At 51.0% G+C, this 70,610-nt stretch overlaps 2 protein-coding genes across 2 annotated transcripts; one reads left to right on the top strand and one right to left on the bottom strand.

Annotated features, from left to right (window-relative positions):
* Positions 1–20,377: 20,377 nt before the first annotated feature.
* Positions 20,378–21,610, bottom strand: LOC310923359 (olfactory receptor 14J1-like; the record flags this gene model as incomplete). Its single annotated transcript, XM_083885399.1, has 1 exon — positions 20,378–21,610. One exon carries the CDS (start codon positions 21,608–21,610, stop codon positions 20,678–20,680), a length of 933 nt encoding a protein of 310 aa, XP_083741525.1. The 3' UTR covers positions 20,378–20,677.
* Positions 21,611–38,942: 17,332 nt separating this feature from the next.
* Positions 38,943–39,875, top strand: LOC310923378 (olfactory receptor 14J1-like; the record flags this gene model as incomplete). Its single annotated transcript, XM_083885411.1, has 1 exon — positions 38,943–39,875. The coding sequence occupies one exon, from the start codon at positions 38,943–38,945 to the stop codon at positions 39,873–39,875; it is 933 nt and encodes a 310-aa protein (XP_083741537.1).
* Positions 39,876–70,610: the final 30,735 nt, after the last annotated feature.

Genomic DNA, 70,610 nt, shown 5'->3' with positions numbered 1-70,610 from the left:
AAGATAAGAGGTAAGAAAAAGTTCAAGAGGAATAACTGTAAATTTTCTGAATCATCATGGAATCAAAAGAACTGGTGCCAGATTTGGGGTGAATGAATGGCCCACTAAACTTCCAAATAAATTTTTGCTGAAAAACAGACTTTCACTTTAAAATACAATTACTTTTAAAAAAATTAAAGGAAGGGAAAACTGACAAAACTAAGACCTGTAAAACTTTCAATGACTCTGTTGTCTGAGCTTTCCATTGGATTTATCCTTCAATATTATTTATCTTCTCCAAAAGATCAGCACAGAGCCTCCCAGCAGCAGTAACCTCCTGTGACACACAAAATTATGTTGCAATCAGGAATTCTTTCAAGGGCTGCAGCCCAAACACGTACCTGCTTTCAAAGGAAACAGTGCAATTCAACTACCTACAGGTACTAAACAGAGCTGTGGGGTTTTAATTGTGAGACACCGTGATGGCAGGAATAAGACCTTTCTTACATGAAAGGAGATGGAAAAGAATACTGTTTAAAAAATGCTGATGAGGACTTTGAGAGATCAAGCTCTAAGTGACTGTGGTATTTGAAACCTTGATTGTACCTATATTCCCTCCAGATAATCTGGAAAATCTTTGAGGCTGATTATGGCTGTGATATATTCATCTGAAATACACTGTTCAGGTGTTTGATACTGATAAAATACTGATAAAAGTCATGTAATGAAAACAGTATTGAAGAAGAAAACTGCAAAATCATCAGAGACAAGCATATGCCCCTGCAGAAGACTGGCAAAGTTCTCAAAGGTCAAAAACTTTACTGACATGGGAAGAAATAAAAACCAACTTAATTCAATTTTATGCTCTTGAATGGTTCAAATTCAAAATTCAGAGTATAGGTTGGAAAATCAACCAAGAAAGTCTGCTCTGGTCAAATTCCTGGAGTTCAACAAGCACCAGAGACTTTCAGCAATCCATCCACAGGTTTTGAAAACCAATCCACAGGGACTGAGAAACCCAGAGACAAGTCTGTTCCAGCGTCTTTGCAGCCTTTGCTGGGAAATCCATGGCCAGCCCCAAGGCCCTGCAAGACCCAGTTATCAACCATCTAAACTTCACACCCTCAACTTGCAGCTGCTCATTTCCCCAGAAACTGAGTTCATTTCTCTTCAGTGCATGCACAGATAGTCATGGCAACGAAGCATTAAAGAGAAGAATATCTCCCAAGGACAATCAGGCAAGTCAAAGCCACTGCAGAATTCCAAAGTGAGGAAGTGCAGGCTGGTGCCCTGAGCCAGGCTGGCTGCTCGTTAGGGTTTAGGTTTGATCCTATTTTACTTTAAAGAATTTTTTCCCCGTAAGTTACCAAGGAGACTGTGTTGGATACTTAAAGAGTGCTTGACCAAAAACAAAGAGATGCCCAAAAGCTCAGTTGGGGAGGTTTTATCTTATCTGTTGTAACTCCAGAAGGAAGGGGGTAACTGCCTTCTCTGATAAGAAGCCAGCTGTTAAAAAACGGGTGGGGTATTATCTCTTATCTCTGCTCAGTCTTTCACTAGCCCCACGGGAATATCTTCTGTTAATGCACTATTAAAGCTCAGCAATGGCATGACACATTTCATCACCCTATTGTGAGATGCTCTACCACAGAGCAGAAGGCAAACCATTTCTACCGAGATAAAAAAGAGCCACAGGTGTCATCAGGCACTCCGGTGTTCCCATGGGACTCCCAAAGGAAGTCTGGACCCACTTCAGGACTCCTGGCTCCACAGGACCATCTCTGCTTCCAACAGGACAACTCTGCCACCCCAGGAGGGCTGACTTTGGACTGTTTCCAAAGCCCCGACTAACAGGGAGTCAGGTTGTATTTCTGACTTGCTCAAGTTTTAGGTTGTTTTGGCTTTTTTTTGTATTCTGAGATTCCTTGTTTGTTTGTTTGCTTATTCTTTTGTACTACAACATTTGTATTTTTAATATCCCTAGTAAAGAACTGCTATACCTATCCCCAAAATCTTTGCCTAACAGCCTTTTAATTGCAAATTTGCAATAATTTGAAAAGGAGGAGAGGAGGCTTACATTCCAAGGGAGACTCCAGTTTTCCTTGGCAGATCCCTGTCTATTCAAACCAAAACAGAGCCCAAGTTCCCTGAAGTAGGAGTTGGAGATAATTGGAGGTTCACTTTGATCCTTTTTTATTTACTGATTTTTTCTCCGTAAGTTGCTGGGAGACTAAGTACTGAGTGATTATGGGTCCTTGACCAAAATACAGAGGTGGCCAAAATCAGGAGGGGGAGATAACGTGAGTTTTGGGGCAGGAAAAAGGACAGGCTGGGGGCAGCTTCCCTCTCTTGCTCTCGGTGTCGGGGAGAGGACAGCCAGGCTGCTGCTTGCTGTGGGAGGAGTTTGCTGCCACCACCAAAGTGCAGTCCTGTGAAATCTGCCAACCCCTGCTCATGTGCCCAGGAATTCTGAGCTCGTCTCCCCCTGCCCTGCTGGCCCAGCCCCATCCCGCTGCCGCCGTTTCTTCGGCGCTGCCTTGAGGCTTTTTGCTGCTCTGTGACCCCACACTGCCCTGCCCTGCTGGGACATCCCTGCCATTCCAGCTGCCACTGCACAGCTTCTGATCCCATCCACCAGCCTGGGATTTTTTCCACTCTTCCAGCTTGGTGCTCTCAGGGTCCCAAGAGATTGGACTGCCCCGGGCTTTGTGAAACAATGCCTCCCAAGGTTCCTGGTTGTGTTTGCTATTAATGCTGCAGTTGTTGTTGTTTGTTTGCCTTGTTAAATATACTAGTAAGGAACTGTTCTTCTTAACCTCATCCCTCTGCCTGAAAGCCCCTTTCCTTTTCTAAATTATAATCATTTGGAGGGAGGGGGTTTGAATTCTCCATTTCTAGGGAGGCCCTGCCCCTCCCCAGCAGATCCCTGTCTTTCAAACAAAGACAGCCTTTCATGTGTCCTCAGTACTCCTAGCATGCATCCTTGTAATTCCTTCAATCTGCTCATTTAGCACAGTCCTGGTGTTCTGTTAGGCCAGGAGACCTGTTAGAAATAACTGTGTAGTTCTTGGCTTTCACACTTATATCCTCGCTTTTGCAAATTATTTTGACACCGTGCAGTTTGTAATCTCTTTTAAACTGCTTTTGATGTAGTCTAATTTGTCACCCTTTAGCAGTTAATACCCTAATCCCTGTGGAGATTGCATATTTCAGTGTGATAAATGTATTATAGTTTATGGTATTGCAAAATATTGAAATAGAGTTATAAAACTATAAATATATAGTATAAAGACAATAATCATAAATCTAAATCTAAATGTAAATCTAAATACAAATACAAATACAAATATAAACAACAACATAGATATACTATTTAATAGACTATATTATTATTAAAAAATTTAAATGTGCTAATTATCTTTGCAGAAGTGACTATGGTTGGGAAATAATGACTGATGCCTGTATTTCTGTAACTGACTGACAATAGTGAAATGGCTAATGTTGATTCAAAGAAAAACGTTGGCTAAAAATATCTGGATGATAAGATAACATTGAAAAAAACCCCAGGCAAATAACACACAAAGGGCCAGGAGGAATCCACAACCAACCCTTTGGCCATCAATAACTGCCAAACCACAGACCAGGTGGCCTTGAGAGGAAATAAAACACAAAAGTCTCAAAATCACATTTGAATTATGGCACATCCTTTAGGAAGATGAGGTCAGGGGTCGAACTAAGCTAAAGAATTCCCAGAAAATGTGCACTCAAAGGAATATTTAAAAGTGTATAGTCTTCATAAATATGCATTTGACCAATAGCCTTGGGTTGCAATGCAAGATGGAACCAGAAGTTTGTATTCTATTCCCATCTGTTAAAACCAGGTGGGGCAGTGTTCTTTATCTCTTCCAAGGCCTATCCCTCATAACTCCAGGGATTATCTTCTGTTAATGGTCCATCTGTTAAAACCAGGTGGGGCAGTGTTCTTTATCTCTTCCACAACCCATCCTCCCTCCAGGGGCTTATCTTCTGTTAATGGGCCATTGATGTTCACTGCATGACTGATAAAAGTAAATCATCCCATTGTGAGATGCTCCTCCTACAGGGAGGAGCCAAGCATTCCTACCTGGATATAATCTCAAATTCACCACGCCAGAAGCAGTCTGTTTCCACTGGATTTCCAGAGGAGCACCAGACCCATCTACACCACCACTGGACCATCAGAGGAGAACTACACCCTTCTGAAAGATCATTATTTTAAGAAAATGACATCTGTCACTGCAGGAGGACTGCAGCCACAAACACCCTGACTAACTTTGTGTCAGGTTGTATTCTGACTCTGTCAGTAGATATTTTTTTTTTTTTTACTACTGCGTTTTTAGTTTAATTTTTCGTTTTTTTTTTTTTAATTTAGGCTGCAAGGAAATTGAAGATGCCCCGGGACAGCCAGGCAGGTGAGGAGGAAGTCAGTGCCTCTTTCCCCCTCTCTCCTGCTCCATCTCCCAGCCCAGCACGGCCCCCGGCTGCAGGACAACCCCACTGCCAACACTCTCCTGCTGGGGATGGACTGAGGGGATCTCCTTCCCCTTCTCTCTGGCACAGAGGAAAATCCCATCCTCTCCTTGTCCTTTCCCCCGCAGACAAGGAGCTGAGGATGGAGACCAGGGAGGACAAATCCCCACAGCAGAACCTCATGGGAGAGGCCATTTTGAGCAGCCCCACAATGAAAGAATCCAATGGGGAGGAAAAGCCCCAGAGATTCCGCAGGAGGAGGGGCTCCAAACGCATCCCAGGGGGCTCTGAGGAGCAAAGACCCAAGCTGAGCCAGGAAGGTGGACAGAGCTTCAGCCGGGGCTCAGAGCTGGTCCATGAGCAGCTTCATGATGGGGAGAAGCCCCACAAGTGCTTGGAGTGTGGGAAGAGCTTCAGCCGGAGACCCGACCTGACCAGCCACCAGAGGATCCACACTGGGGAGAGGCCCTACGAGTGTCCCCAGTGCCAGAAGAGGTTTAAGACCAGCTCCCATCTCCTCAGGCACGAGCGGATTCACACAGAAGAGAGGCCCTTCCGCTGCCCCGACTGCAGGAAGGGCTTCAGGCACAACTCTGACCCTTGTCACCCACCGGCGCATCCACACTGGGGAGAGGCCCCACGAGTGTGGGGAATGTGGGATGAGCTTTAGCCACAGATCCAGCCTGATCGTCCACCAGAGGATCCACACCAGGGAACGGCCCTACCAGTGTGAGCAGTGTGGGAAGAGCTTCAGCCAACGCTCCACCTTGATCTGCCATCAAAACACCCACACTGAGGAAAGGCCATACAAGTGTGGGGAATGTGAGAAGGGCTTTATCCAAAGGTCCAAACTGATCATTCACCAAATGAGCCACACTGGAGAGAGGCCCTATCAGTGTCCTGAGTGTGGGAAGGGGTTTCAGACCAGCTCAGATCTTCTCATGCACGAGCGGATTCACAGAGAGGAGAGGCCCTTCCGCTGCCCCGACTGTGGGAAGGGCTTCAAGCACAACTCCGCCCTCATCAGGCACTGGCGCATCCACACTGGGGAGAGGCCCCACAAGTGTCCCCAGTGTGGGAAGAGCTTCACCCAGAGCTCTCACTTGACCAGACACCAACGGAGGCACCAGTGAGGGAAGCCTGGAGAGTGTCCTGACTCTTGGAAGAGCATAATTTGAGTCTCCAACCTCAACCCCTATCAGAGGACTCAACATTTTGCAGAACCCTGGTGACCCACATTTACCATGATCCATGCTGGGAGGAAACCTGTCCCTTTCCCTGATCCTGGCAATGATGTGAGGTGGGATTGAAGAACGTCAGGATCTGGCCATGGCCCTGTCATTGTCTTTGATCCCATATCATGTCATTGCCAGGGTCAGGAAAGGGACTCTCTCTCTCTCTCCCAAAGAGAAGGGTGTCCTTCCCATGCAGGATAAAATATGTTGCCGAGTGAGCCAGTTGGTAATTGGTTGTAATTTCCCTGTATATACTTTGTCTTATCCCCTTCTGTTATCACTATTCTTTCTGTTCCAGTTTGTTGTTTATTCTGTTGCTGTTCCCAGTAAATTGTTCTTATCTCAGCCTGGGGTCTTTGCCTTTTGTACTTTCAATGGGAGGCTGGAGGGCAGCCAGGGGCGGCACGGTTTTAGCGGGAGCAGGAAATTGGGGAATCCCATTCCTAAAGCCCGGCCTGGGGAAACCGAGCATCACAGCTGGTGCCAGCCCTGGCTGCCCTGGCAACAGCCTTGGGAGCGGGTCCCTGGCTGGGGGCTGTGGGAACCTCTTCCCTCTGGGGCCCAGGGACAGGACTGCAGGCAACGGCTGAAGCTGACTCGGGGCAGCTTTGGGTTGGATCTCAGGAAAAGGTTTTTCCCCCAGAGGCTGCTGGGCCACTGAACAGGCTCCCAGGGAAGGCTCACAGCTCCAGGGCTCTCTGAGCTCCAGCAGCCTTTGGACAGCGCTGCCAGGCCCAGGCTGGGATTGTTGGGCTGTCCTGTGCAGGGCCAGCAGTTGCACTCCAGGATCCTGATGGCTCCCTCCCAACTCAGCCCATTCTGGGATCCCTTCTGGCATCCCCTGGCCCTGGCAATGGCACTGCAAATGGTTGCCATGGCAAGGGAGTCTGGCCCCAGGCCTGAGCTGGGATGCTCAAGAGCCCTGTGGGCAGAGGCAGTCCCAGCCATGCCATGGGCACATCCCAGGGCACCTTGGGCTGCAAAGGCACCCATCTGTCACAGGCACTCACGGGGGCTCCATGGTGACACCCCAGGAGTGCCCAGGCTGCCAAAGAGCCGGGATGTCCCAGACACTCCCAGGGCTTCCTGTCCTGGGCACAGTGGGAGCTTCAGGCAAAAGCTTCATTTCTTCATTGGAGAATCTCCTGCTGAGTCATGAATGAGAGAATAGAACTTAACTCCACATAAAATCCTTTAATGAATATTTGCTCTTTCCACAAGTCACTTGTGATGAAAATGCAAGCAAATCCCAAACAGTAATAAACTGACAATGCAACAATTATGGTGGCAATTCCAAGTTTCATCCCACACGAAGGTAAGCATCAATTAACTGCACCAGATCTGGGGGAAATCAAAGCACAGCCTTGCTGGCACAGAGGCTGCTGTGCCCCAGGACACCACGACTTGGCTTCTCTTTGTCCCCACCTGTCATCACTGCCTGCAGTTCTATGCTCTGCCTGGGGCCTGGGGACACTTTCTCTGTCATGACCCTCAGTGGGACCCATTAAAACTTCAGAAAACCTTGGAGTTGAATTCTGACTTGGAGTTCTGCAAGAGTTTCTACCCGTCCTTCTCAGGGACTGATGTTCAGGGCCTCAGCACAAACCCCAAGAGGGTCACTGAAGTCCTTGTCCTGTGTCTGTGCTGCTGAGCTGGGCCGGGCTCCTGGCACAGAGGCAGCTCCTGGCAAGGGCAGCGCTGCAGAGAGACAGCTCTGCCCAGGAGCAGCTCCTGTGCACAGCCCAGCAGGGCTGGGGCACTGCCAGGGCATCTCAGGGACACGAGCAGGGCACAGGCAGAGCTCACAGGGGCTCAGCACTGACAGGGGCTGTGTGCTGTCCCAGAGGAGGCTGTGTCACAGCAGCACCTCTGGGGCTGTGTCACAGGGCCCCAGAGCAGCTGTGATGTCACAAAGGGGCTGTGTGACAGCACAGAGTGGGTTGTGTGAGGTCACAGATTGGGCTATGACATCACAGAGTTTGTTGTGTGAGGTCATTGAGCAGCTACAGCATCAAAGAGGGGGGTGTGTGACATTGCAGAGCAAGATGTGACATCATGCTGTGGTGTCGTCCCTGAATTTCTTGGTTTCAAAGTGTTTGAGTCTTTGCAGCAGCTTCTCACGCTGCTTCATGTAAACAATATAGTATTCTTAGAAATTATCTCTATGTTTTGCATTCTTGTTCTCTGAGAGAGAACTTGACTGATGGTCATATTGACCAATGGAGTCAGGAGGTTGTAACCTCCTTGGGCCAATCTTGGCCCTCTGTACAAAATGTATATAAGCCTTTGGAGTCAGATAATAAAGAGCTTTCCATGTTTCACCAAGCTGCTGCCTGCTGTCCTCTGTGAAGGTCCACTCCCACGTCACAACGTGTTGCCCCTCTAAAGGCTGGGGTAACATGGAAGCATCCCAGGAGCAGCTGCTGAGGTCAGGAGCCATGGCAGGCACCAGGCTGCTCCAAAGGCCCTTGGCAGGGTGGGCTCCTGGCCTGGCTCTGTGTGCCAGGAGCTGGCAGCGCTGGGTGCAGGGAGCCCAGGGAGGGCACAGAAATGCTGGGCTGGGAAATGCTGGGGGGGACAGCGAGATGGGCATGTGCAGCCGGCCAGGGCACAGCAGCAGCACGCACAGGGGGCACAGCCTGCAGGACACATGGCCAAGGGCTGGGCAGGGCTGGCAGGGCCACAGGCACCCAGGCCTTTGTCCCCTGGGCTCTGGCAGCGCCTCTGGAGGCCCCACAGGAGGAACTTTCCTTTCAGGGCCTGCACTTTGCTCCTCCCTGGCCCCTCCCTGAGGAGGCTGGCAGGGCTTGCAGTTTGATGACATTTGTCCTTGCTGCCCCTGCCATCCCACTGGCCCACAAAGAGCCCCGAGGCACCCGGGAGGGACAGGCCCTGCTGTGCCAGGCCTGGGCTCAGGGCTTGGCCTTTCTGCTCCCTCCAGCCAAGACAGGCCTTGCTCAGCACTGCAGTTCCTGCTGCTGTGCCCCAAGCTGGCTCGGCCGCTGTTGGAAAGGGACTTGAGGTACCTCGATCCCCTCAGGGGGCACATGGGAGAAAACAACAAACTTCTCATGAGGGTGGAGAACAAACTTTTAACTTGCAAACATCAAGGGATGAGATAGTTAGGAAATCTTAAAGCAACATGGAATTACAGTAAATCACTTTGCAAAGCACTGACTGAGCAAACTCTGACCTTTCCTACTTACAGTTCTCCAGATTTTCAGATGAGGAAGTCAGGAAGAGAGAGGGGGAGATCCACAGTCCCCCTTAGATCCAGCACCATCTCAGCTGCTGGGAGCTCTGGGGCAATGGGACATGTCAGTGTCACACCCATGTCACAGCCTCGCCTGCTCTGGTCCCTCTCACAGGTGGGGTTTTTGGGGTGCCAGGGCCTTGGCAGCCACTTTGGGGCTGGAGCAGAGGCTGCAGTGGCTGGGGCTGGGGCAGTGACCGCCCCACCTACGCAGAACTTGCCCTGACCCCCAAACACACCCTGGAGATGTCTGGGGCCATTCATCATTTCTCTGCTCTCCAGCACCGAGGCAACGGACTGTGGCTGCAGCTCTGAGCTGGTGCCCAAGGCAGCCACCCCTGGCAATGGGGCTGCAGGGACCTGCTCTCAGGAAACCCCCCAAGAGCTGGGGAGTGCCCAAAAGCGCCTCAGAAATGTGGGATACCCCAAAATCTCTTCAGGAACATGTAATACCCAAAAATTGAGTTAGTAACGGGTTTTCCCCTGCCTTCATCATCCCCAAACTTTGAGTGTCTCATTTCAGACCCCATCCGACCTCCCCAATCCCAACCCATCCCACCCCTCCTGGACATCAAGACCCCCTTCCCAAGCCCTATTTCCCCAATTTCACACCTCCCAAACACCCTCCCACCAATCCTGCCCTACCCAATGCCCATCTCACCCCTCCTGATTTGCAGCACACTTTGCCCAATCCCCTTCCAAGTCCATCCCACTCTGAGGGGCTGTGGAATCAAGTAATTTTGGGGTGGGATTGAGTAGTATTCAGTGCTATTGAGTGGTTTTGAGGTAACAGATCAAATTCTCTTGTCTTTTTGAGTGCGAAGAAATGGAGACAATCACACGAAATACCACCACAACCCCCATGTCCTCCAATATACCCTCCAGAATCTCAAATTCTCTAGTAAAAAATAAGGCTTTAGATACCTTTAGGAATTTATTGAGTTTTACCAAATTTTCTCTGGTTTAAATGAATAAAGATGAATCAAAGAATATTTGAGACCACCACCAAAAAAAAACCAGACTAATGTCATCCCACTGCAGATCATAGGGAATGTGGGTCACCCGGGCTATGCCAAATGAGGGTCATCTGATATAAGATGGAGTTGGAGACTGACATGAACATCTTCCCACAGTTGGGGCACTCTCAGAGCCATTTCCTTACCGGTGCTTCTGTTGGTGTTGGGTCAAGTGAGAGCTCCTGGTGAAGCTCTTCCCACACTGGGGACACTCGTGGGGCCTCTCCCCAGTGTGGATGCGCCGGTGCCTGATGAGGTGGGAGTTGTGCTTAAAGCCCTTCCTGCAGTCGGGGCAGTGGAAGGGTCTCTCCTCTCTGTGAATCTGCTGGTGCCGCAGGAGAAGGGAGCTGGTCTTAAACCTCTTCCCACACTCAGAACACTCATAGGGCCTCTCCCCAGTGTGGCTCATTTGGTGGATGATCAGGTGGCCCCTCTGGTTGAAGCCCTTCCCACATTCCCCACACTTGTATGGCCTTTCCTCAGCGTGGGTGTTCTGGTGGCAGATCAGGCCAGAGCGGTGGCTGAAGCTCTTCCCACACTGCTCACACTCATAGGGCTGATCCCTGGTGTGGATCCTCTGGTGGCTGATCAGGCTAGATCTGTCGCTGAAGCTCATCCCACATTCCCCACACTCGTGGGGCCTCTCCCCAGTGTGGATACGTCGGTGGGTGATGAGAGTGGAGTTGTGCTTGAAGCCCTTCTTGCAGTCGGGGCAGTGGAAGGGCCTCTCATCAGTGTGAATGCGCTGGTGTGAGAGGAGACTGGAGCTGGTCTGAAACCTGTTCCTACACTGGGGACACTCATAGGGCCTTTCCCCAGTGTGGATCCTCTGGTGTCTGATCAAGTGGTCTCTCCGGCTGAAGCTCTTCCCACACTCCAAGCACTTGTGGGGCTTCTCCCCATCATGAAGCTGCTCATGGACCAGCTCAGAGCCCTGGCTGAAGCTCTGTCCACCTTCCTGGCACAGGGTTGGTCTTTTCTCCTCAGAGCCCCCTGGGATGGGTTTGGAGCCCCTCCTCCTGCGGGATCTCTGGGGCTTTTCCTCCCTGTTGGATTCCTGTGCCGTGGAGCCGCTCACAATGGCCTCTTCTACAAGGTTCTGTTGTGGGGATTTGTCCTCCCTGGTCTCCATCCTAAGATTCTTATCTGGGGGAGGAAGGACAAGGAGAGGATGGGATTTGCCTCTGTGCCAGAGGGAAGGGGAAGGAGATCTCCTCAGTCCATCCCCAGCAGGAGAGTGTTGGCAGTGGGGTTGTCCTGCAGCCGGGGGCCGTGCTGGGCTGGGAGATGGAGCAGGAGAGAGGGGGAAAGGGGCACTGACTTCCTCCTCACCTGCCTGGCTGTCCCGGGGCATCTTCCTCTTCCTCGCAGGCTAAACTAAAAAACTAAAAATTAAAATATAAATGCAGTAGAAAAAAAACGCCAAAACAACAGACAAAGTCAGAATACAACCTGACACAAAGTTAGTCAGGGTGTTTGTGGCTGCAGTCCTCCTGCAGTGACAGATGTGGTTTTCTTGAAACAATGACCTTGTAGAAGGGTGTCGTTTTCCTCTGAAGGTCCAGTGGTGGTCCAGATGGGTCTGGCGCTCCTCTGGAAATCCAGTGGAAACAGGCTGCTTCTGGTGTGGTGAATATCAGATTATATCCCGGTAGGAATGCTTGGCTCCTCCCTCTGGGTGGAGCATCTCCCAATGGGATGGTTTACTTTTATCAGTCATGCAGTGAACATCAATGGCCCATTAACAGAAGATAAGCCCCTGGAGGGAGGATGGGGTGTGGAAGAGATAAAGAACACTGCCCCACCTGGTTTTAACAGCTGGGCCATTAAGAGAAGATAATCCCTGGAGTTATGAGGGATGGGCCATGGAAGAGATAAAGAACACTGCCCCACCTGGTTTTAACAGATGGGAATGGAATACAAACTTTGGTTCCATCTTGCATTGCAACCCAAGACTAATGGTCAAATGCATATTCATGAAGACTATACACATTTAAACATTCCTTTGTGTGCATATTTTCTGGCAATTCTTAAGCTTAGTTCGACCCCTGACCTCATCCTCTTAGATAATGTGCCATAATGCAGATGTGATTTTGAGACTTTTGTGGTTTCTTTCCTCTCGAGGCAGCCTGGTCTGTGGTTTGGCAGTTATTGATGGTCAAAGGGTCGGTGGTGGATTCCTCCTGGCTCTTTCTGTGTTATTTGCCTGGGGTTTTTTTTCCGATGTTATCTTATCATCCAGGCTTTTTAGCCAACGTTTTTCTTTCAATCAACATCAGCCATTTTACTCTTGTCAGTCAGTTACAGAAATACAGGCATCAGTCATTATTTCCCAACCATAGTTACTTCTGCAAAGATAATTAGCACATTTTAATTTTTTAATAATAATATAGTCTATTAAATTGTATATTTATATTGTTGTTTATATTTGTATTTGTATTTATATTTATGTTTATGTTTCTGATTATTGTCTTTATATTATATATTTTTAGTTTTATAATATATTCTCTTTCAATATTTTGCAAAACCATAAACTATAATACATTTATCACACTGAAATATGCAATCTCCACAGGGATTAGGGTATTAACTTCTACAGGGTGACAAATTAGACTATATCAAAAGCAGTTTAAAAGAGATTACAAACTGCACGGTGTCAAAATAATTTGCAAAAGCCAAGATATAAATGTGAAAGCCAATAACTACACAGTTATTTCGAACAGGTCTCCTGGTCTAACAGAACACCAGGACTGTGCTAAATGAACAGATTGAAGGAATTACAAGGATGCATGCTAGGAGTACTGAGGACACATGAAAGGCTGTCTTTGTTTGAAAGACAGTGATCTGCTGGGGAGGGGCAGGGCCTCCCTAGAAATGGAGAATTCAAACCCCCTCCCTCCAAATTATTCTAATCTAGAAAAGGAAATGGGCTTTCAGGCAGGGGGGTGAGGTTAAGAAGAACAGTTCTTTACTAGTATATATAACAAGGCCAACAAACAACAACAAGTGCAGCATTAATAGCAAACACAACCAGGAACCTTGGGAGGCATTGTTTCACAAAGCCCAGGGCAGTCCAATCTCTTGGGACCCTGAGAGCACCAAGCTGGAACAGTGGAAAAATCCCAGGCTGGTGGATGGGATCAGAAGCTGTGCAGTGGCAGCTGGAATGGCAGGGATGTCCCAGCAGGGCAGGGCAGTGTGGGGTCACAGAGCAGCAAAAAGCCTCAAGGCAGCGCCGAAGAAACGGCGGCAGCGGGATGGGGCTGGGCCAGCAGGGCAGGGGGAGACGAGCTCAGAATTCCTGGGCACATGAGCAGGGGTTGGCAGATTTCACAGGACTGCACTTTGGTGCTGGCAGCAAACTCCTCCCACAGCAAGCAGCAGCCTGGCTGTCCTCTCCCTGACACCGAGAGCAAGAGAGAGAAGCTGCCCCCAGCCCTGTCCTTTTTCCTGCCCCAAAACTCACGTTATCTCCCCCTCCTGACTTTTGGTCACCTCTATATTTTGGTCAAGCACCCAGAATCACTCAGTACTTAGTCTCCCAGCAACTTATGGAGAAAAATCAGTAAATAAAAAAGGATCAAACCGAACTTCCAACACGCTCCTGCTCCAACTCATACTTCAGGGAACTTGGGCTCTGTTTTGGTTTGAATAGACAGGGATCTGCCAAGGAAGACTGGAGTCTCCCTTGGAATGTAAGCCCCCCTCTCCCCTTTTTCAAATAATTGTAAATTTGCAATTAAAAGGCTGTTAGGCAAAGATTTTGGGGATAGGTATAGCAGTTCTTTACCAGGGATATTAAAAATACAGATCTTGTAGTAAAAAAGAATAAGCAAACAAACAAGGAATCTCAGAAAACAAACAAACAAACAAACAAACAACACACAAAAAAAAAGGCAAAACAAAACAAAACAAAACAGAAAACCCACAAAAACAAAACCCTAAAACTCGACAGAGTCAGAAATACAATCTGACACCCTGTTAGTCAGGGCATTGGAAACAGTCCAAAGTCAGCCCTCCTGGACTGGCAGAGGTGTCCTGTTGGAAGCAGAGATGGTCCTGTGGAGTAGAGCAGTTCTTTACTAGGGATATTAAAAATACAAATGTTGAAGTACGAAAAAATAAGCAAAAAAAAAAAAAACCACAAACAAACAAGGAATCTCAGAGAACAAACAAATGAACAAAAAGAAAACACAAAAAAAAAAACCCTCCAAAACAACCTAAAACTTGAGAGTCAGAAATACAACCTGACACCCTGTTAGTCAGGGCGTTGGAAACAGTCCAAAGTCAGCCCTACTGGGGTGGCAGAGGTGTCCTGTTGGAAGCAGAGATGGTCCTGTGGAGCCAGGGGTCCTGAAGTGGGTCCAGACTTCCTTTGGGAGTCTCAGGGGAACACCCCAGTGCCTGGTGACACCTGTGGATCTTTTTTATCTCGGTAGAAATGGTTTGCCTTCTGCTCTGTGGTAGAGCATCTCACAATAGGGTGATGAAATGTGTCATGCCATTGCTGAGCTTTAATGGTGCGTTAACAGAAGATATTCCCATGGGGGTAGTGAAAGACTGAGCAGAGATAAGAGATAATACTCCAACCGATTTTTAACAGCTGACTTGTTATCAGAGAAGGCAGTTACACTCTCCCTTCTGGAGTTACATCAGATAAGATAAACCCTCCCCAACCGAGCTTTTGGCCATCTCTTTGTTTTTGGTCAAGTACTCTTTAAGTATCCAACACAGACTCCTTGGTAACATACGGAGAAAAAAAATCTTTAAAGTAAAAAAGGAGCAAATCTAACCCCCAACAAGCAGCCAGCCTGGCTCAGGGCACCAGCCTGCACTTCCTCACTTTGGAGTTCTGCAGTGGCTTTGACTTATCTGATTGTCCTTGGGAGATATTCTTCTCTTTAATGAACTCCGTTTCTGGGGAAATGAACAGCTGCAAGTTGAGGGTGTGAATTTTCGATGGTTGATAACTGGGTCTTGCAGGGCCTTGGGGCCGGCCATGGATTTCCCAGCAAAGGCTGCAAAGACACTGGAACAGACTTGTCTCTGGATTTCTCAGTCCCTGTGGATTGGTTTTCAAAACCTGTGGATGGATTGCTGAAAGTCTCTAGGTGCTTGTTGAACTCCAGGAGTTTGACCAGAGCAGACTTTCTGGGTTGATTTTCCAACCCATACTCTGAATTTTGAATTTGAACCATTCAAGAGTGTAAAATCCCATGTCAGTAAAGTTTTTGACCTTTGAGAACTTTGTCAGTCTTCTGCAGGGGCATATGCTTGTCTCATGATTTTGCAGTTTTCTTCTTCAATACTATTTTCATTACATGACTTTTATTAGTGTTTTATTAGTGTTAAACATATGAACAGTGTATTTCAGATGAATATATCACAGCCCATAATCAGCCTCAAAGATTTTCCAGATTATCTGAAGGGGATATAGCTCTGATCAAGGTGTCAAATACCACAGTCACTTAGAGCTTGATCTCTCAAAGTACTCATCAGCATTTTTTAAACAGTATCCTTTTCCATCTCCTTTCATGTAAGAAAGGTCTTATTCCTGCCCTCACGGTGTCCCACAATTAAAACCCCACAGCTCTGTTTAGTACCTGTAGGTAGTTGAATCGCACTGTTTCCTTTGAAAGCAGGTACGTGTTTGGGCTGCAGCCCTTGAAAGAATTCCTGATTGCAACATAATTTTGTGTGTCACAGGAGGTTACTGCTGCTGGGAGGCTCTGTGCTGATCCTTTGGAAAAACATAAATAATATTGAAGGATAAATCAAATGGAAAGCTCAGACAACAGGGTCATTGATAGTTTTACAGATCCTAATTTGGTCAGTTTTCCCTTCCTTTAAGTTTTTTTATAATAATAATTGTATTTTAAAGTAAAAGTCTGGTTTTTTTCAGCAAAAATTTCTTTGAAAGTTTAGTGGGCCATTCATTCACCCCAAATCTGGTACCAGTTCTTTTGACTCCATGATGACTCAGAACATTTACAGTCATTCCTTTTGAACTTTTTCTTATCTCTTATCCTTTTTTAATCAGTGGTAGTGCTGACAAAATTTTAAATCCCATGCTTTGGATAAGAAACCCTTTTTAGAGATTTTCAGATTATTTTCATTGCGGGAAAGAGGTATTAGTTGGAAATAGATTATCTTAGGAACAGTAAGGTTTTCTATTTTGAGGTGATGTGTTGAAAGAGATTCTTGGAAAGATTTGACCCATTAATCTCCATCTGATTTTAGGGGGAAGATGTGCAGGCTCTGAAGAGCAGCATTTGATGGCCTCAAGTTGGGCAACTCCAAACCCAAGGTGTCTGTTTGGGAAAACGTTCATTTCTGTAGAGCAGGTACTAAAGTTGGGGCCAGAGCTGGGAAGTGTGGCTCCCAGCCCAGAGCCATCATCTCCATAAAACCACTCCTCCAAAGTCCTGGCATATTTTGGGATAGCCTGCACCTCAACAGAGAAAATCAAAGTCTTGAATAAAGAACAAATGGATAAAAATGTCCAAAAAAAGTAATTTGCATGTCTTGGGAGCAGAGAAATCATTTCAGTGAGCCATCTCTGACAGAGAGTTCTGGAAAACGAACACGGAATATTAAATTCACTGCAGGGAAAAAGCCAACTCCATGCTCAGGCCATGATATTTATCAAAAGCAAGTCTGTGACTGCAGGAACTCTCCTGCCCAGAGGAATCCTGCAGGGCCAGCTGCTCTCCGGAAGGAGCCTGTGAGCTCCATCAGCCTTTTTGTCAAGCAGGGGCCAAGTCCCAAGTGCAGCAAGTGATTGAAAGATCCTGCCCAACCCCTGCCCAGGTGACCCAAGGTGAAGGGGGGGAGACCCCAGAGCCTTTTGGGGACACCTGGGACACACCTGGGACCCCCTGAAATCCCTTTGGGAGACCCCAGACTCTTTTGGGGACAGTTGGGAACCCCCAGACCCATTTGGGGAACCCCAAGAGCCCCTGGAATCCCCCCAAAACTCTGTTGGGACCCCTCCAAACTCCTCTGGGCCTCCCTTGGGACTCCCCCAGACCCATTTGGGGAACATCCTGGGGACCCAAGACACTTTTGGGGACACTTGGGGACCCCCAAGACTCCCCTGGGATCCCCCCAGACCAATTTGGGACACCCCTGACACCACAGACCCATTGGGGGCACCTGGGACTCCCCCACACCCATTTGGAGAGCCCTTTGGGACACCCCCAAACTGCTCAGAGACCCCTTGGGACACCCCCAGACCCATTTGGGACTCCCCAGAGACCCCAGACCCATTTGGGGACTCCCAAAAACTCTCTGGAACTCCTTGGGACCCTGTCCCAGACCCATGTGGGGACACCTGGGACCCTGTTTGGAGCCCCCAGACCCATTTGGGGACCCCCAGAGACCCCAGACCCATTTGGGGGTGCTCCAGGACACACCTGGGATACCCTCAGACCCATTTGGGAACCTTCAGAACCCCCCAAAATATCCCCCTGGGCCACTCCAGACTAATTTTTGCCCTTCCTCCTCCCTTTCCCCCCGCCTCCTAGACCCCCTGGGTAACTTAGGGGACATTTTAGGGTTATTTTGGAGATATTTTTGAGTAAATTTGAGGAATATTTTGGAATATTTTTGGCAATATTTTGGGTCTATTTTGAGCTATTTTTGGTCTAATTGTGAGGTAATTTTTCCTGAGATTGTGGGGATAATTTGGGGTAATTTTGGGGAAATTTGGGGTTAATCTTGGCAAATTTTTTTGGATATTTTGGGGTAATTTTGGGGATGTTTGGGGTAATTGTGGGGATATTTTGGAGATATTTTGGGCTAATTCTGGTGTAGTTTTGGAGGATGTTTTGTGGTAAATTTGAGGTAATTTTGGTTTTTGTGAGAACATATTTTGAGGGTATTATCTGGTAATTTTTGTTTAATTTTGTGGATAGTTTGGGGTAATTTGGAGACAGGTGAGAGAAAATTCCCTGGGAATGTTCCGAAAAAATTCCCAAAAATCTGCAGGGAGGGTGCCTAAAATGTCCCTTAAATATTCCCCAAAAAATAAAATCACCAAAAAATGTGTGTGGAAGGTTTCTATAATCCCCAAAGACGTCCCCAGAATATTCCAAAAAAAATGCATGGCATATTTTTAAAATCCCCTGAAACATTCCCAAAATTTTATCCCAAATATGTGCATGGAGTTTTTCTAAAATGTCCAAAAAATGTTCCGAAAAATTCCCAGAGGTGTTCATGTTCTAAAATGTCCTTGAAATGTTCCCCAAAAATTCCCAATAATGTGCGTGGAGTGCTTCTGAAATGTCCCTGAAATATTCCTAAAATATTCCCAGAATCTTCTCAAAATGTCCCCAAAATACTCCCAAGAACATTCCCAAACTATTCCCAAATATCACTACACTGTTACCAAAACACCTCAAAAATATCCCCCAAATATATTTGAAATGTCATTGCTGAGCTGCAATGGCCCATTAACAGAAGAGATTCCCATGGAGGTAATGGGAGGGTGAACAGAGATAAGAATCAATGCCCCACCCGGTTTTAACAGCTGCCTTGTTATCAGAAAGGCACTTGCACCCTCCCTCCTGGAGATACAACAGATAAAGAAAAAACACCTCCCCAGACAGGTTCCAAAAGATGGAATAGAAGAAACTTTTTGTTTGTTTGTTTGCTTGTTTGTTTGTTTGTTTTGTTAGGAAACCCAAGACACCCTTCATGGCTGACATACATTCGACTTTGTCCCCAGGCCCTGCCCACCATGTCCCTCATCCAAGCCCTGGCACTCCTATGGATCAGGAACAGTGTGGCCAGCAGGAGCAGGGCAGAGATTCTTCCCCTGTGCTGGGCACTGCTTGAGGCAGCACCTCGAGTGCTGTGTCCAGTTCTGGGCCCCCCAATTTAGGAACAACATGGAGGGGCTGGAGCGTGTCCAGAGAAGGGAACAAGGCTGGGGAGGGCTCTGGAACACAAGTCCTGGGAGGAGCAGCTGAGGGAGCTGGGCTTGTTTCTCCTGGACAAGAGGAGGTTCAGGGGAGACAAGGCAGTGTCAGGGCACAGCTTGGACTTGATGATGTCCAAGGTCATTTCCAGCCTTGCTGATTGTGGGATTCTCTGAAAGCAGCCTTGCAGCAGTGTCAGGATGAGGCGTGGACCTCCTCTTCAGAAGGTGCAGCAGCCCAGGTCCCTCAGCTTCTCCTGACAGCCCCAAAGCCCATCCTGTCAGTCCTGCAGAGCCTCTGCAGCTCCTCCTCATGGCCCACAACAGGAGCCCCACAGCCAGACACAGCAGCCCAGATGTGCCCCCCTGGCCTGGGGTGCCTCTGGCAAGGGAGCAGCCCCAGGCACTGCAGGAGCCTGCAGACAATTCCTGAAGCACTTGGAGGATGATCCTGCTCCCCAAGGGACGTTCCCATGGTGCCAACTCAGGAACTGCAATGGGGAGTGGGGCCAGAGAGGAAAGGGCAACCAGGGATGGGCTGTTTTCTAGGGGAGGGAACAGGGGAAGGGACAGGAGGAAATTTGTACCAGGTAAGGAGTAAAGAAAGCCAAGGTGAAGCAAAGGAAATGTTGAGGGCAGTTTAGGGGTGGCTGCCAGGCAGCCCTGGTTCTGAGCAACAACGTCTGCAGTGGCACAGGAAACTCAGAGCTGATGGGAACAAACTCTCTGTGTGACTTGAGAGGCCACGCCAAAGCTGAGTGGTTTCCCTGCTGTGGCCCAGCCCTTCCTGGCCCCAGGGGCTGATGGCATTTGTGCTCCCTCAGGTTCATCTCCCCACACCAACAGCATGGGGGTGCTGAGGCCTGCTCTGGGCAGTGCAAACAGGGGCTCCTGAGGCAGTGCTGCCGTGTCTGTGCCTGCAAGGATGCGGCCCCTGTGTGAGCTGGGGGAGAGGCCAGGGCTGCCCAGGGGGGATGTTGTTGGCAGGTGCATGAGGACGCTCTGGGACGCTGCCCTGGGGTGTCCAGCGCAGTGGGGATGGATCAGCCCCTGCTCTGCTGCTCCTTCCCGTCTCCCCCAGGGCCCTTGCAGAGCCCCAGCCCTGCTGTTTGCCCCCAGCCTGCCCAGGGCCAGCCTGGGGCTGCTCCCGGGGCTTTTCTGTGCTGAGCATTGGCCTGGGCGTGTTCTGGAGAGAGCCTGGGCAAGGAGCCTGGAGCCCCCAGGCCCTGCCCTGAGGCGTCAGCGCTGCCCCAGCAGTGCCCATGGCCTGTCCCTGCTGCAGCCCCGGCACTGCCACCCCCAGCCCTGTGCCCGGCCCCGAGAGCCCTCAGGCCCTACAGCAACACCAGGGCCAGGAGGGCAGCGGGGCAGGGCCACGGCAGCAGCACTGGCAGCACCAAGGGCTGCTGCTCCTGGGCACAGCTGCTGTGCCAGCCCTGATCTGCCCCCAGCTCTGCACACAGACATTGCTGCTGCAGCTGCAGAGAAGGGAACGAAAGGGGATCTCTGAAGAAAACTTGGCTGGGAGATCCTTGAGTTCCTTTAAAGCCAACAAGAGTGCAGCCCCTTATTGACACAGTCTGCATAGTCTGTGGCTGCAAGGAACGTGGGCAGAAACAAAATGAGAAATGGCACAAACAATGGCTTTTCCTTGTTAACAAATATAAAGGAGTAAAAGAAAAAAAAAGAACCTCCAAAATGAAACCAACAAGAACTATCAAAGATGAATTTTATTACAAGTGATTTGCAGAAATTTGCCAGCAGTTTAATGTTCCTGAAACCTTCCAGTCATCAGTCTCCACACTGCAGCCTTGAGCTCCTGGTTCCTCAGGCTGTAGATGAGGGGGTTCAGGGCTGGAGTCACCACCGAGTACAGAACTGACAGGGCCAGATCCAGGGATGGGGAGGAAATGGAGGAAGGCTTCAGGTGAGCAAATGTGCCAGTGATTGTGAACAGGGAGACCACGGCCAGGTGAGGGAGGCAGGTGGAGAAGGCTTTGTGCCGTCCCTGCTCAGAGGGGATCCTCAGCACAGCTCTGAAGATCTGCACATAGGAGTAAACAATGAACACAAAACAACCAAATGATAAATAGGCAAAAACTGCAAGAATCCCAAGTTCCCTGAGGTAGGATTTGGAGCAAGAGAGCTTGAGGATGTGTGGGATTTCACAGAAGAACTGGCCCAGGGCATTGCCATGGCACAGGGGCAGGGAAAATGTATTGGCTGTGTGCAGGAGAGCGTTGAGAAAGGCACTGGCCCAGGCAGCTGCTGCCATGTGGGCACAAGCTCTGCTGCCCAGGAGGGTCCCGTAGTGCAGGGGTTTGCAGATGGACACGTAGCGGTCGTAGCACATGATGGTCAGGAGGGAAAACTCTGCTATGATAAAAAAGAGAAAGAAAAAGAGCTGAGCAGCACATCTTTTGTAGGAGATGTTCCTGTTGTCCCAGAGGGAATTGTGCATGGCTTTGGGGACAGTGGTGCAGATGCAGCCCAGGTCACTGAGGGCCAGGTTGAGCAGGAAGAAGAACATGGGGCTGTGCAGGTGGTGGCCACAGGCTGCGGCGCTGATGACGAGGCCGTTGGCCAGGAGGGCAGCCAGGGAGATGCCCAGGAAGAGGCAGAAGTGCAGGAGCTGCAGCTGCCTCGTGTCTGCCAATGCCAGCAGGAGGAAGTGGCTGATGGAGCTGCTGTTGGACATTTTTTCACTCTGCCCATGGAGTCCTGTTGAAGGGGGACACAGTGACAAGTCAGGGGAGACTTTGCTGAGCAATGTCCAAGCCCTTTCTCCCAGCCCTGCCCCTGCTGCTCTGTGCCACCCAATTCTCATTTTCTCAGAGCCCTTCCTGCTGCCCCGTGCCTGCAGCTCTGCTGGGATCTGGCCCCGTGGCTGTGACAAGCAGGGGCTCTGCCCATGGACACCGAGGGCTCAGCTCTGCTCTGCAGCAGTGGGGTCATGGGGACAGGGACAGAGGCCAGTCCTGGGGTTGGACTTCAGCAGCCCAAACTGCTCCTGAGGCAGAGGAGCTGGGCAGCATCTCCTGTCCCAGGGCTGAGGAATGGTGATGGCCAAAGGCAGTTTGAGAGGGTTTCCTGCTGTGCCCAGGGAGATCAGAGAGAACTGTGCAGTGCAAGAGCAATGGCTGTAACTCAGTGAAGGGTGAGGGGAGCTGCTCTGTCACTCCATCTGTCCCCAGCTGCTCTTTCTGAGATCAAGGGCAGTCACTGTGTTCCCCTGAAAATCAGCCTGACACTGCTGAGAGCAGAGGGAGCCACAGCTGAGAGCAGAGGGGGCCACAGCAGAGTAAACTGTCTCAGCATTCCTCAGAGCCTCAGCCTCACCTCTGGCCAAGGACACTCCTGTCCCCAGTGTCCCGTGGAGGCAGCTCATAGCTTGGATGGCATCCTGGGGACACTCCAAGGGTCCTGTCCATGGCACTGCTTGAGGAGAGTCAGCTCATTCCCCGCCTGCCCTGCCCGGCCCAAAGCTGCTCCCCAGGGCAAAGGGAGCTGGGACAGCCCATTTGCTGTCTCTTGGCATGGGGATCTGTAAAAAGAGTAATCATGGGATAGTTCAGTTTGGAGAGGACTTTCAATATCCCAGCACAGCTTGGTGGCACTTTCCCCCCACTGCCTGCCCAGGGCTCTGCTGCCTGGAGCTGTCCCTGCCTGCAGCTGCTTCCCTGTGCCCAGGGCTGGGCCCTGCCAGTGCTGCCAGAGCCCAGCCCAGCCCTGGGGGCTCAGCTCTGCCCTGCAGAGCCCTCCCAGCTCAGGCACTGCCCAGGGGCAGCTCTGGCTCTGCAGGCTCTGATGGCAACGTCAGAGCAACCCTGAGGAGGCTGGAAAAGTGATTCTGGTGCTGCCTGCAAGGAGCCCTGTGCTGATTTCTGTCAATGCCTGGTTTAGTAAGTTCTGAGTGTTTTTGTTGTTTTGTTTTGTTTTGTTTTGTTTTGTTTTTTGTTTTTTGGGGTTTTTTTTGGGTTTTTTTGGGTTTTTTTTGGTTTTTTGGGTTTTTTTGGTTTGGTTTGGTTTTTTTAATTTTTTTTTTTAATCTCTCTGAAATATTAATATCTCTGTGCAATTTTCCATCCAGGGAACACAGAGTAGTAGATTAATAAGGCAGGATTTTTTTTTTTTTTTTTTTTTTTTTTTTTTTTTTTAATGTAGCCATGGCCTCGCTGTGCTCCCTGGATAATCTACTTGGAAATGTTCTGGAGTTAAATGTCATGCTGGGAGCACTCCTGAACAATTCAGTATCCTCACCACACAAGGAAAACACTTCCAAGCCTTACCAGCTGTCTCCTTCCACCCAGATCTTGTCCCCCAGTGCTGGGAGCAGCTCCCAGGGCTGGCTGAGAGCTGTCCCTGGCAGGCAGCAGAGTCCCTGCCCCAGCACAGCGCCCTGGGCTGCAGGACCTGCTCTGCAGGACAGCCCTGGGCACCCCTGGCTGCTCTACACAGGAGAGAAGCAGAGAATGTACTCACAGAGTCTGTAGGCATTGGCATGTTCCAGCTTTAGGAGAGGACTGCAGGAGCTGCAGCTGCATTGTCCTGCAGCCAGAGGTTCCTGTGCCAAGGGCTGGGAGTGATTCTCCCCCAGGCACTTGTCAGCCCCTTGCCAGCCCTGAGTGATTGAAGCTCTCTGTGCCTGTGTGCTGTGCCCGGGGTGGCTGCAGGCAGTGCCCCAGCCCTGCTGGGCTGGGAGAAGAGCTGCTCATCAAGAGAAATGTGGTTTTGAGCTTTTCTTGGCTGCCAGGAGCTGCCTCTGTGCCAGGAGCCCTGCCCAGCTCAGCAGCACAGACACAGCACAAGGACTTTAATGACCCTCTTGGGGCTTGTGCTGAGGCTCTGAACATCAGTCCCTGAGAGGGAGCTGAAGAAACCTCTCAAGAACTCCAAGTCAGAATCCAACTCCAAAGTTTCTGGAAGTTTTAATGGGTCCCACTGAGGGACAGGAGAGAGAAAGTGTCCCCAGGCCCCAGGCAGAGCAGAGAACTGCAGGCAGTGATGACAGGGGGGGACAAAGAGAAGCCAAGTCCTGGTGCCCTGGGGCACAGCAGCCTCTGTGCCACCAAGGGCTGTGAGCAGACACCTTGTCCTGAGGCCCTGGGGCCTCCTGGCACAGCCCCAGCAAGGCTGGGCACTCTCAGCCCCTTGTCCTGCCCTCAGCATTCCCCTCCCATCCCAGTGGCCTCGAGGATCTGCTGGAAGGAGTCCCTGGGGAGCCTTGGTCAGGAATGGCCCCGGGGGGCTCCTTAATGCTCCCAAGGACTGCAGGTTCTTCAAAGGACTTCGGGTTTTCTTTTGCCTTGGAGTCTCTAAGAGGTTGTGCAATCCAATTATCTGCTGTAATTAGTCCCTTGAGAGGCTTTGTCAGTAATGACACTCAGTGAGGCTCATTAATGATTCAAGATACTTGAGGTATTATAAGGTACTTAGTGGTTCCCTTTAACTGACTCTGTGAGACATTTCTGTATCGTGCCTTCCAATTATCTACTGTAACAAGTCCTTTGGGATTCCGAGTCAGTAACAACACTCAGTGGGGCTCATTAGCACTTCACAGTACTCAAAATTTTTTAAGGAACTACTTTTTGACACGCAGTCTGAGTGCTGTGTGTTATAATTGGCCTCCAATTATCTGCTTTAATGAGTCCCTTGGGAGCTTTGCATTGGCACTCAGTGGGGCTCATTCATGCTTTGAGATATTCAAGGTTTTAAACATACTTTGGATGTTCCATCCCACACTGAGTCTCTGTGAGTTTTTTGTGCAATCCCGGCTTCCAATTCTCTACTCCAAGGACTCCATGAGGGGCCTGGATGGGGATGGACCTCAGTGGGACCCATTAATGCTTTGAGACCCTTTTGCTTTTTCTTCTCACTTTGACTCCTGGAAAGGTTTTTGCAATCTCCTCTCAGGCCCTGAGGTTCCAGGGCTCAGCACCAAATGCACCACGGGGCTCATTAGGATCAAACAAGTGCTGACAAACCATGGCTGTGCCTTGATTTCCCTCTGGTCTGGTGCAGTTCATTAGGAAGGTTTCCTACTGCAGTTATGGAGAAAAGTTTCCAAGAGCTTCTAAGAAATACACATTTCTATTTGAAAGGAGGTATTTTATTACTGTTCTCTTTAGAGAAGAGGTGACTGAAACATTCAATAACTCATATTGACCCAGGGACTCTCCCGAGGAAGTCTGGCCTGCTCAGAGAAGCTGTGCCTTGAGCTGTGACCAAGTGTGGACAACCTTGCTCCACATTCCCCAACCCCATCCTGGCTGTCCTCACTCACCTGGGACCTGCTTTGCTTGAAAAACTGGCTGCACTCAGGCAGAGAGGGATTTCCTTCCTTTTTTAGAAATCTAAAACTCCTAAGTTTCAGACACACTTCTCAAGTGTGTGCCAAGGCCAAGGTGCCACCAAGGAGGTTCCCCTTCCCCAAGGCAGAACCATGCAAGGAATGATTTAGACACACAGGAAGTTCTGCAAGAAACACAAATCCAGAATTGGCTGAAGGCAGAATTAGACCAACTCCTGAAGGCCAGACAAGCTTTGAACTCCTTGCAGCTCCAAGCTGCAGGTGGGTTGTTGGGAGGTGTGTGAGTGAGGCCAGAGTGAGGGCAAGGGCAATGCAGAGAGGCCTGGAAGTGCTTGTGTGCAGACAGGCAGTGGGGAAGGGCAGTGCAGGGCTGGCCTGGGCCAGGAGTGAGCGTGGATCATCATGCCAAGCTGGCCTGGGCCATGGCAAGGGGCTGTGGCCACGGGCACTGCCCTGAGCCCACTGCCTGGGCCCCTTGCTCAGGGCTGGTGTCAGTGCCCAGAGGCAGAGGGGATCCCTTGCTGGGGGCTGTGCCATGGCCACCTGCCCTGTGCCGCACTGGCTGCTCAGGCGCCGCGGGACCAGCAGCAAACGCCACTGCCAGGGCCAAAGGCAGCTCAGGCAGACAGAAAGGGTCAGGGCTGGCCACTGTTTCCATGGCAGCCCTCCCTGGGACACCACACCTGGGTCACCTGGCCTGGCCATTGCCATGGAAAGCCCTTGTGGGGACCGATGCCACAGAGGCTGGCACTGGGACACTGCTGGGGCCGGGTGCTGAGCACAGGCTGAGCACACAGAGATGGCTTTTGGGGGATTAGAGAAACATTCCCCACACATTTTTTGGAATTTTTTTGGAATATTTTGGGGACATTATAGGCACCCCCCTGCAGATTTTTGGGAATTTTTTTGGAACATTCCCGGGGAATTTTCTCTCACCTGTCTCCAAATTACCCCAAAATATCCACAAAATTACACAAAAATTACCACAAAATATCTTTAAAATGTGTACTCTCAAAAAGCCAAAATTACCCAAAATTTATCACAAAACATCTCCCAAAATTACACCAGAATAAGTGCAAAATATCTCCAAAATATCCCACAATTACCCCAAAACATCCCCCAAATTACCCCAGATTATCCTCAAAATATCAGCAAAATTGCCTCAGAATTAGACCAAAATTAGCTCAAAATAGTCCCAAAATATGGCCAAAATTACCCCCAAATATTCCTCAAATTTGCCCCAAACTATCTCCAAAATAACGCCCAAATATCCCCTAAGTTACCCAGGGGAGTCTGGGAGGGGGGTGAAAGGGAGGAGGAAGGGCAGAAATGGGCCTGGGGTGGCCCAGGAGGATTTTGGGGGGATCTGAAGGTTCCCAAATGGGTCTGGGGGTGTCCCAGGGGGGTCCTGGAGCATCCCCAAATGGGTCTGGAGGCGCTGGGGATCCCCAAATGGGTCTGGGGGTGTCCCAAGGGGGTCTCTGAGGAGTTTGGGGGGGTCAAAAAAGGGCTCCCGAAATGGGTGTGGGAGAGTCTTAGGTGCCTCCAATGGGTCTGAGGTGTCAGGGATGTCCCAAATGGGTCTGCAGGGATCCCAGGAGAACCCTGGGGGTCCCAAAGTGTCCCTATAAAGGTCTGGGGCCCCCAGGAGGTTCCTTAATTAGTCTAGGAGTGTCCCAAGGGGGGCCTAGAGGAGTTTGGGGGGGTCCCAAGAGTGTTTTGGGGGGATCCCAGGGGAGTCTTGGGGCTCCCCAAATGGGTCCTGGGGTTCCCAAGTGTCTCCAAAAGAGTCTGGGGTCTCCCAAAGGGATTTCAGGGGATCCCAAGTGTGTCCCAGGTGTCCCCAAAAGGCTCTGGGGTCTCCCCCCCCCCCTTCACCTTGGGTCACGTGGGCAGGGGCTTGGGCAGGATCTTTCAATCACTTGCTGCACTTGGGACTTGGCCCCTGCTTGACAAAAAGGCTGATGGAGCTCACAGGCTCCTTCTGGAGAGCAGCTGGCCCTGCAGGATTCCTCTGTGCAGGAGAGTTCCTGCAGTCACAGACTTGCTTTTGATAAATATCATGGCCTGAGCATGGAGTTGGCTTTTTCCCTGCAATGAATTTAACAATCTGTGTTTGTTTTCCAAAACTCTCTGTCAGAGATGGCTCACTGAAATGATTTCTCTCCTCCCAAGACATGCAAATTACTTTCTTTTGACATTTTTTTTTCCATTTCCCTCTTTGTTCTTTATACAAGACTTTGGTTTTCACTGTTGAGCTGCAGGCTATCCCAAAATATGCCAGGACTTTGGAGGAGTGGTTTTATGGAGATGATGGCTCTGGGCTGGGAGCCACACTTCCCAGCTCTGGCCCCAACTTTAGTACCTGCTCTACAGAAATCAACGTTTTCCCAAACAGACACCTTGGGTTTGGAGTTCCCCAACTTGAGGCCATCAAATGCTGCTCTTCAGAGCCTGCACATCTTCCCCCTAAAATCAGATGGAGATAAATGGGTCAAATCTTTCCATGAATCTCTTTCCACACATCACCTCAAAATAGAAAATCTTCCTTTCCCTAAGAGAATCTATTACCAATTAAGACCTCTTTCCCAAATTGAAAATAATCTGATGATCTATAAAAAGGGTTTTTTTGTCCAAAGCAGAGCCCTTTAAATTTTGTCAGCACTACCACTGATAAGAAAAAGATAAGAGATAAGAGATAAGAGATAAGAGATAAGAGATGATAAGAGATAAGAAAAAGTTCAAGAGGAATGACTGTAAATTTTCTGAATCATCATGGATTCAAATGAACTGGAACAAGATTTGGCGTGAATGAATGGCCCACTAAACTTCCAAATAATTTTTTGCTGAAAAACAGACTTTCACTTTAAAATACAATTATTTTTTAAAAAAATTAAAGGAAGGGAAAACTGACAAAATTAAGATCTGTATGACTATCAATTACTCTTTTTTCTGAGCTTTCCATTGCATTTATCCTTTAACATTTTCTCCAAAGGATCAGGACAGAGCCTCCCAGCAGCAGTAACCTCCTGTGACACACAAAATTATGTTGCAATCAGGAATTCTTTCAAGGGCTGCAGCCCAAGCACGTACCTGGTTTCAAAGGAAACAGTGCAATTCAACTACCTACAGGTACTAAACAGAGCTGTGGGGTTTTAATTGTGGGACACTGTGATGGCAGGAATAAGACCTTTCTTACATGAAAGGAGATGGAAAAGAGGATACTGTTTAAAAAATGCTGATGATTACTTTGAGAGATCAAGGTCTAAGTGACTGTGGTGTTTGAAACCTTGATTGTACCTATATTCCCTCCAGATAATCTGGAAAATCTTTGAGGCTGATTATGGGCTGTGATATATTCATCTGAAATACACTGTTCAGATGTTTAATACTGATAAAACACTGATAAATTCATGTAATGAAAACAGTATTGAAGAAGAAAACTACAAAATCATCAGAGACAAGCATATGCCCATGCAGAAGACTGACAAAGTTCTCAAAGGTAAAAAACTTTACTGACATGGGAAGAAATAAAAAACCAACTTAATTCAATTTTACACTCTTGAATGGTTCAAATTCAAAATTCAGAGTATAGGTTGGAAAATTGACCAAGAAAATCTGCTCTGGTCAAACTCCTGGAGTTCAACAAGCACCTAGAGACTTTCAGCAGTCCATCCACAGGTTTTGAAAACCAATCCACAGGGACTGAGAAATCCACAGACAAGTCTGTTCCAGTGTCTTTGCAGCCTTTGCTGGGAAATCCATGGCCAGCCCCAAGGCCCTGCAAGACCCAGTTATCAACCACCTAAAATTCACACCCTCAACTTGCAGCTGCTCATTTCCCCAGAAACTGAGTTCATTTCTCTTCAGTGCATGCACAGATAGTCATGGCAATGAAGCATTAAAGAGAAGAATATCTCCCAAGGACAATCAGGCAAGTAAAAATGACTGCAGAACTCCAAAGTGAGGAAGTGCAGGCTGGTGCCCTGAGCCAGGCTGGCTGCTTGTTGGGGGTTAGGTTTCCTCCTTTTTACTTTAAAGAATTTTTTCCCCATAAATTACCAAGGAGACTAAGAGTTGGATACTTAAAGAGTACTTGACCAAAAACAAAGAGATGGCCAAAAGCTCAGTTGGGGAGGTTTCATCTTATCTGTTGTAACTCCAGAAGGGAGGGGGTAACTGCATTCCCTGATAACAAGCCAGCTGTTGAAAACCGGGTGGGGTATTATCTCTTATCTCTGCTCAGTCTTTCACTACCCCCATACGAATATCTTCTGTTAATGCACCATTACAGCTCAGCAATGGCATGACACATTTCATCACCCTATTGTGAGATGCTCTACCACAGAGCAGAAGGCAAACCATTTCTGCCGAGATAAAAAAGATCCACAGGTGTCATCAGGCACTCCGGTGTTCCCATGGGACTCCCAAAGGAAGTCTGGACCCACCTAAGGACCCCTGGCTCCACAGGACCATCTCTGCTTCCAACAGGACACCTCTGCCACCCCAGGAGGGCTGACTTTGGACTGTTTCCTACGCCCTGACTAACAGGGTGTCAGGTTGTATTTCTGATTCTATCACAATTTAGGTTGTTTTGGTTTTTTTTGTTTTTGTTTTTGTTTTTGTTCATGTCTTTGTTTTCTGAGATTCCTTGTTTGTTTGTTTGTTTGCATGTTTGGTTTTTTTTATACTACAACATTTGTATTTTTAATATCCCTAGTAAAGAACAGCTATACCTATCCCCCAAATCTTTGCCTAACACCCCTTTAATTGCAAATTTACAATTATTTGAAAAAGGGGAGAGGGGGCTTACATTCCAAGGGAGACTCCAATCTTCCTTGGCAGATCCCTGTCTATTCCAACCAAAACAGAGCCCAAGTTCCCTGAAGTAGGAGTTGGAGCAGGAGAGTATTGGAGGTTCCGTTTGATCCCTTTTTATTTACAGATTTTTTTCTCCATAAATTGCTAGGAGACTAAGTACTGAGTGATTCTGGGTGCTTGACCAAAATATAGAGGTGGCCAAAAGTCAGGAGGGGGAGATAACGTGAGTTTTGGGGCAGGAAAAAGGACAGGGCTGGGGGCAGCTTCTCTCTCTTGCTCTCGGTGTCGGGGAGAGGACAGCCAGGCTGCTGCTTGCTGTGGGAGGAGTTTGCTGCCACCACCAAAGTGCAGTCCTGTGAAATCTGCCAACCCCTGCTCATGTGCCCAGGAATTCTGAGCTCGTCTCCCCCTGCCCTGCTGGGCCAGCCCCATCCCGCTGCCGCCGTTTCTTCGGCGCTGCCTTCAGGCTTTTTGCTGCTCTGTGACCCCACACTGCCCTGCCCTGCTGGGACATCCCTGCCATTCCAGCTGCCACTGCACAGCTTCTGATCCCATCCACCAGCCCGGGATTTTTTCCACTCTTCCAGCTTGGTGCTCTCAGGGTCCCAAGAGATTGGACTGCCCCGGGCTTGGTGAAACAATGCCTCCCAAGGTTCCTGGTTGTGTCTGCTATTAATGCTGCAGTTGTTGTTGTTTGTTTGCCTTGTTATATATACTAGTAAAGAACTGTTCTTCATTACCTCATCCCTCTGCCTGAAAGCCCCTTTCCTTTTCTAAAGTATAATCATTTGGAGGGAGGGGGTTTGAATTCTCCATTTCTAGGGAGGCCCTGCCCCTCCCCAGCAGATCCCTGTCTTTCAAACGAAGACAGCCTTTCATGTGTCCTCAGTACTCCTAGCATGCATCCTTGTAATTCCTTCAATCTGCTCATTTAGCACAGTCCTGGTGTTCTGTTAGGCCAGGAGACCTGTTAGAAATAACTGTGTAGTTCTTGGCTTTCACACTTATATCTTGGCTTTTGCAAATTATTTTGACACAGTGCAGTTTTTAATCTCTTTTAAACTGCTTTTGATATAGTCTAATTTGTCACCCTTTAGCAGTTAATACCCTAATCCCTGTGGAGATTGCATATTTCAGTGTGATAAAAGTATTATAGTTTATGGTATTGCAAAATATTGAAATAAAGTATATTATAAAACTATAAATATATAGTATAAAGACAATATTCATAAACATAAATATAAATACAAATATAAACAACAATATAAATATACTATTTAATAGACTATATAAATATTAAAAAATTAAATGTGCTAATTATCTTTGCAGAAGTGACTATGGTTGGGAAATAATGACTGATGCCTGTGTTTTGTAACTGACTGACCATAGTGAAATGGCTAATGTTGATTGAAAGAAAAACGTTGGCTAAAATGTCTGGATGATAAGATAACATTGAAAAAAAATCCAGGCAAATAACACAGAAAGAGCCAGGAGGAATCCACCACCAACCCCTCCTTGGCCATCAATAACTGCCAAATCACAGACCAGGTGGCCTCGAGAGGAAATAAAACACAAAAGTCTCAAAATCACATCTGAATTATGGCACATCCTTTAGGCAGATGAGGTCAGGGGTCGAACTAAGCTAAAGAATTGCCAGAAAATGTGCACACAAAGGAATGTTTAAATGTGTATAGTCTTCATGAATATGCATTTGACCAAGAGTCTTGGGTTGCAGTGCAAGATGGAACCAAAAGTTTGTATTCCATTGCCACCTGTTAAAACCAGGTGGGGCAGTGTTCTTTATTTCTTCCATGGCCCATCTCTCATAACTCCAGGGATTATTTTCTGTTAACGGCCCAGCTGTTAAAACCAGGTGGGGCAGTGTTCTTTATCTCTTCCACAACCCATCCTCTCTCCAGGGGCTTATCTTCTGTTAATGGGCCATTGATGTTCACTGCATGACTGATAAAAGTAAATCATCCCATTGTGAGACGTTCCTCCCACAGGGAGGAGCCAAGCATTCCTACCTGGATATAATCTGAGCTTCACCACACCAAAAGCAGTCTGTTTCCACTGGATTTCCAGAGGAGAACCAGACCCATCTACACCACCACGGGACCATCAGAGGAAGACTACACCCTTCTGAAAGATCATTATTTTAAGAAAACGACATCTGTCACTGCAGGAGGACTGCAGCCACAAACACCCTGACTAACTGGGTGTCAGGTTGTATTCTGACTCTGTCAGTAGATTTTTTTTTTTTACTACTGTGTTTTTAGTTTAATTTTTCGTTTTTTTTTTTTTTTTTTTTTTTAATTTAGGCTGCAAGGAAGTTGAAGATGCCCCAGGACAGCCAGGCAGGTGAGGAGGAAGTCAGTGTCCCTTTCCCCCTCTCTCCTGCTCCATCTCCCAGCCCAGCACTGCCCCCGGCTGCAGGACAGCCCTGCTGCCAACACTGTCCTGCTGGGGATGGACTGAGGGGATCTCCTTCCCCTTCTCTCTGGCACAGAGGAAAATCCCATGCTCTCCTTGTCCTTTCCCCCCCAGACAAGGAGCTGAGGATGGAGACCAGGGAGGACAAATCCCCACAGCAGAACCTCATGGGAGAGGCCATTTTGAGCAGCCCCACAATGCAAGAATCCAATGGGGAGGAAAAGCCCCAGAGATTCCGCAGGAGGAGAGGCTCCAAACCCATCTCAGGGGGCTCTGAGGAGGAAAGACCCAACCTGAGCCAGGAAGGTGGCTGGAGATCCAGCCGGGGCTCTGAGCTGGTCCATGAGCAGCTTCATGATGGGGAGAAGCCCCACAAGTGCTTGGAGTGTGGGAAGAGCTTCAGCCGGAGACCCGATCTGACCAGCCACCAGAGGATCCACACTGGGGAGAGGCGCTACGAGTGTCCCCAGTGTGGGAAGAGGTTTAAGACCAGCTCCTGTCTCCTCAGGCACGAGCAGATTCACACAGAAGAGAGGCCCTTCCGCTGCCCCGACTGCAGGAAGGGCTTCAAGCACAACTCCACCCTCGTCACCCACCGGCGCATCCACACTGGGGAGAGGCCCCACGAGTGTGGGGAATGTGGGATGAGCTTCAGTGACAGATCCAGCCTGATCTCCCACCGGAGGATCCACACCAGGGAACGGCCCTACCAGTGTGAGAAATGTGGGAAGAGCTTCAGCCACCGCTCCACCTTGATCTGCCACCAAAACATCCACACTGAGGAAAGGCCATACAAGTGTGGGGAATGTGAGAAGGGCTTTATCCAAAGGTCCAAACTGATCATTCACCAAATGAGCCACACTGGGGAGAGGCCCTATGAGTGTTCCGAGTGTGGGAAGGGGTTTCAGACCAGCTCAGATCTCCTCCTGCACCAGCAGATTCACAGAGAGGAGAGGCCCTTCCACTGCCCCGACTGCAGGAAGGGCTTCAAGCAGAACTCCACCCTCATCACCCACCAGCGCATCCACACTGGGGAGAGGCCCCACGAGTGTCCCCAGTGTGGGAAGAGCTTCACCAGGAGCTCTCACTTGACCAGACACCAACGGAGGCACCGGTGAGGGAAGCCCGGAGAGTGTCCTGACTCTTGGAAGAGCATAATTTGAGTCTCCAACCTCATCCCCTATCAGAGGACTCAACATTTTGCAGAACCCTGGTGACCCACATTTACCATGATCCATGCTGGGAGGAAACCTGTCCCTTTCCCTGCCCCTGGCAATGATATTAGGTGGGATTGAAGAACGTCAGGATCTGGCCATGGCCCTGTCATTCTCTTTGATCCCATATCAGGTCATTGTTGGGGTCAGAAAAGGGACTCTCTCCCTCTCTCTCCCAAGGAGAAGGGTGTCCTTCCCATGCAGGATAAAATATGTTGCTGGGTGTGACAGTTGATAATTGGTTGTAATTTCCCTGTATATAGTTTGTCTTATCCCTTCTGTTATCACTGTTGTTTCTGTTCCTGTTTGTTGCTTATCTTGTTTCAGTTCCCAGTAAATTGTTCTTATCCCAGCCTGGGCTCTTTGCCTTTTGTAATTTCAGTGGGAGGCTGGAGGGCAGCCAGGGGCGGCACAGTTTTAGCGGGAGCAGGAAATTGGGGAATCCCATTCCTAAAGCCCGGCCCGGGGAAACCGAGCATCACAGCTGGTACCAGCCCTGGCTGCCCTGGCAACAGCCTTGGGAGCGGGTCCCTGGCTGGGGGCTGTGGGAACCTCTTCCCTCTGGGGCCCAGGGACAGGACTGCAGGGAATGGCTGGAGCTGACTCGGGGCAGCTTTGGCTTGGATCTCAGGAAAAGGTTTTTCCCCCAGAGGCTGCTGGGCCACTGAACAGGCTCCCAGGGAAGGCTCACAGCTCCAGGGCTCTCTGAGCTCCAGGAGTCTTTGGACAGCGCTGCCAGGCCCAGGCTGGGATTGTTGGGCTGTCCTGTGCAGGGCCAGCAGTTGCACTCCAGGATCCTGATGGCTCCCTCCCAACTCAGCCCATTCTGGGATCCCTTCTGGCATCCCCTGGCCCTGGCAATGGGACTGCAAATGGTTGCCATGGCAAGGGAGTCTGGCCCCAGGCCTGAGCTGGGATGCTCAAGAGCCCTGTGGGCAGAGGCAGTCCCAGCCATGCCATGGGCACATCCCAGGGCACCTTGGGCTGCAAAGGCACCCATCTGCCACAGGCACTCACGGGGGCTCCACGGTGACACCCCAGGAGTGCCCAGGCTGCCAAAGAGCCGGGATGTCCCAGACACTCCCAGGGCTTCCTGTCATGGACACAGTGGGAGCTTCAGGCAAAAGCTTCATTTCTGCATTGGAGAAACTCCTGATGAGTCCTGAGGTGGAGAAATGACACCCAACAGCCACTGTGGATCCTCAGACCCCTCCAGGGTGTCTAGACTTTTAAAATTCCACCTAAGAAAAAAACTTAAAGTGGCTGGATCCAATCCTAGGCCCAGACTTTGTCAGAAGTTTATGTGTTAAAGATTGGACAGGTGGAATTGAACCAAAATGCATTTTATCCTACAGGATAAGCAATGGAATACTAGATACATTTTATAAATATAGGTATGACTGATTCAGATCTGGATTTGATAGAAAGATTCATTTACACCAGAGAGTCAATAAAAAAAGAGAGTAATTCACTCCACAGTATAGGAGCTATAACAATTATAAGGAAATACTGCTCTAGGAAGAAATTTTTAAGAAAACAGGGCCTTGCTGAAATTGTTGGAGTGCATTGCAGGCAGAGCCTCCTGCTCCAGCAGGAACTGCCTTTCCTGTGCCAGGCCCAAGGCAGATCCCGCTGCAGGAAAAGCCCCAGGCCAGCCCCGGGACAGGGAAGGGCTCGGGCACAAGTGCAGAGTGCCGTGCTGGCAGCTGTGCAAGGGAGAGCCTGAGGCACCAAAGGCACCTTGGCAGCAGCAGCTGCTTCCAGGCCATGGCCAGAAGCCTCCCCTGGCAACCGGGCCTGGTGGCCACCACTGCAGAGCTGCTGCTTCAGGGCTCATTTCTGCCTGGCCTCTGCCCCAGCCCACAGAGTGTCACCTCAGCCCTGACTCTGGCACAGCCGCTGGGCCTGAGCCCTGCAGAGCCTAAAGGTCACCTGTGCCCCCCTGGCTCTGGCAGCCCCTGGGGCAGGGGGGAAAGGCCAGAGCAGGGGCTGCCTTTGGCTGCTGGATGTGGGCTCCAGCAGAGACAAGGAGGAGTCAGGGGAGTGGAGGGAGGGCAGTGAGCAGCCCCTTGTCCCCGTGCAGTCCTGGAATGGTTGGGATGGGAAGAGCTCTGCAGTGCTCATCTCATCCAAACCCCTGCCATGAGCAGGGACATCTTTCATCAGATCAGGATGTTCAGAGCCCTGTCCCAGCTGGACTAGAATGTTTCCAGGGATGGGGCATTGACCAGCAAGGCCCTTCCCCACTGGCTGTCTGCACACAAGCACTTCCAGGCCTCTGCATTGCCCTTGCCCTCACTCTGGGCTCACTCACACACCTCGCAACAACCCACCTGCAGCTTGGAGCTGCAAGGAGTTCAAAGCTTGTCTGGCCTTCAGCAGTTTGTCTAATTTTGCCTTCAGCCAACTCTGGATTTTTGTTTGTTGCTGAATTTCCTGTGTATCTAAATGATTCCTTGCATGGTTCTGCCTTGGGAAAGGGGAACCTCCTTGGTGGCACCTTGGCCTTGGCACACACTTGAAGAGTGTGTCTGAAACTTAAGAGTTTTAGATTGCTAAAAAAGGAAGAAAATCCCTCTCTGACTGAGTGCAGCCAGTTCTCTGAACAAAGCAGGTCCCAGAATGAGACGAGACAGGATGGGGTTGAGGAATGCGGAGCAAGGTTGTCCACACAGGGCCAGACCTCAAGGCACAGTTTATCTGAGCAGGCCAGACCTGCTTAGGGGAGTCCCAGGATCAATATCAGTTACTGAATGCTGCAATCACCTCTTTTCTAAAGGGAACAGTAATAAAATACATCCTTTCAAATAGAAATGTGTATTTCCTAAAAGCTCTTGGAAACTTTTCTCCATAACTGCAGTAGGAAAACTTCCTAATGAACTGCACCAGACCAGAGGGAAATCAAGGCACAGCCCTGGTTTGTCAGGACTTGTTTGATCCTAATGAGCCTCGTGGTGCATTTGGAGTTGAGCCCTGGAACCTCAGGGCCTGAGAGGAGATTGCACAAACCTTTCCAGGAGTCAAAGATAGGAGAAACACCCAAAGTGTCTGGAAGCATTAATGGGTCCCACTGAGGTCCATCCCTAACACAGGCCCCTCATGGAGTCCTTGGAGTAGAGCATTGGAGGCCAGGATTGCACAAAAACCATTCAGAGACTCAGTGTGAGAAGGAAAATGCCAAGTACCTTAAACACCTTGAGTATCTCAGAGCATGAATGAGCCCCACTCAGTGTGAATGCAAAGCTCCCAAGGGACTCATTAAAGCAGATAATTAGAGGCAAATTGTCTCGCACAACAGTCAGTGTCAAAAAGTAGTTCCTTTATAAACTTTGAGTACCCTGAAGTGCTAATGAGCCCCACTGAGTGTTGTTACTGACTAAGAATCCCAAGGGACTTGTTAAAGTAGATAATTGGGGCCATGATGGCACAAACTTCTCATAGAGTCAGTTTTAAAAGGGAATCTCCAAGTACCTTAAAATAACTAAAGTACCTTGTAGCATTAATGAGCCCCACTGAGTGTTGTTATTGACAAAGCCTCTCAAGGGACTAATTAAAGCAGATAATTGGATTGCATAAACTTCTCAGAGACTCCAAGGCAAAAGCAAAACCCAAAGTCCTTTGAAGAACCTGCAGTCCCTGGGAGCATTAAGGAGCCCCCCAGGGCCATTCCTGACCAAGGCTCCCCAGGGACTCCTTCCAGCAGATCCTTGAGGCCACTGGGATGGGAGGGGGATGCTGAGGGCAGGACAAGGGGCTGACAGTGCCCAGCCTTGCTGGGGCTGTGCCAGGAGGCCCCAGGGCCTCAGGACAAGGTGTCTGCTCACAGCCCTTGGTGGCACAGAGGCTGCTGTGCCCCAGGACACCAGGACTTGGCTTCTCTTTGTCCCCACCTGTCATCACTGCCTGCAGTTCTCTGCTCGGCCTGCGGCCTGGGGACAATTCCTCTGTCGTGTGCCTCAGTGGGACCCATTAAAACTTCCAGAAACTTTGGAGTTGGATTCTGACTTGGAGTTCTTGAGAGGTTTATTCATCTTCCTCTCAGGGACTGATGTTCAGGGCCTCATCACCAAGCCCCAAGAGGGTCATTAAAGTCCTTGTGCTGTGTCTGTGCTGCTGAGCTGGGCTGGGCTCCTGGCACAGAGGCAGCTCCTGGCAACCAATAAAAGCTTAAAACCACATTTCTCTTGATGAGCAGCTCTTCTCCCAGCCCAGCAGGGCTGGGGCACTGCCTGCAGCCACCCCGGGCACAGCACACAGGCACAGAGAGCTTCAATCACTCAGGGCTGGGAAGGGGCTGACAAGTGCCTGGGGGAGAATCACTCCCAGCCCTTGGCACAGGAACCTCTGGCTGCAGGACAATGCAGCTGCAGCTCCTGCAGTCCTCTCCTAAAGCTGGAACATGCCAATGCCTACAGACTCTGTGAGTACATTCTCTGCTTCTCTCCTGTGTAGAGCAGCCAGGGGTGCCCAGGGCTGTCCTGCAGAGCAGGGTCCTGCAGCCCAGGGCGCTGTGCTGGGGCAGGGACTCTGCTGCCTGCCAGGGACAGCTCTCAGCCAGCCCTGGGAGCTGCTCCCAGCACTGGGGGACAAGATGTGGGTGGAAGGAGACAGCTGGTAAGGCTTGGAAGTGTTCTCCTTGTGTGGTGAGGATACTGAATTGTTCAGGAGTGCTCTCAACATGATGTTTAATTGCAGAACATTTCCAAGTAGGTTATCCAGGGAGCAAAGTGAGGCAGGGGCTGCATAAATGGAGAAATGCTGCTTTATTAATCTACTGCTCTGTGTTGCCTGCATGGGAAATTGCACATAGACATTAATCTCTCAGTTCAGGTTGAGAAAAAAGAACCAAGTAATTTTCTCTCAGACCTTACTAAACCTGGCAGTGAGAGAAATCAGCACAGGGCCCCTTGCAGGCAGGGCCAGAATCACTTTTCCAGCCTCCTCAGGGTTGCTCTGAGGTTGCCATCAGAGCCTGCAGAGCCAGAGCTGCCCCTGGGCAGTGCCTGAGCTGGGAGGGATCTGCAGGGCAGAGCTGAGCCTCCAGGGCTGGGCTGGGCTCTGGCAGCACTGGCAGGGCCCAGCCCTGGGCACAGGGAAGCAGCTGCAGGCAGGGACAGCTCCAGGCAGCAGAGCCCTGGGCAGGCAGTGGGGGGAAAGTGCCACCAAGCTGGGCTGGGATATTGAAAGTCCTCTCCAAACTGAACTATTCCATGATTACTCTTTTTACAGATGCCCATGCCAAGATGCCACAAATGTCCAACAGCAGCTCCATCAGCCACTTCCTCCTGCTGCCATTGGCAGACACGAGGCAGCTGCAGCTCCTGCACTTCTGCCTCTTCCTGGGCATCTCCCTGGCTGCCCTCCTGGCCAACGGCCTCGTCATCAGCACCGCAGCCTGCGGCCACCACCTGCACAGCCCCATGTTCTTCTTCCTGCTCCACCTGGCCCTCAGTGACCTGGGCTCCATCTGCACCACTGTCCCCAAAGCCATGCACAATTCCCTCTGGGACACCAGGGACATCTCCTATGCAGGATGTGCTGCACAGCTCTTTTTCTTTCTGTTCTTCATTGGAGCAGAGTTTTCCCTCCTGACCATCATGTGCTACGACCGCTACGTGTCCATCTGCAAACCCCTGCACTACGGGACCCTCCTGGGCAGCACAGTTTGTGCCCACATGGCAGCAGCTGCCTGGGCCAGTGCCTTTCTCAATGCTCTCCTGCACACAGCCAATACATTTTCCCTGCCCCTGTGCCATGGCAATGCCCTGGGCCAGTTCTTCTGTGAAATTCCCCCAGTTCTCAAGCTCTCCTGCTCACAGTCCTACTTCAGTGAAGTTGGAGTTATTGTGTTCAGTGCCTCTTTATCATTTGGTTGTTTTGTGTTCATTGTTTTCTCCTATGTGCAGATCTTCAGGACCGTGCTGAGGATCCCCTCTGAGCATGGACGCCACAAAGCCTTTTCCACCTGCCTCCCTCATCTGGCCGTGGTCTCTCTGTTTGTCATCACTGTCCTATTTGCCCATCTGAAGCCTCCCTCCCTCTCGTCCCCATCCCTCGATCTGTCAATATCAGTTCTGTACTCGGTGGTACCTCCAGCCGTGAACCCCCTTATCTACAGCCTGAGGAACCAGGAGCTCAAGGCTGCAGTGTGGAGACTGATGACTGGCTCAAGTAAGAAACATTAAAGTGCTGGAGAGTTTCTGCAAATCTCTAATAATAAAAGTCATCTTTGATACTTCTTGTTGGTTTGGTTATGGTTGTTTTTCCTGTGTTTTACATTTTTAATAGTGTCCATAAAGAAAATGCATTTTTTGTGCCATTTCTCATTTTGTTTCACTCCAACTTCCCTGTGACCACAATGCCAATGAGGGGTTGCACTCTTGGTGGCTTTAAAGGAAATCAAGGATCTCCCAGCCAAGGTTTCTGCAGAGATGCCCCTTTTGTTCCCTTCTGTGCAGCTGCAGCAGCAATGTCTGTGTGCAGAGCTGGGGGGAGATCAGGGCTGGCACAGCAGCTGTGGCCAGGAGCAGCAGCCCTTGGTGCTGCCAGTGCTGCTGCCGTGGCCCTGCCCCGCTGCCCTCCTGGCCCTGGTGTTGCTGTAGGGCCTGAGGGCTCTCGGGGCCGGGCACAGGGCTGGGGGTGGCAGTGCCGGGGCTGCAGCAGGGACAGGCCATGGGCACTGCTGGGGCAGCGCTGACGCCTCAGGGCAGGGCCTGGGGGCTCCAGGCTCCTTGCCCAGGCTCTCTCCAGAAGACGCCCAGGCCAATGCTCAGCACAGAAAAGCCCCGGGAGCAGCCCCAGGCTGGCCCTGGGCAGGCTGGGGGCAAACAGCAGGGCTGGGGCTCTGCAAGGGCCCTGGGGGAGACGGGAAGGAGCAGCAGAGCAGGGGCTGATCCATCCCCACTGCGCTGGACACCCCAGGGCAGCGTCCCAGAGCGTCCTCATGCACCTGCCAACAACATCCCCCCTGGGCAGCCCTGGCCTCTCCCCCAGCTCACACAGGGGCCGCATCCTTGCAGGCACAGACACGGCAGCACTGCCTCAGGAGCCCCTGTTTGCACTGCCCAGAGCAGGCCTCAGCACCCCCATGCTGTTGGTGTGGGGAGATGAACCTGAGGGAGCACAAATGCCATCAGCCCCTGGGGCCAGGAAGGGCTGGGCCACAGCAGGGAAACCACTCAGCTTTGGCGTGGCCTCTCAAGTCACACAGAGAGTTTGTTCCCATCAGCTGTGAGTTTCCTGTGCCACTGCAGACGTTGTTGCCCAGAGCCAGGGCTGCCTGGCAGCCACCCCCAAACTGCCTTCAACATTTCCTTTGCTTCACCTTGGCTTTCCTTACTCCTCCTGCTACAAATTTCTTCCCTCCCCTGCAAACAGCCCATCCCTGGTTGCTCTTTCCTCTCTGGTCCCACTCCCCATTGCCGTTGGCACCATGGGAACGTCCCTTGGGGAGCAGGATCATCCTCCAAGGGCTTCAGGAATTGTCTGCAGGCTCCTGCAGTGCCTGGGGCTGCTCCCTTGCCAGAGGCACCCCAGGCCAGGGGGGCACATCTGGGCTGCTGTGTCTGGCTGTGGGGCTCCTGTTGTGGGCCATGAGGAGGAGCTGCAGAGGCTCTGCAGGACTGACAAGATGGGCTTTGGGGCTGTCAGGAGAAGCTGAGGGACCTGGGCTGCTGCACCTTCTGAAGAGGAGGTCCACGCCTCGTCCTGACACTGCTGCAAGGCTGCTTTCAGAGAATCACACAATCAGCAAGGCTGCAAATGACCTTGGACATCATCAAGTCCAAACTGTGCCCTGACACTGCCTTGTCTCCCCTGAGCCTCCTCTTGTCCAGGAGAAACAAGCCCAGCTCCCTCAGCTGCTCCTCACAGGACTTGTGTTCCAGAGCCCTCCCCAGCCGTGTTCCCTTCTCTGGACACGCTCCAGCCCCTCCATGTTGTTTCTGAATTGAGGGGCCCAGAACTGGACACAGCACTCGAGGTGCTGCCTCAAGCAGTGCCCAGCACAGGGGAAGAATCTGTGCCCTGCTCCTGCTGGCCACACTGTTCCTGATCCATAGGAGTGCCAGGGCTTGGATGAGAGACATGGTGGGCAGGGCCTGGGGACAAAGTCTAATTTCTGTCAGCCATGAAGGGTGGCTTGGGTTTTCTAATAAAAATAAATAAAAAAAGTTTATTCTATTCTGTCTTTTGGAACCTGGTTGTGGAGGTGTTTTTTCTTTATCTGTTGTATCTCCAGGAGGGAGGGTGCAAGTGCCTTTCTGATAACAAGCCAGCTGTTAAAACCGGGTGGGGCATTGATTCTTATCTCTGTTCACCCTCCCATTACCTCCATGGGGATCTCTTCTGTTAATGGGCCATTACAGCTCAGCAATGCATTGACACATTACATCATCCCATTGTGAGATGCTCTACCCAGGGAGAAGGAGCCAAACCATTTCCACGTGGATAAAAAGGAGCCACAAGTGTCACCAGACATCCAGTGTTCTCATGGAACTCCCCGAGGAAGACCAGACCCATCTCTGGACCCTTTTTTTCTACAGGACCATCTCTATTTCCAACAGGACCACTCCAGGAGGGCTGACTTTTGGACTGTTCCCAACACCCTGACCAACACGGGGTCAGGTTGTGCGTCTGACTCTGTCAGGGTTTTCTAGGATTTCTTGTTTGTTTGTTTGCTAATTCTTTTGTACTACAACATTTGTATTTTTAATATCCCTAGTAAAGAACTGCTATACCTTGTCCCAAAATCTTTGCCTGACCACCTTTTAATTGCAAATTTATAATGATTTAGAAAAAGGGGGCAGGGGGAGTTACAGTCTCCATTGCAAGGGAGACTCCAATCCTCCCTGGCAGATACCTGTCTATCTAAACCAACACAAAGGGTCTTGATTTTCAGATCTATTCAGAGTATATTGGAAGGTGCTGGATGTCAATTGGACATTGCTGGTATCAATCTAGAAATAAGGAAAAAAAACAAGGACAAAACAGTTCTCTCTGCATTGTTTTCAATATGGTGTATTCACTTTGAATACACTCTGTCTAATTGACCACAGAAGAAAACTTTAATGATTCCCAGAGGCTTTTCTTCTTTGAGTGTTTTGAACAAATGGTTATGGGCCTTTGTCACTGAACTCCTGAACTGAAGAGCTCAAAAAAGAAGAGGCCTCTGGAGCAGTAAAATTCATCAGCAACCACCAAGGGGCTAAGGATCCATCCTCATCAGAGCAGGAATGAAGAGAAATGGGCACAGCTTTGTGCCTGCCCCAGCTCTGGGATGGGCCCTGGGCCTGGAGCAGGAGCAGCTCTGGAGGGCCCCGAGGCCGGGGCTGTTGTGCTGGCCTGGGCAGATGGGATGGCAGCAGGGGCTGCAGAGCTCTCAGGAGCTCAGGGACAGGGCAGCAGGGCACACGGGGAGCCTCCTTTTCCCTTGGGCCAGCACCTTGCCCGTGCCTGGGGCTGAGTCCTGTCTGAGCTGCAGCTGCTGCTGTGCCCTCCCGAGGGGCTGAGGCCGTGGGGCCCCTGCCCAGAGCCCCCTGCCCTGAGCAGAGCTGTGGGGCCAGAGCCGGCTGGGCTGTGCTGGGGAGAGGCCCTTGGTGCTGCACAGAGCTCAGGGCAGCTGGCAGAGCTGGCAGGGAGCTGGGCTGGGCTCAGAGAGCCTGGCACAGAAACCATCCGTGTCCATCTCAGCCTGGGGGAGCGTGCAGGGGCAGGACTCAGCCCAGGCCTGGCGGGGCAGGGCCAGCGCCTGGGGAAGGCATTGAAAACAGGCAAGTGGCCCAGAGAGGAGGCTGCTCTGTGCCCTTGGTGGCACAGGCACAGCAGGGAGGGGGCCCAGGACATTTGTCCCCAATGGCAGCCTCTGTCCCCAGGCACTGGCAGCCCTGGCTGCTGGGCCCAGGTTTGGGGGCACTTTGGCTGTGGCCCAGCTCCATCCTCCTGCGGGGCTCAGGGCTGTTCCCGGCCATGGCCAGCCCTGCCCGGCCTCTCTGCTGGCCCAGAGCCCGGCAGAGCCCGGGGCAGGGCTGTCTGTGCAGCCCCACAGGGGCCACGGGCTGCGCAGGAGCTGGCAGAGGCTGCCCAGCAGGGAGGCCGTGGGGCACAGAGCCCCAAGGCTGCCGTGGGCACCACGGCACAGGGGCCGTTCCCACCCGCAGGGCTCCTGTCCTGCCCTGGGCCTGCACAGGGGCTGTGGCACCACGGCTGGGCCAGCGCGGCACAAAGGGGCCACGCAGCCGCTGCTGGGGGCTGACAGCAAGGCCAGGCACACACAAGGAATTGCTGGGCACTGCCTGCACTGCCCAGGGCTGACTGTGCCAAAGGCACGGCTCAGCTGCCCTTGGGGGCTGCAGGAAAACTCCAGAGCCCAAAGAGCCTCCATGGCTGTGCTGGAGACCAAGGCTGGAGGAGGGAAAGGCAGGGCTGCTGCGGGATGGGGAGGGGATTGAATTCCAGCACACACCTCACTTCTCTGATCATCCCGGCATGGTGCTGCTCCCTTGTTTCAGCCTGGAGCAGAGCAGATGTTGATGGGACAGGAGCCCTCCGGGGCTGTCAGGGACCTGCAGCTTGCAAGGTGCTCTGCTCTCCCTCAGCTCCTCTCTGAGAGATGCCAACCCCAGCTGGGCACCTCAGGGCACAAGTGGCACTGCCTGTTGATGGGCACTCACCTGATCTCTGCCTGGAAAGGGGCACAGGTTTTAATCCCTGTTCATTTCATAATATACAAGCACATTTTAATTAGCTGGGTCATTTGAGTACTTTTAAGAAGCACCAAAGTTTTCCCACATGGAACAAGAATTCCCTGGAAATATACAGATGGCAGGAGAAGAAATACTCATCTTGCCTTCTATTTGTTTCACCAAGATTCTGTTTATTATTTCCCCCCCCCCCCCCCCCCCCGCCCCTTCCTTTAGGTGTTTCCAGCTCTCCTGTTTAAATGGCCATGTCTAAGGACATCTCTTCACTAGACCAGCTGGATCTATGTCCTTGCAGCCGCTCCCAGATTTCCACTTCCAGATGCTCTGTGGTCCTTCAAGTGCCTCTCAATTGCCTGGTCTCATGCTTTGAGCTATAGAGAGTTCCCCAATTTTTCTTTAGTTCAAATAAATATCACATTAGTCAACATCTTAATTGTATCTATATCTATTACAGAATTACGTCTTCTTATATCTTTGTCTAAAACTGTTCCTGTATGGAAATCCCCTGGGGATGGTGGACATGTCAGATGCTGCTGGGACATCACAGAGAGCTGAGGGAAGAGCTCTGATGGTTATTAAACTGTATCATGTTCACTTCTGTTTGCTGGCAAGAAACCTTTCTGTGCCTCTGAGTCCCAGCAGTCCCTGGGCCCCAAAGGACACAAATCTGATGAGTTGTGGTTCCCATTCTGGTGACTCTTGGACCTTGGCCCTGCACAGGAGAGCTCTTCATCCACTTTCTCTCTTTTCCTCCCTCTGGACACAGAGGGAGTTTGTGACTTCAGCGTGTGACTGGTGTGTGCAAAGAGCAAATCTGGGCAGAATTGGGCAGGGAGGGTTTGGGGGGACCTTGGGACCTGTGCTGGGCACAGAAAGTGTTTTCCATTAGTCTGAGACTGTCTGCTGTGGAAAGTGGATTTAATATCCAGCAGAGGAATGACTTTTGCATTTGATGGAGCTGTGCCTTCCCTTGGGTTTGTTGGCTGACAATAAATGAACATCCCTCTGTTTCTTCTTCTCCAAGGAAAGCAGCTGGGATTTGGAGCCAAGGAGCTGAAAGCTGGCAGGCCCAGCCTGGGCTGGAGGGAGCTCAGATTTGCACAAGGCTGCTCTGAGTCCCAGGGCTGGGATGGGGGAAATGGTGGGATGGGGGTAGGGACAGAGTCTGATTGACTGTCAGACATAAAGGGTCTTGATTTTCATATCTATTCAAACTGAACATTAGAAGGTACTTGGATTCTGTGTCGATTGGAGATTGCATATACCAATGTATTAACAAGGAAAAAAACTTAAACAAGACTTTAAAAATATTTTCTGTCTTTCTAAAATACAATATATTTACTCTGAATACATCTATTGAAAAAACTAGAATAGATTTGAAAACTTAAATTATTTCCAGAGGCTTGGCCTGTTAAGGTGTTCTGAATGTTGATGAGCCCTGGGGCACTGAATTCCTGAACCTGAAGAGCTGAAGGCTGAACAAGCCTCTGGAGAAGTCAAATCCTCCAGCAGCCCCCAAGTGTCTGAGGATGTCACAGCCCCCACTGAGGCCATCCCTGCCCACAGACCGTGGGGGAATGGGCACACAAGGAGAGCGTCCCTGGGGCTGGGCAGGCAGAACTCAGAGGCACCAGCAGGTCCAGGTGGGAAATGGAGTGTGCAATGTGGCTGTGACAGCCCTGCCTGGGCTGTGCCAAGCAGGACAGACAAGCCCTGACCCCCATCTCCCAGAAAACTCTCTGGATTAGACATTTAATAGGAATTACAACTGTTTGTGTACTCTGAGTTAGAAACACTGGAGAAATACCAACAAGAGATTCTCAGGAGCTTAATAAAACCAAATGACCTTTACTGGCAACTTTAGAAAATCAGAGAAACTTTGGCAAAAGGTTTAATATGACTTTCAATCAACAAAAACCACTTCTCAAAGCATTTACTTGGCCCATTCTACTTCACGAACTCTAAGCCTGTTCAATTTCAAGTTACTCAAAATTAGCAAGAGCAGGGATTTAAAAGATGAAGGCAGATGAAGATACAGAGAAGCACACACAGAGCTACCAACTCCTGGATTCCAGTGATGCTCAGATAGAAATTCCAAGAGGATGTGGGGTCAACCTGTAGATGTGTGCTGGCCTTGTGGTCAGCCTTAAATACCCCTTGCTCTCCCTGGGCCCTTCCCCCAGGTGGGACTTGGGGCCATCTGGTCACTCAGGAGCTGGGCTGGGGGCTGCAGAGGTGGCAGTGGAGCATTGCTTGGGTGTGCCAGGGACTGGGCAGACACTGCTGGGCTGGGATAGAGGCTCTGGGGGGATTGGGGTTCCAGGGCAGGCAAGGCTGGACCTGCCCCTTCCTGCCCCACACACCAAATGTTTCCAGCCAACAATCTCCTCTGATCTCTCACAAGAGGCAATGTTGGAGGTGGGATCCCAGTTGTGGCCATGGGCACCTGGACAAGGAGGACAGTTCTTTCCCATAGGAAGGAAAGCACAGAGTCTTCCCCAGGGTTTTGGGGACAGATGGGAGGTGACCCTTGTGAAACCATTGCCAGCCAGATTTGTCCTGGCAATACTCCTATGGGAACAATTCCTGAATACAAGGAAATTTGGTGGTAAAATCTGAATTCTGGGTGCATTTTACAGCACTACCATGGGCTGGCACAGGAGGGGGAGAATTCCCCCTCAAGAGAGGCTCATATTGCAGTTTTTGCATTCAGGCAGCTCCACATCCCTCAGCTCTGGCTGCAGAGCAGCTGGAAATGCAAGTGCAGGAGCTCTGCTCATGCCCAGCCACAGCAGGTGACAGCAGGGACAGGGTCCTGGCACTGTGACATTTGCAGAGAGAGCCTTCAGCAAACGCTGGGGGCTGGAACTCTGTGCAGAAAACGCCCCAGGGGTCTGTGCAGGGAGGCAAAAGCAACAAAGTTTCGGTTCTGGCCCGGCCAGGGAGCACCAAATCGGCTCCATTTCAGGGCGAGGTGCCATTGCCGGCTGCTCTCCGAGCCCCAGAAGGGAGCCCAGGGGGCACCGAGAGCGGGGACTGTGCAGGAGCCGGGCACGGCCAGAGAGGCCAGGCTGAAGGTGAGCCCGGGGCGGGCAGGGGCTGGAGGGGGCCCAGCCCGGGGGGTTCCCGCAGAGCCTCCCCGCTCCAAAGCCCCGCCTGCTTTGATCAATTCAAACTTGATCAATTCAAACTTGATCTGCAGCAACCCAAACAGGGGGAGCTTCCAGGACCCCAAAATAGAGAGAGCAGAGAGGGGAAACTCACGGTTGGCTGTTTTCTACTGAATCTTGGTCATTTCTGTATTTTGGGGAATGAATCTTGGTGTTTTGGAGGTTTATCTGTGCACCAGATGCCCGGTGATGTTGTGGTGTGTTTTGTTCTAATGGTTTGTTCTATTACTCCCCTGAGTTGTTGGTTTGCTCCAAGTTTGTACCCACCTACCCAAGTTTTCAATCCTGTCCCAATCCTTCCCAATTTCCCTGAATATTCCCTGTCATGTTACTCGGCTGTCAATCCTTCCCTCACCCTGCCCCTCTTCCAGATTGTTCTCTGTCAATCCCCCGATCCTCGAGGCCCCATTGGAGCATGTGGCCCACTCTCCTCCCCTTGTTTGCCCTCTTGGTTCAGCAAATGCAAACCCCACCTTTCACTCCTCCCCTACTTTCCTCCCATTTGCTAAAGATTTGTACCCTCCCCTGAACCCTCCCCAGTTTAAGAGGTCACAAGCAGCCGGACCCCTGTCTTCAATACCTCATACCTCCACTGGAATAAATCCTTTTGCAACCCATAGTGAAGGTCTCCCTCTCATCCTTGTCTCCATCGTGTACCTGACAGCAGACTGAGTGCCACAGAGCATCAGCTCTAGCCACTCCTTGGGTCACCTTGGGACAAGGTGTGTCCCTCTCCCAGGGTGGTGCCGTGGAAGGGCCGGTTGGCTCCGGGACTGGGTCACGGTGACTTCTAGAGATGAACTTGGGCAGAGGGACCTTCTAACTTAATGTGCTCATCCCTTGTTTTTCTCCTAAGCAGGATTCGCAAACCTTAGCTCGATGGAAGAGAAGGGTGCAAGGAAGAGAAAGATGCTCCAGGATAGCCAGGCAGGTGAGGAGGAAGTCAGTGCCCCTTTCCCCCTTTCTCCTGCTCCATCTCCCAGCCCAGCACGGCCCCCGGCTGCAGGACAACCCCAATGGCAACACTGTCCTGCTGGGAATGGACTGGGATAAATTCCTTCCCCTTCCCTCTGGCACAGAGGCAAATCCCATTCTGTCTTTGTCTTTCTTCCCCCAGACAAGGAGCTGAGGATGGAGACCAGGGAGGACAAATCCCCACAGCAGAACCTCATGGAAGAGGCCATTGTGAGCAGCTCCACAGCGCAAGAATCCAATGGGGAGGAAAAGCCCCAGAGATCCCTCAGGAGGAGGGGCTCCAAACCCATCCCAGATTGCTCTGAGGAGGAAAGACTCACCCTGAGTCAGGAAGGTGGCTGGAGATCCAGCCGGGGCTCAGAGCTGGTCCATGAGCAGCTTCATGATGGGGAGAAGCCCCACAAGTGCTTGGAGTGTGGGAAGAGCTTCAGCTGCAGGTCCCAGCTGATCAGACACCAGAGGATCCACACTGGGGAGAAGCCCTATGAGTGTCCCCAGTGTGGGAAGAGGTTTCACACCAGCTCCAATCTCCTCAGGCACGAGCGGATTCACACAGAGGAGAGGCCCTTCCGCTGCCCCGACTGCAGGAAGGGCTTCAAGCGAAACTCCCACCTCATCAGGCACCGCCGCATCCACACTGGGGAGAGACCCCACGAGTGTGGGGAATGTGGGATGAGCTTCACCTACAGATCCGACCTGATCATCCACCAGAGGATCCACACCAGGGAACGGCCCTACCAGTGTGAGCAGTGTGGGAAGAGCTTCAGCCAACGCCCCAATCTGATCCGCCACCAGAACACCCACGCTGAGGAAAGGCCATACAAGTGTGGGGAATGTGGGAAGGGCTTCAACCAGAGGGGCCAGCTGATAATCCACCAAATGAGCCACACTGGGGAGAGGCCCTATGAGTGTTCTGAGTGTGGGAAGAGGTTTCAGACCAGCTCCCTTCTCCTCCGGCACCAGCGGATTCACAGAGAGGAGAGGCCCTTCCGCTGCCCCGACTGCAGGAAGGGCTTCAAGCAAAACTCCCACCTCATCAGGCACCGGCGCATCCACACTGGGGAGAGGCCCCACGAGTGTCCCCAGTGTGGGAAGAGCTTCACCCGGAGCTCTACCTTGACCCAACACCAACGGAGTCACCGGTAAGGGAAGCCCTGTGAGTGCCCTGACTGTGGGAAGAGCTTCATGTGAGTCTCCAACTCCATCCTCTATCAGAGGACTCACATTAGGAAGAGCTCTGGTGACTCACATTTACCATGATCCATGCGGGGAGGACACCTGTCCCTTTCCCTGCCCCTGGCAATGATGTGAGATGGGATTGAAGAACGTCAGGGTCTGGTCATGGCCCTGTCATTTTTTTTGATCTCACCTCTTGTCATTGCCCAGGGCAGGAAAAGAACCCTCTCTCTCCCTAGGAGAATAGTGTTTTTTCCAGGCAGGAGAAAATACATGGCTGGGAAGAGCGACTCAGTGTTGTTATAGTTTTCCCTGTATATAGTTTGTCTATCCTTTCTGTTATCGTTGTTTCTATTCCTGTTTGTTCCTTATCTTGTTGTTGTTGCCAGTAAATTCCTCTTATCCCAGCCGGGGGTCTTTGCCTTTTGTACTTTCAGTGGGAGGCTGGAGGGCAGTGAGGGGCGGCACGGTTTTAGCGGGAGCAGGAAATTGGGCAATCCCATTCCTAAAGCCTGGCCCGGGGAAACTGAGCATCACAGCTGGTGCCAGCCCTGGCTGCCCTGGCAACAGCCTTGGGAGCGGGTCCCTGGCTGGGGGCTGTGGGAACCTCTTCCCTCTGGGGCCCAGGGACAGGACTGCAGGGAACGGCTGGAGCTGACTCGGGGCAGCTTTGGCTTGGATCTCAGGAAAAGGTTTTTCCCCCAGAGGCTGCTGGGCCACTGAACAGGCTCCCAGGGAAGGCTCACAGCTCCAGGGCTCTCTGAGCTCCAGCAGCCTTTGGACAGCGCTGCCAGGCCCAGGCTGGGATTGTTGGGCTGTCCTGTGCAGGGCCAGCAGTTGCACTCCAGGATCCTGATGGCTCCCTCCCAACTCAGCCCATTCTGGGATCCCTTCTGGCATCCCCTGGTCCTGGCAATGGGACTGCAAATGGTTGCCATGGCAAGGGACTCTGGCCCCAGGCCTGAGCTGGGATGCTCAAGAGCCCTGTGGGCAGAGGCAGTCCCAGCCATGCCATGGGCACATCCCAGGGCACCTTGGGCTGCAAAGGCACCCATCTGTCACAGGCACTCACGGGGGCTCCACGGTGACACCCCAGGAGTGCCCAGGCTGCCAAAGAGCCGGGATGTCCCAGACACTCCCAGGGCTTCCTGTCCTGGGCACAGTGGGAGCTTCAGGCAAAAGCTTCATTTCTTCATTGGGGAAACTCCTGCCGAGTCATGAATGGGAGAATCATACTTAACCCTACATAAAATGCTTTAATGAATATTTGCTCTTCCCACAAGTCACTTGTGATGAAAATGCAAGCAAATCCCAAACAGTAATAAACTGACAATACAACAATTATGGTGGCAATTCCAAGTTTCATCCCACAGGAAGGTAAGCATCAATTAACTGCACCAGACCTGGGGGAAATCAAAGCACAGCCTTGTCAGGACTTGCCTTATCCTGATCTGACCCGTGGTGCATTTGGTGCTGAGCCCTGGAACCTCAGGCCTGAGAGGAGATTGCACAAACCTTTCCAGGAGGCAAAGTCAGAGGAAAAGCCCAAAGTGTCTGGAAGGATTAATGGGTCCCACTGAGGTCCATCCTCAAAACAGGCTCCTTATGGACTCCTTAAAGGAGAGAATTGGAGGCCAGAATTGCACAAAAGCCTCTCAGAGACTCAGTGTGGGAAGGAAAATCCAAAGTATCTTTAAACATCTTGAGTATCTCAAAGCATTAAATAGCCCCACTGAATGTCCATACAAAGCTCCCAAATGACTCATTAAAGCAGATAATTGGGGCTATGATTGCGCAAACCTGTCAAAGACTCAGTGGCAAAAGGAAGTACCTAAATTACCCTGAGTACTTTGAAACATTAGTGAGCCCCAGTGAGTGTTTTTACTGGCTAAGAATCTCAAGGGACTCATTAAAGCAGATAATTGGAGGCCAATTATTGCACACAGGCCTCAGACTCAATGTCAAAAAGTAGTTCCTTAATAAACTTTTTGTACCCTGAAGTGCTAATGAGCCCCACTGAGTGTTGTTACTAAAAATCCCAAAGGACTTGTTAAATTAGATAAATGGGGCCAGGATACACAAACCTCTCACAGAGCCAGTTAAACGGAAACGCCAAGTACCTTATAATACCTGAAGTATCTCAAAGCATTAATGAGCCCCACTGAGTGTCGTTATTGACAAAGCCTCTCAAGGGACTCATTAAAGCAGATAATTGGAGGCCAGGATTGCACAAACCTCTCAGAGATTCCAAGGCAAAAGCAAAACCCAAAGTCCTTTGAAGAACCTGCAGTCCCTGGGAGCATTAAGGAGCCCCCCAGGGCCATTCCTGACCAAGGCTCCCCAGGGACTCCTTCCAGCAGATCCTTGAGGCCACTGGGATGGGAGGGGGATGCTGAGGGCAGGACAAGGGGCTGACAGTGCCCAGCCTTGCTGGGGCTGTGCCAGGAGGCCCCAGGGCCTCAGGACAAGGTGTCTGCTCACAGCCCTTGGTGGCACAGAGGCTGCTGTGCCCCAGGGCACCAGGACTTGGCTTCTCTTTGTCCCCCCCTGTCATCACTGCCTGCAGTTCTCTGCTCTGCCTGGGGCCTGGGGACACTTTCTCTTTTGTGCCCCTCAGTGGGACCCATTAAAACTTCAAGAAACTTTAGAGTTGGATTCTGACTTGGAGTTTTTGAGAGGTTTCTTCATCTCCCTGGCAGAGATTGATGTTCAGGGCCTCAGCACAAGCCCCAAGAGGGTCACTGAAGTCCTTGTGCTGTGTCTGTGCTGCTGAGCGGGGCTGGGCTCCTGGCACAGAGGCAGCTCCTGGCAAGGGCAGTGCTGCAGAGAGACAGCTCTGCCCAGGAGCAGCTCCTGTGCACAGCCCAGCAGGGCTGGGGCACTGCCAGGGCATCTCAGGGACACGAGCAGGGCACAGGCAGAGCTGACAGGGGCTCAGCACTGGCAGGGGCTGTGTGCTGTCCCAGAGGGGGCTGTGTAACAGCAGCACCTCTGGGGCTGTGTCACAGAGCCCCAGAGCAGCTGTGATGTCACAAAGGGGCTGTGTGACAGCACAGAGTGGGTTGTGTGAGGTCACAGATTGGGCTATGACATCACAGAGTTTGTTGTGTGAAATTATCGAGCATCTACATCATCACAGAGGGGGGTGTGTGACATTGCAGAGCAGGATGTGACATCTTGCTGTGGCTTTATGAAATCGTAGAGAGGGCTGTGAGGTCATGGAGTGTGCTGTGACATTCCAGGGTGGCTGCATAACATCACTGAGTGAGCTGTGTGACATCCCTGAAAGGGTTGTGACATCACAGAGCTAGCTGTGACTTCATAGAAGGTGAGTCTGTGACATCAGAAAATGGGATGTGACAACACAAAGTAGTAACACTAGAAAAAGAAATAAGAAAAGGTACTAATGAAAAACTGGACAAATAGGAAAAAAAAGTCCGAGATTGTGAAGAGTTGCATTCTGAAAATTCTGGAGCAGGAAAGAAGGAGTTTATTGCTTCTGAAAAGATCTGGGGCATCATTTTCCTCAGGGCATCCATGAGCTCCTGGTTCCTCAGGCTGTAGATGAGGGGGTTCAGGGCTGGAGGCATCACTGAGTACAGAACTGACAGGGCCAGATCCAGGATTGTGAGGAAATGGAGGGGTGCTTCAGATAGGCAAATGTGCCAGTGCTGAGGGACAGAGAGACCACAGCCAGGTGAGGGAGGCAGGTGGAAAAGGCTTTGTGCCATCCCTGCTCAGAGGGGATCCTCAGCACAGCCCTGAAGATCTGCACATAGGAGAAAACAATGAACACAAAACAGCCAAATGCTAAATAGGCACTAAATGCAAGAAGGCCCAGTTTGCTAAAGGAGGAGTGTGAGAAGGGGCGCTGGAGGATGTGTGGGATTTCACAGAAGAACCCTATGGCACAGGGGCAGGGAAAATGTATTGTCTGTGTGCAGGAGAGCATTGAGAAAGGCACTGGCCCAGGCAGCTGCTGCCATGTGGGCACAAGCTCTGCTGCCCAGGAGGGTCCCGTAGTGCAGGGGTTTGCAGATGGACACGTAGCGGTCGTAGCACATGATGGTCAGCAGGAAATACTCTGCTGAGATGAAGAACAGAAAGGAAAAGAGCTGTGCAGCACATGCTGTGTAGGAGATGTTCCTGGTGTCCCAGAGGGAATTGTGCATGGCTTTGGGGACAGTGGTGCAGATGGAGCCCAGGTCACTGAGGGCCAGGTGGAGCAGGAAGAAGAACATGGGGCTGTGCAGGTGGTGGCCACAGGCTGCGGTGCTGATGACGAGGCCGTTGGCCAGGAGGGCAGCCAGGGAGATGCCCAGGAAGAGGCAGAAGTGCAGGAGCTGCAGCTGCCTCGTGTCTGCCAATGCCAGCAGGAGGAAGTGGCTGATGGAGCTGCTGTTGGACATTTGCTGTGTGTGGCCATGGGGACTTGTTCATGGGTAAAGGACAGTGACAAGTCAGGAGAGACGGCTTTGGGCCAAACCTGTGGCATTTCCTGTAGACTGTCCTGCTGGTGTTGGTGTTTTTGATGCTGACCTTGACTGCTGACAAAACAGCAACACATTCACTTCAGAGCTGGACTGGGTTGATGCACAAGATGGCGGATAAGGCTTAGGCAGACACACACAAGATGGTGGATGGGGCCGAGCCAGCCACACACAAGATGGCGGATGGGGGGGGCTGAGGCAGACACACACAAGATGGCGGATGGGGCTGAGGCAGCCACACACAAGATGGCGGATGGGGCTGAGGTGGGGCCTCCCAGCACGGTCTGCGGCCCCTGCCAGCCCAGCTGCAGCCCCGGAGCTGCGTGGGGCAGGGAGAGTCCTTCCCTTCAGCCCTTTGTTGAACAGGACATTAACAGACACCCGGGAAATGGGCACGATGTGGCACATTTGCTCTGTGCACACAAACATAGACCAGCCAGTTTAGAATGTCAGCTGGCAGTATTTTGATGTCAAGGCAATTCAAATAGGTGAAAATAAGAAAAAACTGCAGGGACTGAACATTTTAAAATAAAGGCTTTTATTTTTTCTCCAAAAGAGGGCCAAAAGCATTTCCTGTGCAGATGGACTCTGTTTAGCATCAAGAAGCATCACAAGTGGTTTGGTCCAGGCAGGAGTCACAGTGACTGTGAGGGGATGAAAACGGAGATGGATCTGCTGGAGGCGGATGGTGCAGTGGCTGCTCACCCGCAATGTGTATCCCTCAGGGGACCTATTTCTTTAGAACACCACGAAGACTACAGAGAACTGAAATACAAACCAGAACTGCAGCAGGAAGCCCAGTGCACTTTAAGTTGTTCTCCATGAGACTCTCCAAGCTGAGCACGGCCATTCTGTTCAGCAGACGCACAGGCAGGGGCTCCTTGGAGCGCTGCTCTGGCACCCGTTCTTTGGAGTAGGGGATTGCAGGGGAAAACAAGAGAAGCCCATCCTCTACTGAAGAGGAGCAGTCACTGACAGGAACCAGTGGGTTAAGAAACGTGAGGGGAAAAAAGGCAGAAATTGTGGGGTTACAAGTGTGAGAAATGGGAGTGGAAAAAGGAGAGAAGTGTGAGGGAAGAAAAGGGTAGGAAACCTGTGTGGGAAAGGGTGAGAGAACTGAGGGGAAAATGGTGAGAAATGTGAGTGAAAATGGGAGAGGAAGGTGAGAGGAGGAAAAGGCAGGAAATACAATGGGAAAATTCTAAGAAACATGAGTGGGAAAGGGTGAGAAACGAAGGTGAGGAAATGGAGGGAAATGTGAGGGGAAGAGAGTGAGAAAATTTAGTGGCAAAGAGAGAAAAACAGGCAGCAAATGTGAGGGGAACATTGTGAGAATCCTGAGGGGAAAAGAGTGAGAAACCAGAGGGCAGAGAAAGGCAGAAAACAAGAGGGGGGAAAAAAAGGGTGGGAAGTCTGACAGGAAAAGTGTCAGAAAACAGAAGTGAAAAAAGGGCACAAAATGCAAGAGGAAAAGTATAAGGAACATGAGGGGAAAAAATGATAAATGTGAGGGGGAAAGTGTGAGAAACATGAGGCCAAAAGTGAGAAATGTGAGGAGATATCTTGTGAAAAAATGACTGAGAAAAGAGAGAAACATGAGGGGAGAAAAGGGCAGGATATGTCAGGGAAAAATTGTGAGAAACATGAGGGCAGAAAAAAGCAGGAAACAGTGGGAAGGTGGGGAAATGTGAGAGGTAAAGTGTGAGGAAAGGGAGCTGAAAAGGGTGGGGAAAATGAGTAAAACTTGGGAGGGAAACATGAGAGGAAAACTGTGAGACTCAAGAGGGGGAAGGGGTGGGAATGTGAGAGGGAAAAGAGCAGGAAATGTGAAGAGAGAAAAGGAGAGAAGGCAGTATTGGCATAAGAGCTGAAATAATTCCTAACACATTCCCCCATGCATTTGCCCATTGATTGCACAAGCCCAGGGCTTCTCTGTATGTCCGTCTCCACCTGTGCCTTGATTCCTGTTTGGAAGCAGTAGAAGTGGCAGGATGTGCCCAGCAGCAGGAGCTGCTCCAAGCTGGGAAGGCGCCAGGTGGTGCTGATTTCCAGAGGCTTCTGTGTGCCAGGGGAGGCCAAGGCAGGAGTGGGTTGAAAGGTGCTGGTGCTGCTGCTCCTCTGTGCCAGAGAGCCCCGGCTGGGCAGGGCACGGCGCCCACTGCACTGCGGGCTCTTTCTCCTGCCACAGCTGGGCACAGCTGGCAACAAATCCCCATGACTTGTGGGGAAACCAAGGGCTTTGTGGAGGCTGCATTGCTCTGCACACACCCGGGCCAGCTGCAGCACAGAGCTTTGGCCCCCAAAAAGGTAACCCCGAGGGAAACAGCTGGAAAAGGTTTAATTTTCACCTTGCAATAGAAGCGACCCAAATGCAAGTCATTAAGCAGGGCCCAATCCCTGGTGCCAGCTCAGTGGGAGAAAGGAGGCATGACTTTATTTCAGTGCTGGGTGCATGGGGAATCACTTTTCTAACACAGGTGCTCACTCAGAAATCTCACTTGCTAATTTGTAACCATGGAAAGACCTACTCATTACTTTGCTGAAACTCACAGGCTAAACATTCCCTCAAATTAGTTGACATATTTAAATCACTACTCCGAAGTTCCTGACAGGAGAGTAGGGCTCTCTTCAGGGTCTCTGGTGGTCATTTGGGGAACATCCCATTCCTCCAATTCTCCTCTGATGCTCAAGAGCCTCCTACAACCACTTTCTTCCCCTACTAATAGTTTTCCAGCTTCCTTCTTAGGAGGACTACTCTATTCTCAAGGCTAAGGTAGCCACTTGCACACATCCATCACTGCACTGGGGGAATAGAGGGCTCAACACTGTTAATGCAATGGGAATTCATGATTTTTTACAGTTCAGCGTTTTCTCAACACCTTCCTTCTCTGGGAATTGCTCACAAGCATTTCCTCAATTTACTGTGAAAGTATTTTTGCTTTCTGAAACCACCTGTGTCTTTCCTTCAGCAATTCAGAAAGAAAACACCAATTGCCTCCTGAAACCCTTCTGTTCCCTTCCAAATCAGTTCACTGCTCAAGCACAAGGCACAGGCACATCCCCGAGTCCCTCAGTGAGATAGGAGGTAATATTTTGCTGCACCTGAGAGGGTATTAAAAAAAAAAGAAACAAAGTAGTTGGTCCTGGGTGTTGTTACTTAGGGTTTGTGTTTGTTCTGGTTAATTTGTTGGGTGTTGCTGTGAGCTGGGAGAGGGGCCAGGTTGAAGACCAGACCAAAAGTGAAGTAGGATAAGAGGGAAGGGGACAGAAAAGGAGGCAGTGGGGAGAGAATATAAGTTCCCTAGTACCCAGCCAAAGGGAAAGGGACACAGTTCACCCTGGGCGGGGCAAGGCAATAAAAAGCAGCATTCTGTGTGAGTGTGCGTTGTGTGTATATTTGGCTCTTGGGAGAGCGAGATACACACCCAGCTCAGGTGAATCCTTACTAAGAAACAGTTCTCTTTTGCTTGGATGACTTTGTCCCCATTTAATTTCATCCAAGACTTGGCTCCTTTCTAACACCTCTCTCCCAGCAGCTCAGGGCTGTGTTGCACAGCGCTTGCTGTGTGCCAGAGAGCACAAAGCAGGCTGGGCTGGTGCCCCTGAATATTTCTGCAGAGCACTCTGCATTTCAGCCCTTTGCTCTGGCCCTGGAGTGCAGAGCTCCAGGAGTGCAGGCGCTTCCTGGCAGAGCTGTGTGAGGCCCTTTTGTGCTGCAGATGTGACCTGCCAAGCTGTCCCTGCCTCCCGCTGGCCTCGGTTCCCCCGGGAGGCAGAAGCGCCGTGCCTGAAGGACGCTGCCCTGTGCTGGAGCCTGCGGAGCAGCCCGGCTCCCTCGCTGTGCCCAGAGTGCTGCACACACTGCTCACCTTTGCCAGGAGTGCCAGGGCAGGCGGCACAAGAGTAGGAATCCTCAGGCAGGCCTGCAGCCCTGGGCTGTGCTGTGCCTTTCTCTCCTCCTGTGCAGACTGCGGGCGGCCAATGCCACCAGTCTGTGCTGTGCCCGGCACGGCTGCGCTTCCCCTCGGGAGCAGCCGGCTGCCAGCTGGGCTCTGAGAGCGCAGCATTCGCCCACGGCCACCAAGAGGCCCCCAGGGCCGGGCTGCTGCCTCTTGCAGCTCCAAGGGCCTCCTTCCAGCCTGCCCCTGCCCAGGCTCAGGCTGCTCCGGGCTCTGCCAGGGCTCTGCTGGGGCTCCAGCCTGGCCAAGGCGGGGCCTGCTCTCACCTGGCGCCCGCTGACAGCTCTGCACCAGCTCTGCGCCTTTCCCAGCAGCCTCCCTGACCTTGCTGCTTTCTCACTGGGGCAAAACTCTCCTCCACACACAGAGACTGCACTTAGGGATACAAATCCAAGTGGCAGGAACTCAAATGCTCTCCAGTCAGAGCTCAAGGCCTGCAGATGCACCGGGTGTTTGGGCTGCCCCACTCGTCCTTTGGTTCTGCCTGCAAATGCCACTGCCCTTTCTGCCTCAAACACAAGTGCCACAGCTGGGTAAAACCCAGCCAGTGGGCCACATTCCAAAGGCACTGTGGTCTGGAGAGGATGACTGAAGAAGAGTCTTCACCACTTTCCAACTGCACCAAAGAAGCCCTCAATGTCATTTTCCACCTCTAAGTTCAGGAGGAAATGTTGAGCTTTCTCAGAGGCTCAGAAGGAGGGGAATCTTTGCAAGGAGTTGAGATTTCACAAAATTTATTTGTTTACAATCAATGCTAATATCCTATGTTACTATCCTATGCAACAATCCAACACTTGAATCCTAACTAAAATTACTAACTACTGTCCTACACTAATCCTCTCTGGACTGGTGATGGAGCAAACAGTTCTAATGTCGGTGTCTCATCCTTCTCTGTGCCTTCCACTCCTTCACGGTCATGATTAGATGCACCAGGCTGGATGTCGGCTTAGCCAGAGTTACAAATGGATGCTGCACAAAGGAAAAAAAAAACAATAATAAGCCAGTACTTTCCAACCTTAGAGCCTGAAAGTCAGGGGAATATTTTTTAAATGAAAAGAGAATTGAGTCAGAGTAGGTCTAAGGACCTACAGCGGGGCAAGAATAGCACAGCTTGCTGCAAGAGCTGCTAAGTGCCCCAGCCCTGGAAAGATTTCAGGTCTGAGCATCCTGATCTCTTTCAAGATGCCCCTGCTCACTGCAGGGCCCTTGGACCAGATGAGCTTTCCAGGTCCCTGCCAGCCCAGCCCAGTCTAGGACTCCTGGCTGTTTGCATTTGAACAGCACCAAGAGTGGAGGTGAGGAGGAGGGGGCTCATCTGCTGCCTTGCACTTGAGTGGAGGAGGAGCCCATCCCTGGGACACTGTTTCCCTGCAGCCCCTTGGCATTTTACCTGCAGCAGCTCCTGGGCAGACCAGCGCCGCGCCTCGTCTGTCTGCAGGCAGCAGCTCAGGAAGTCCCGCAGCAAAGGGGAGAGGAGCTTGGGCTGCTGCAGCTCTGGGGTCCCTTTGGTGGCTATCAGGAGCTGAGCCTGGAGAAAAAGGAAACACCAGTCTCTCAGCTGCTTCTTTCACCTCTGGAACTGCTCTCCCACATCCCATTGTTCAAGCTGCACTCTGCAGTGGCAGTTTCTGCCGTGGCACAGAGGCAGAGATGACTTTCCTGGACCAGCAAAAACCCAAAGCCCGATGCAGCCACAGCTTTTCCAACATGCAGCAGATCTTGCCTTGGCAGCTGATTTCATTGACTGACCTTGTTAGTGGAAACTACATCAGCAAAAGCCCCTTTGCTTCTCTGAGGATTCACCTGACCAGCTTGACAGGCTATTTGGAAGAGGGACTTTGCTCTACTAACTCACTCTACTATTTCCAAGGATTATTACATGCAAAGCATCTCTGCGGTGCTTGTTGGTCCCTAAAGCACAGCTGCCATCAAACAAAAGTCATCAAGCTTTTTGTTTGTTTCTTCTCTCCAAACCACTCTTTTAGAAACTTGGTTGGGTTTGGGCTTCTTCCCTTCATTTCAGGAAAGAGAACAGCAGTTCTAAGATGGTTGTTTCCTGTTAGTGGGGCCATCTATGTGGCCAAAAAAGCTGGAACGACTTCAAAGCAAAGCCAAATGTTGCCTGAGAAGGGAGATTGTTTGCGTGGGGTAAGGGTTGAGTTCCCCCAGTGATGCAACCAAAACTCCAGCAGATGCTGATGTGCTGCAGGGACATTTTCAGAAAGGGACCGTGGTGGAAGTAGTTCCAGCAGATGGCAATGGGATTTTGTCCAATAGCACACAGAAGGTGGGCTGGGGGAGAAAGACAGCAGGATCAGAGAGTATTTACACCTTACCGAGCGAGGAGTTTCATTATAATAAGGAGGTTCTCCTTCCACCATTTCAATTGTCACAATCCCAAAGGCCCAGATGTCAATTTTGGGGCCATATGGGTGACCTTTCACCAGCTCAGGTGCTCTCCACCAGTAACTGCCGACCTCTGAGCTGCGTCTACTCTGCTCAGGGGTGAGTAGAGCAGACAAGCCAAAATCAGCTGGGGAGAAAGCAAAAGACTGTTTTGATTTGAATCCTGTGCAATTAGGAAAGCAAGCAAAAGAATTGCCCAGTAGAAGTTGGAGAATGTGCTGTTGAATCTCCTGCAACAGTCCCTGCTCTGTTTCCTCAGGACTTTAGCCAAGGAAATATGGCATTGGCTACTTCAAAACTCCCCACATTTTTTACATTGCCTCCAGCAGTGGCTTTTGTTGCCCTGAAGCTTTAGACTTGTAGCTCCCTCTCTCTGGAAGGGACACACACAGAGCAGTGCCACTCTGGACTGCTTGTTCCCTGCCATAGCTCTGTGCACGTTGCAACCGTGTGGTCAGCTCACAGCAGGGCTCCCTGCACTGCCACCAGCACCATTTTTGGGGAGCTGGCAGTCACTCCAAAGCAGCCCCACACCCCCCCTATCCCTGGAATGCTGCACCTGACCAAGAATATACTGACCCAGCTTGACAGAGCCATCGGTTCTGAGGAGGATGTTGGGGCTCTTCAAGTCTCGGTGCATCACGTGGTGGGAGTGGAGGTAATTCAGTCCTTGGAGGCACTGAGAGAGAAACCAGCAACAGGAGGGCAAAAATCAGGGATGGGATTTCATCACACAAGAAAGGAAACAGCTCTCCAAGATTCCCTCTCCAGGGGAATGGGGAGGAATGGCAGAACACAGTGCCATTGAGAAGAAGAGCTTGCTGCTCCAACACCAGCAGAGCAGCACCCTTCTAAAGAAAGGCATGTCAGCTTGTCAAAGAGCAACAGCAACTGCTGGTGTAGACTCTGCCCTGCAAACCAGCCAGGATGATGCTGCTGCAGTGGAGGTGCTCAGAAGTCAAGAGCATTTTGGCTGCACTGCCAACGTTTTCAGCTGAGCACTGAGAGAAATGAGTCTCTCTTTTTTCTTTGCTGTTCCTTTTAAATGCTGCCACCACCACCACCTTTGCTTTGACAGGCAAGGAATGCAGTGCAGGCCAAAGTTTAGAGAGGTAAGATGGAGAAGAGGAAATACAAGAGCCAGAGTGAGAATGCAAGAGCAGGAGAGAAGAGGACAAGAACAGAGTGCAGTAAGTGCAGGGCACTGGCAGGCAGTTCATGTGGGATGCTCTTGCTTGCCCAGAGCATTCCAGTGACACAGAAACAAAGCCTGGCCCATGGAATGTCTCCTGTTCTGAGCCCCTTTCTCAGACAGTCCTGCCCCAGCCCTGGGAAGCACAGCTGGGATCCCTGACTGACCTCCCGACTGACAATCGCTATCTCATCTTCTGTCATCTCAAACACCTTGACAGCGTCGAACAGAGTGCCTCCATCCATGAACTCCATCACCAGCCAGAGTTCTTCATGCACAAGGTAGCTGAAAGAAGGGAACAAAGCCATGCAGATGACTATGCAAACGTTGGTTTCTTGGCTTGATTCTTGTTTCTGGATCCCTTTGTGACAAGGACAGAATGAAAGGAATAGACATTCCCTCCAGGCTGGGCATTGTTTGCAGTCTGTGCAGTCTCAAGGAGAACAGCACATCCGTGAAAAAGGAGATGTTTTAGATGGCCAGCAGGCAAAAAGTGCAGTTTATTAACAGCCAAGATGAAAAACCTGTCACACGGGGTATTTCTGGAAATAAGCACCTAGTGTTCCTGGAATGGGCAGCCATGGAAAAGAGGGGCAACAATCCAAGGGAAATCCTCTCTAGGATGCTTCATCAACATTAAAGAAACCTTAAAAATCAATCCTGAGACAACATGGAGCCAGTGAGCTTACAGGGTATTGACTTAGTATGGCAGGGTTGATGCGGGTTTTTGAACAGTTTTTCAACTATGTATTTGAAAGCCAGGGAAGAGTCATGCAGACAAAATACACTCTCTTCCCATCCACTGGAGATGAGTAGAGAAATAATAATTACCCAGTAATTACCAGCTTTCTTTTCTGCCCGTGTCCAAAGTGGGTTTTTAACCTTGCATGCTTTTAGTATGGAAACAAACCCTCATGGGATGAAACCATGATCACTCACCTGTCTAAATAATTTACAATATAAGGATTCGTATTCATCTTCAGGACTCTGATTTCTGTTAGAATGTCTTCAATCATGAGTCCTTGAAGGTTGATTTTCTTGATGGCCACCTAGAATGACATTGAAAATCAGCAACTTTAGAAGTTGGTGGCACGAGACCACAACACACATGGGATGAGTGATTTAGCAATGACACGGGTGAGCCTTGCCAAAGTGCCTTGGGATTAGACAAAGGAGTCATTAGGAACTGACATTCCAACAGCTCATTTCTCTGCTCCTTTGGGGGCCACTTACAGGACACGTGGCCACTGACATTTTGCCTTGTCCACTTGTTAGCAATCATGTCTCAACTATCACCCCCAAAGCTCTGAGCACACTTTCTGTTTCTCTGTCTGCACTTCAGAAGAAGTAAAGCGTGCCTTGGTACTCTGTGGATACATCTTGGGCTACAGGCAGGGCTTGGGGCTTTTAGGGAGGCCTTGCAGATCTCTCCCTACGTGCACTTCCCACGTGCAGCACTGCAGGTGGCTGAGGAACTGCCAGGAACATTCAGATGTATTTGCTGGCAGCCAGAAACGAGAATTCAGCACTCTGAAGCTGTTGGCCCAGAGAGCAGTGAGATGCTCTAAGGCAGCGCCACTTTGTTGGAGCAATTGAGAGCCAGGGAGAGCGTCCTTCTCTGAAAGGAACTGCTGCCCTCCTTGCCTTCCTCCTGGCAGCTGAGCAGGACAAAGACTGTCCCAAATGCACTTGGCAGGCTGGCACCACTCTGTGCTTCTTGTGCCTTTGCAGCACAGCTCTAGCCACAGCTCCAGCCCCAGCTGACACAAGAGAGGAAAGCCCTGGAGAGCAGCAGGATCTGCAGGGGCTGTTGACATTTACCTCTTCTCCTGTGGCAGTGTCGACTGCTCTGCAAACATCTCCAAAACCCCTAGAAACAAAAGAGCAGCAAAGAAAGGAGAAGCCATTTAGATCTTGGAGTGAAAGCCAGCCCAGACAGGAGATGTCTGCTGGAAATGCCTCAAACCTGCAGCAGGCAGGAAGTGTCTGCCAGAAGGCAGATGATGCATTTTCCTCTCCAGTGCATGGGCACTGGACCTGTTCCTGAAGCACTGGGCTTTATTGCCTCAGCTCAAAAGGCCAGGTGATTCTTTGATCTCGAGTTTCAGTTTCTAAACTGGGCATTTTTTCTCCTGAGCACAGACTATTTCCTTCAGCAAACACTTGGGAAGAAATGTTCCTGAGAACTGTTATCTCACTGCTGTGCTTGGGGGTAGGTTGCTGTTTCTGGCAATGAAATACAAGTGTCTTTGACAATGCCTCCTGAGCACACTTACAAATTCTGGCTGGTACTGAGACATGGGGAAGACTAACCCAGTGTCTGAATATGTTTGCAGCGTGCCTGACTTCACACTTGGTAGATATTCCAGCAGCAAATCACCTGCCCCATGACTGTGGAGAAGAAACTGTGGTTGGACTCACCCTCTGCCAACATTTTCCAGTTCAATGTATTTCCTGCGGGGATTTTCCACATTCACCATTTTCCCTGAAGGAAACAAAATGCAAGATGCTCACTTGAAAGCAGAGATCCCACCATGCAAGAGATACAAAAGGCAGCCCCACTGGGGCTGTACAGTCTGGCCTTCTGAGTCCTTTGTGCTCAGCTGGGGAACACCAACAAGCACAACAAGACAGGCAGCTCTGCTGTACAAGCAGGCCAGCACAGAGCCTGCTTTTCCACAGGCCTTTGAAGAGATCTCTTGACAGAAAACAAAGCAGAGGGAGATGCATTCCTAGGAGAGGAGGGCACCTTCTCGACCTTGCAGCAGTTGGCCAAGAGAATGCCTTTCCCTTTGTAAAGCAAAGCAGCTGATGCTGTAAGCAATGCCAAGGGGGCCTCCAGCAGCAGCAGGAGCCTGAGCCGTGATGAGCAGGCTGAGCTGGAAGACGCCCTTGGCCGTGGGCCAGGTGGAGAAGCACAGTGCTCCTCCTCCCCCTGAGAGCAGGGATCAGTCCCTGCCATTGCACTGGCCCTCTCAGCCCCGCACACGTGCCCATCTTCCCGCAGCGGGCAAGGGCAGCAAGGACAGCAGTGCTCCCTCCTCAGGGGCCGGCGGGACACGGACAGCTGCCCAGAGGAGATGCTGCCCCTGGCTGAGCCCAGCCCAGGCCATGCAGGAGCCGGCCCAGAGCAGGGGCTGCTGCCTCGGGGCAGCTCCGCGCTGCAGCGGCCGGGCGGCAGCGGGACTCTCCCAGCTCAGCAAGGCTCCAGCCTCTGCACTCACACCGGCCCTCAGGGCCAGGGCAGCCACCACAACAAAGCTGCCAAAGCCCCAGCACCAGCCCTGACAAGCCATGGCAACAAGGCACGGCCACACCCAGCCCCTTCCAAGCCGGGGACCCCATTCAGGACACAGCAGGATTGGCTCTGAGCTCAGACACACCCAGGTGCACATCAAGGCCATTTTTGTGCCAACAGCTGATGGGAGACACAGAGTCACCTGGGCTCTGTTCTCAGCCCCCCCCAGGTCTTATCTGAGAGCACAGCACTGGCAGCTCTTCTGGGCAAGAAGCAGATTCAATGACTTGTGCTGCAGAATCACAGAGGGCTTGATGTGTGTTCCTCGAGACTGATCTGAGCAGGGCTTGGGTCAATGGGCAGCATTCTAACAGTCATGGGAATGACTGGGAATCAGGGATGGAAAAGTGCCATGGATCTGAGGAATATACAGCAGAGGGGCTGGAGGCTTGCTCCTGAGAAATGCCTACAGTGCACTTTGATCTGATCAAGCCCCAGGGATGTGTTTCTTGGCCACATCTTTCTAAGAACAAAACTAGGATATTAAATACAGATTGTGATAAAATTATCTGTCTTTTCATTGTGGGCACAAAAAGAACACCTCTGTCTCTCTCTTTGTGTGTCACCTGATGTTCTTTCAAATGAGTTCTCACTGACAAAAATATAATATTATTAAAAAACAAAGAACCCCCAAAAAACTACAACAACAAAAACCCAAACGTGTAGATATAGTAGTGGTAATAAGAACAGTCATAAAAATTACACCAGTAAGAGACATGTGGCAGAACATCTCCTTCAGGACAGAGAAAAAAACTCTACTCAAAAAAATCCAGAAAAAACTGTACCCAAACTAAAACAAAAACCACAAGCAAGAAACAAAATGCCAAAACCAAAGAAATTCGCTGAAGTTTTTTGCCCTGGTGATGGGTGAGAAGTCAGGAGTCTAAGGAGAATTTAGGAAGCTAACCATTCTATCTAGTTTGGCCACTAGCACACAGGACTTGCCCAGATCATTTCCTAGGTCACAGCCTTCTGCTGATGCAAGAACAAGCCCTGCTTCTGCCCCACAGACAGGGAAGCTCAGGCAAAGCCCAGCACGTCCAAGCTGCCCTCAGAGGCAGCAGCAACACCCAGAGCACTCTCTTGCTGCCTTGGAGCACAGCATTTCCTGTGGGGAGCCCTAAATGCCCCTGGGACACCACAGTGAGGAGGATCATGTGGTCCAGCTGTGCTGACACGTGCACACAGTGCACTGTCCCTCAGAGAAGAAAGACACCAGACATACTCAGGAGCTCCAGGGAGTCATCCTCCACCTCCTGTTGCTGAGCAGCAGCTGTGTCACTGCTGGAGAGGAACCAACTGCCCGGGCTCCACTTCTGAGCTGGGGCAGCAAAGGCTCCTTTAGGTGACACTGCTGCTGCTGCTGCTGCTGCTGCTGCTGCAGGTTCAACAGAAGAGCCTCTGGAGATCTGAGACAACAAAGGAGTTTGTGTCAGAAAAGTGGCTGGCAGAGATTAGCCCCAGATCCCATTTCAAATGCAAGCCCTTAGGGAGGTGCTGTCAGCCACATGCAGGGCTCTGCCATGGGTTTTTTCTGATGTTCACTTCTCTAACTGGATGGGACAATCCCAAAGGCTGGTTTTACTCAAGTTCATAGCCAGATTAATTTTCCATTTCCTCCAAAATCCATTTGCATGGATTTTCTGAAGGATGACTGCCAAAATGACCATTCCATTCCTCTGAAAGAACTCTTTTCCTTCTCCAAGGGCTGCAGACACACTTGCAGCTCTTTGTTCAGATGTTCTACCTCCTCCCATGGAGTCCTCTTTCGTTTCACCACATTCAGAACGTGCCCAACCGGCAGCGCTTCTGCCTGGGACAGTTTCTGGTCCTCGCAGGAATCTCGGGGCTCCTCGCTGCCAGTCCCTTGATGGAAATCTCTGCAGGCTGCCAGGAGAGATGTCAACACTCCCACCTGGAGTCAAAGAGAACAAAGCAGTCAGAGAGTGCAGCTTGTCCCTGTCAGCCAAGAGTCATGGACTGTGAGGAAAGGGAGAGACCAGATTCACAAGGGATACAGACAGCTTCTTTCAAGATCCAGCTGGGTCACCGTGTTCACCTGCAAGAACCCCTCAAGAAACAAGGAGAGCAGGAACAGGCCAGCAGGAATGCCTTCCCATGACTGCTGGCCAAAAGGCCAAAGCACTAGTCCCCTGTCCAGGGCAGCAGCTGAGATTCAGCCCATCAGGGAGTGTCCTTCAGAGTGGCTGTGACAGACACTGGAGCAGGAGGGCACTCAGAGGCATCACCCCAGCCCCTGCTGCTCTGCTGGGGAAAAGCAAGAAGGGCAGAAAGCACCAGGTTGGTGACTGCAGTGGCTATGGCTCTTTCACTCACTGGTTCTTCTAGAGCCTCTTGCTCCTCAGGAAGATGAATCCTCTCTTCTCTTTCTCCTGGAATCTTAAATTCTTCCTCCAGCCTCTCATCCGTTGTCCTGATCCTCGCCTGGCTTTCCGGCAGCTCTGCCTGCAGCTCCTCACCAACGTTCTGTGGAGAATAAGGAAGAGGCACTTTCATGAGTGGAGTGGCTGCCACTCCTCCACTCACCTGGTTTTGGAGATTGTGCCTGAGATGATAGATATTCCAGTGATATTGAATTCTTCTCATCTCTTTGGTGTTCCTCTTCTTCACTCTCATGATGTCTCTTGGAAATAGGGACAGCTCAGCTTGTGCCTCTGCCTCCATGTTCTGTAGACACAAATGAAGAGCAAATGACTGTGAGATGCTGTCCCTAGCAGAATCCCAGCAAGCTGGGGCCTAAACAGGACAGCTCAAAGCCCATTTTCCAGGGGTCACTGGCTGAGGGGAATGGCTGGCTCCTGGCAGGACTCCAGCACTCAGCATCCTCAGCCAGCAACAGCAAGAGCTGGCTGCTCAGAAACTTGCAGCTCTGCCTTGCACTAAAGACAGCACCCTCCAGAACTGGCACTTACTGTCTGGAAAAGCTGTGGTTGTGGTGTGACCACAGCTGGAGCCTGGTGGTCATTGGGCTCCTCTCTGGCCTCTTCTCCAGGAGCACAGGGAGCCAGAGGAGAATCTCTTGGTTCTGTGCTCTGTGGACAGACAGGAGAGTGAGACACAGGCATTACCTCTCATTTATAACCTTCCTTCTGTTCAGCTCTAGAGCCAGCTCTACTAAGCACAAATTTCTTTGATAGCAATGGGATTCTAAGTTGCTCAGACTAAATTCAAATGGGCTGATTCAAGTGGACTGCAAATTGCTCTGAATTAGATAATCCCCCCTGGCTACTCTGGGCAGGCAACATTCTCTCTGCAAAACTGGGCTTTTAGTTCATTTAAAGCTCTGCAATGCACAGTTAGGAAATAGTCAGTGATGCCTTTGCACTTGCTGCTGCAGACATGGAAATGGATTTTCTTGCAGCCTACTCAGCTGGCCCTCTACTCTCTACTGCCCCAGGCCAAGCTCACAGCTTGCTGCACAATTCTTAAACACCAGCAACATCAAATGTTCCTTTCTCACTCACCTCTGGATCGGCCCCTCTGAATACCCGGCTCAGGTGACCTGCAGTGGGCAAGGGAAAATGAACCAGATTCTTTGAGGAAACTGGAAACAACCAGAGCATTTTTAGAAGGTGTCCCAGTCCACATTTTCCAAGTTGTGCTGCTTGACCCAGCAAAGGGAGGAAATGACAGACTCTGCTGCCACAGACTGTCCCATGGAGGGAACACAACCCCTGCAGGTTCCCTTGCAAATGCTGCCCCACAGCCCTGGCCACAGACACCCCTTTTTGAGCTGAACGTGTTGGCAGGAGGAGCTTTACCCAAGTGGCATCCAAATGGTCTTTCTGTTTCACAAAAGCCAGGTTAGGTGACACCCAGGGAAAACCTCTACTTACCTGTCAGGTTACTCAGGAAATAGGTTGAATAACCTATTTTATAAGCAGCGAAAAGTGCAGCAGCAAGTTGCCCAATCATTGTGGGAACTGCTGCGCAAGTTTTCAAACTGCTGAAAAACAAGAAAAAAAAAAAGTCTCTTGTCAATGAGCCTTTGCTCGCTGACAAAAGCCTTGAGCGCAGGAGCGAATTCCTGCACCGAACGAGCTCAAGAGCCGCTCTGACACCCCTGAGGCCTCCGGTGCTCCAAGGCAACCTTGTGATGTCACCACGAGCACGTGGCAACCGTGCCCTGACATCACAAAGCAAAGGCTCTGTGCTGGTCTGTGAATTGGTGCAGGTGGATGGAGTGATGTTTGTGTAGGCCCAGGCTGCATTTTTCCCTCTGTCCCCCCTGGGCTGCCTTTTTCAGCTCTTGTTTTTCCCCCTGTGCCCCCTGTGTCCCCTGTGTCTGTGCTGGGTCCCAGCTGGCGGCCGGGCCGGGCGGAGCAGCAGTTCCAGCCCCGGGTGTCCCTGGAGCGCTGGGAGCTGCCGGTGGCCCCAGGCACTGTCCCCTGAGGAGCTGCTGAAGGACAGGGAGACACAGGGGGCTGAGGGGGCTGAGGAGGCGCTGATGCTGCAGGGACGGTGCCCTTGAGCTGCTGGGGGCACTGAGGGCTCTGGGGGAGCAGAGGGCCACGGGGGCACTCAGGGCACAGGGAAGTGGCACAAGCTGAGGGCGCTGGCGGCTCCAAGGCCCCGGGATGGCTCCGAAGGGATGGAGTGGGCTGAGAGGACTGTGAGGGGCTGAAGAAACTGAAGGGGGCCGGGGCTTTGCCCAGGGCACGCTGGGGCTCAGGGGATGGAGGGGCCAGCAGGGAGCACACAGGGCTCCGGGCCTGCAGCTCTGCCAGCCCTTGGAACCAATTGCAGAGGCTCCACTTTGGCCACAGCTGCCCTGCAGACCTTGAGCACAGGCGGGCACTGACAGGAGGCAGCAGGGAGAAGCTGAAGGCCACCAGCTCCAGCAGTGCCCAGGGAGCTGCTGCTGCCAGCCCAGAGCCCAGCTGAGGCCGCAGGGCCGCTCAGGCAGCCTGGGGCTGAGGGTGGCCTGGCCTTTGGACAAACTTGTTCTTTCTCCCCCTCCTGGGGAGGCGCTGCCATTTGCCCTGCCCTGACTGAAGGGCAGCTGCTGCCAAGGGAAACGGCCCCATCCTGACTCAGTGTTCCCTTTGCTCCCCACGGGTCCCGTCTGCTGTCCCTGTCCAGGAGAGCTGCTCTGCACGGGAGGAAGAGACCCAGGGAGAGCCCGGGGACTTGGGCACCTGCAATTCCTGCTGATGGACTTGGAGTTAGAGATGCTCACAGTGGGACTGAGAGTTACAAGTTGATGGTTATTTATATAGCCTGATGTAGACTGGTATTTGTACAGGTATATATGTATGTCTATTGTTCTCTTGATGCATGTATATTGATGTGCTGACATCTGTATTTATACTGACATACTTGTTCAGATGTATGGCTGTAGAGTTTTGTTGATGGGGTTGTAAGGATTCTTATATTGGTACATTGATATTTGTACACTTATAGATAGGTTTTTTGTGTGTGTATTTCAAAATTCTTTGCTTTATGTCGTACCAAATATGAATTACAGATTTACATCTGTATATTTTATGTTTATGTATTTACAAATACTTAAATATGTATTGAGTTTTCTGGT

This window comes from Zosterops lateralis (assembly GCF_965231275.1).
Source record: "Zosterops lateralis genome assembly, contig: HAP1_HAP1_SCAFFOLD_49, whole genome shotgun sequence".
NCBI classification, from domain to species: domain Eukaryota; kingdom Metazoa; phylum Chordata; class Aves; order Passeriformes; family Zosteropidae; genus Zosterops; species Zosterops lateralis.
The sequence above is the reverse complement of the archived record's forward strand: the minus strand, read 5'-3'. Positions and strand labels throughout refer to the sequence as shown.